The sequence below is a fragment of the Crinia signifera genome, chromosome 4, assembly GCF_055691185.1.
Source record: "Crinia signifera chromosome 4, ASM5569118v1, whole genome shotgun sequence".
In the NCBI taxonomy this organism is placed as follows: Eukaryota; Metazoa; Chordata; class Amphibia; order Anura; family Myobatrachidae; genus Crinia; species Crinia signifera.
In genome coordinates, this window is record NC_139220.1 from 295,665,888 (window position 1) to 295,737,976 (window position 72,089).

General features: G+C 46.7%; 1 protein-coding gene across 5 annotated transcripts; it reads right to left on the reverse strand.

The window, feature by feature from the left end:
* Nucleotides 1-8,870: 8,870 nt before the first annotated feature.
* Nucleotides 8,871-54,515, reverse strand: S1PR2 (sphingosine-1-phosphate receptor 2). Of its 5 annotated transcripts, none has more exons than XM_083185075.1 (5): nt 54,366-54,485; nt 44,530-44,619; nt 41,094-41,494; nt 13,571-13,678; nt 8,871-10,456 (listed from the first exon to the last, which is right to left on the reverse strand). In XM_083185075.1, exon 5 carries the CDS (start codon nt 10,333-10,335, stop codon nt 9,292-9,294), a length of 1,044 nt encoding a protein of 347 aa, XP_083041201.1. In that variant the 5' UTR covers nt 10,336-10,456; nt 13,571-13,678; nt 41,094-41,494; nt 44,530-44,619; nt 54,366-54,485; the 3' UTR covers nt 8,871-9,291. The 5 variants fall into 5 exon arrangements, with proteins under 5 accessions (XP_083041201.1, XP_083041200.1, XP_083041202.1 ...); XM_083185074.1 differs by having other exon boundaries at nt 41,094-41,520; XM_083185076.1 differs by lacking the exon at nt 44,530-44,619 and having other exon boundaries at nt 54,366-54,515.
* Nucleotides 54,516-72,089: the final 17,574 nt, after the last annotated feature.

The following is a 72,089-nucleotide window of genomic DNA, read 5'->3' on the forward strand; positions in this document are numbered from 1 at the left end:
AGCACACAATGATTTATTTATTAATTCACAGTTTCTTACATAGTGCAACAAATTCCGTTGCACATAATGGGGCTGAATCAGTTGTGGATAATGCCCACATACACAACGCTCACGCCAGCTCAGAGATGTACCATGTGCATGCCTCCAAACTGTTGTTGGTTTGAAATCGGGACCTGCCGCGCTAAAGGTGCAGCCGGTCCAAAAAAGGTGAGGAGCTACCGGGCAGAGGGGCATGGTTTTGGATGGAGGTGACCTAGTGTGCTGCGGTCACCCGTTTTCATCACTTTGGGGGCGTGCCCAGCGCTCCCCTAGCAGTTGGGCAGCCACCGGCTCCCTCCCTGCACTCCCTCTGCCCCTCTCTGCACTGAAGAACATGCACATTGGGGATCTCCGACTCCTCCCAACTGCCCCACCCCCACCCATGGGGCGCTGCCACCCGCGGAAGGAAAGCGGAACAGTCTGAAGCAACACCAATGTTTTAGAATTGTTTCAATGAAGTCATCTTTTGGCCGCATGTGTTCCGACCCTGCGTCCTATCTCTGCCTTCCCGTCTATGACGTCAGTTATTTACAAATCGGTTTATCTAAGGCAAACAGCCTTATTATTATGGTGACATTAGCCACGTTTGCAGTCATAACCCAGGGAGCTTTGACCATTAATGGAATGAATCATTGCCACATTATTCCCAGCAGTCTAAAAACCAGAGCCGTCAATGTTCAGCCCAGTGACAGGGGGCAAAAGGACATTGCAACATCCCCCTCTTCTAAAATAATTAACTTAAATTTCGCCATGCTGCCAGTGTGATGTCATGGAACACAAGGTCTGCCACTCGAAAGCATAGAAAGACTGAACAACCGCTTATACAGTGATGGAACTTCACAGTGCATCACACTGTGATAATTGGGGAACATGACGCAGAGATCTGGGTGAAATGTTTCCCTACTCCTCCGTTACATCAATGGTTACCGGGGCTGAGTGTTTTAAACTCGTTAAGAGTCCATTCCAGCGCTCTAATTATACAAATACATGAGAAAATATGTACACAGCATGGGCTCTAGATGCCAGGAGGACAGAACATTCCGGGGAATACCGGTTAACAAGTCTATACAATGAAAATCATTAGCTGTGCTTTTACTGTTTGCAGCAGCCGTTCCTCTGTACACACAATAGAGACGCCTTTACCTCAAGATATAAACACTTTAGGAACCAATTCAAATGCATGCAAAGCACACACAATGGTGGTTACAATAAGGAGTTGTAGGCCTACACCCATTTCTACTCACATCCTTATGGGCTGAGTGCAAAAATGGGTAAGACGCATGTGACAAAGCCACTCTGGACGCACCTCCCCCTATCCGCAAAGCCACAACCCTAAATTAATTTGTGAGGTAAAGAAGTAATGCGGGATGCTAAAGGGGTGTACACACGGAGAGATTTTGGCAGGAGATTTTGACTAGATATTCAAAATACAATGAATACATTCTGAATACAATCCATCTGAACTCATTTGGAATCATCTGGACAGGTGTGTTCAAGGTGTGAAAGCAATGTGCCAAAATTATTTTTGGAAGTTGCTAGAAGACACATGGGCTGTCATGTTTTATGGTGTCTGTGTTGACATAGGTCGGTATGGACACCGTTTAAGTGTACCGTGTCCGCCACACTATTATATTATCCCTCCATGCTGTACTGTATGGCAGGGCATCAAATACCGCCTGTCGGCTCAATTTTTTTTAAAACTCATGTGGACATTTCCCATGTCGACATTTTGACCATGTCGATCTTTTGACCCTGTCGAGCAATAGTGGTCGTCCTTATGACTGTCGAAGTATCATGAGTCCGGATACCGATCGCCGCTATCTCCTTCCTAAATGGACAGAACCATGCTGAACTGCAGGTGGGGCAAATGTAACATGTGCAGAGAGAGTTAGATTTGTGTGAGTTATTTTGTTTCTGTGCAAGGTAAATACTGGCTGCTTTATTTTTACACTGCAATTTCAATTTGAACACACCCCACCCAAATAGAATTCTCTCTGCACATGTTACATCTGCCCCACCTGCAGTGCACATGGTTTTGTCCATTAAAGAAGGAGTTTGCAATCTGAATCACCCTCTTAATCTATTTGTAAATTATAGGCATGAGTGCAAACATAACAATTTGCCAAAATAAAATCATTCATCTTCAAAACGAGCTTCTTTCTGAAAAAAATCAACCATTTGTTGGGTGTATTGAAAAAGTAATGAGCCGTAGCGTACATAGCGTACATTACAACAATGTATTGGGGTAGCACTTGACACAGCCAAGGCCAAGCATGTGTGGGAGACATTCTGTCATGTGATCTCCATATCAGTGCCTATAATTATACACACATTCCATCATGTACAGATTCCACTCCTATATTACAGTAATGCAGCTCATTCTCCTCATACATGTATGATTCCTTCCTCTGGACAGTGCCGTTTATACAAGAGAATGTACTGGCCCACATAACCGCCTATACATGCTAAGGAATTCAACCCATTAACTCAGCTGTGAGCGGATGACATCACACGCTGACATCACTTGTCCAAACCTCATGACTCCGTTTCACAGTGCATTAATAACCGGCTTTCTCGTGGTTCTGTGGTGTTATAGGAAATGGGCGCTTTGTAAATTGTAGTAAAGTGTCCTGGAAAACACAGACATTCCCCGGGCACTGGGAGGGAAGGCCACTGTCGTCAGAAGGACATGCTTCTCCCCACAGCCTTCACAGCGCAGAGTAACTCTATACTTACACAGTGCGGCTAGCATGGGAAAGGAGGTAGGTGTGGATCAAAGACATTATGGACACCTAGAATCAATGATGATGCCAGGGACCTATTCCAGATTGTCCACCCATTATTTATTGCCAAGAGATCCCGTCTGCTCCTTTTAAAATCTCCAGTTAGCTACCATAATAGAGATGGAGACAGTAGATAAATAATAGACCAAGGCAAGCTGGGGTGGCATAAGAGTGGGGACTAGAGGGTGTTTTCCTCTCTCTTGGCACAGTCGCGAGCAGACTCTGGCACTATGCATGTGCATGTCCCCAGGAAAATGGCTGCCAGGTCTCCAGAAGAATAACGTAATGTCTGCAATAGGCATGGAGTGGGTTAAACATCCAAGACTGTTGTGTGACCTAGGGAAGCATGTGACCCGGTGGTCCAATAAGGACTTAGGGAAGGGCAGTGTTAGCTGGGATATCAGGGCAGGAAAGGGAGGAGTATTTCTCTCTTTCCTGAAAGTTTTCCCGCCCTCCCTCCCTTGTGTTATTATGGTTGGGTGGGTGTTAATCGCGTTGGCTGATAGGCGGGAAAGAACGGCAGGTGAATAGAATTCGTTCTTATTCAAATGATGATGCTACGTATATGTTTGCTTTTCGGTGCGCTCGCCTCTCATTGGCTTAGGCCTTCGCTCGTTCTCCCGCTCGGGGGGCAGCGAACCCATCAGATGGGTGGGTAGTCAATGCAGCAGGTCGAGCGGATACCGCTTGTTAGGGTAGGATTGATTACGTATGCAGATTGTGTGGGTGGAGCTAGGTTAGTTAGCCGTTCTTTCTGGGCCACCATTAATTAATTAATTATTAATAAATTAATCTAGCTTAAAAGTGCTAAAATATATCAGCTAACAATTTCTGCCAAACCTAAGTCTCCGAGTCTTTATTTCAGGTTTAGTTTGTAAGTTTTGAAATGTGATGTATACACATGCTAGAGTTCACACACATCAGATGCTAGGATGTTTAAGGTAAGTATAAAATATGGGTTCAGATTATGTTTAGAGCAGATCAATGCCTGAGAGCTATATAGTGTAGAGCAGGCATGACTAAACGATGGCCCTCCAGCTGTTGTGAAACTACAAGTCCCATCATACTTTGCCACGGTTTTGCTATTAGGGAATGCTAAAACTATGGCAAGGCATGCTGGGATGTGTAGTTTCACAACAGCTGGACGGCCACAGTTTTTACATGCATGGTGTAGCGCATGCCATGACCCAATAGGGCTGAGTCTCCAAACAAACCAACCAAAAAATGAAATGCAACACAGACTTTTTTTAAAAAAGCACAATGTTTTTAATATACATTTTCCAATCTTTTAATATACATTTGAAATGCTGTAACAAACATATCTCAGCGAAATTGCACCATAAAAAAGGTATTACATTTATACAACATACATTTGTAGTGTACTTAAAAAAGAAGAACTTTTGAAAAACACATTTTTGTTTAAAGAAGATGCAAACAGTTCTGGAACACTTTGCGAGAGCGTGTAACACAATCCCCCCAGACGTCGCACTGGTGAACAACGCTGTCCGGAAGGGATTAATGTGTTTCAACACGCTGCAGTCGTTTTGTTACCTGTAACATTATGATATCAGAGAATAAGAGGAACATGCTGTCAGCAGTAAATGTACCTGAAGAATGGCTATACGTTTTAGTACCGTTAATGATAAAAGCTATGAAAAACTGGAAATGTCTGTACCGTAAACACACACGCACACACACACACACGCACATGCACTCACGCCCGCAAATGCGATAGGACATAGAATGACGCTGTTAAACTCATGGTATAAGCAGCATAAAACTAATTGTCAGGTAGCTTTTGGCATTGTCGGTTCCATATATAAAGCTATATATTGAATCCCAATTTCTCACTGTAGAACCTCAAAAGCCCACAATATAGAGCCAGAATAACCATGGGGACAAATGGGGTTACACATATAAGCAGGCCCATCATCATAATAGTATAATGATGAACAGCCAATCGTCCATAACAATTGTGTTTCTATTTTTCACATGACATGAGGCATTTTTTTATATTTGCATGCCCACATGGTGCTGGCCACACCCACACAGTGCTAGCCACACCTCCTCTGCATCTTACTACATGCCCCTGATCATTTTGAACCTCAGGCCTATACGGCCATGAGGGGGAGATTTATCAAAACTTCTAGAGAGATAAACAGCACCTATTCTTTATAGAAGCTTGTCTCTGTTGTTATTTATCACTTTTTAGATTTATGCCACTTGGTAAAATGTTATATACATAGTATATAATTAGCTAATTAGCTTGTATTGCACAAATATTATATCCTAAATCTGGTCATGATATTATTTTTTATGCAATGAAATATAGAAAGTTTTATAACCTGTCAATTGTAGTCCTGGACGCACAAACACCCAACGCTTCCCGTCCAATTAGATGCTTTCTGTAGTCAGGTGAGATCTCATTGTGGAACAGCAAACCTACTGGAATCACAGCAATAATACAAGCTCATCTCCCTGCAAATGCGATACAAGCAGGGCTGCCATTAGAAATTGTGGGGCCCGGATTTGACAATAGTCGGGGCCCCCCTTCCCTTTCTCAAACAGTGGGCGTGCCTGGTGAGACCCGTTTCTGCAGCACTGACCGCACTACCCAACCTCTGCATCGCTTTAAGGGAACTTTGTGAACTTTGCTTATGACAAATATATACTTAATAGACTCCAATCATGGGCCCCCTTTCTGTCTGGGCCCAGTACTGGAGTCCCCACAGTCCCTCCCTGATGGCTGCCCTGGGTGCAAGACATGCTTCAAAGCAGCCCAAACAATATTGCTGTTGGCCTAGTTGTAGGTCATACAGTATAAATAAAATAAATAATTGGGATAGCGGGCTCTTATGGGCATCCTGTGGATTGGCAGATTGAATTCACGTCTCAGGGGTTGCTGTATGAACCAGTGAAAAGAGTGGAGAAGTTTCTCATACCAACCAATCAGCTTCTACCTATTGTCTTATAGAATGTACTTGATAAATACTACCTCAAAGCTTATTGGTTACTCCTGGCAACTTATCAACTGGTCCACTTCTCTACCCTTTTCTTTGCATAAGGCATCAACCCCTTGAACTTGACTGTCAAAGCATTTATCGCAATAGCATCCTATATACTGACCAGAAGTATAACTAAGAGCACCAGCCAGTCCCGTTACAGTAAACTCTTTTATTGTTTGGTATCAATGTAGGGGATGAATCATTCTGCCGAATTATTTGGTATAGTTAGAGAAGTTCATTAACTCCATAAGGGTCAAAGGTGTCTACCCCTTCTGAAATGAGGCATGGTATTCACAGATGTGTAAGAATGATCTGTGATCATTCCTGTTGTTGCTGTTACTTTACGCTTCCATATCCACGTCCTGTTGTGCTGAGAAAGTTCCCACAGGAAGTCAGAGTGAGCGGAGCAGCTCTGTTCTATGTCTCTGCATAACCGCCAGGCCACTATTTGTTACTCTACAGAACTAACTAAATATTTCCTGTCGTTAAATCCTTGTGATGGGGCTTCTACATTTCGGGGGTGGGGTGTCTAAATATGCAACTCTATGGTAGGAGGTACTCGATATATTCATTAATTGGGCCACCAAGGTAGGACTGTCGGAGCAGGTGGACACTTCCGGCCAGCTCGATTTGGATTAGGTACATCGGTTTGGTGTCCAGGCAAAGCCAGCCAACATCTTCAAGCATCACATTCTATTGTGACCAGAAAGCTTACAGTACGTCCCACACTAACAATCACACGTGCCCAAAATACAATTGAGGGATTTTAATAGGACTACTATAATACATGGGGTCACATGGTAACCATCACATGGGGTCACATGGTAACCATCACATGATCAGTAATTAGCTCAATTGTCCAATATCATCGCCACTATTTCTCTGTCTGTGGCCAGAGTTAAGGTTCTCAAGGTGAACTGGAGCTGGCTAAGCATCATGGGTACTAGATTTTGAAGTCATGTCATGGTAGCATCTCTTTCCCATCTTGGAAGCACCATCTGTCCCATATGTATGTATATATGAATGACAACTTGTAAATATGATTTGCCAATCTTTAATTAAATTAACTTCTATGGAGCCAATACATTAAGGGGTCAATTTACCCAAGCTTCTAAAAATAAAAAGAGGCGATGTTGCCCATAGCAACCGATCAGGTTCTGTCTGATTTTCTAGGCTGCAGTAGAGAAATAATAAAGACATAATCTGATTGGTTGCCAAGTTTAACATCCCCTAATTTTTAGAAGCTTTAACCCTTTGCAGTCCAATTTTTTTGCAATCCAAACAGTCCGGTTTAATGTTTAAATGAATTCTATTTTTTTTTATTATTAAAAATGGCCTATATTGAATTTTGAGTGATGTTAAAGTGGCTCACCATTGGATCTGCTACTAGTGCTAGGGCTGTTGAGCCTGACTGAAGGTGGCCATACACATGCAGATTTATCTTCAGATCTGGCTGGTTGGAACAAAAACATGGTTATGGATGAGAGCAAATGACAGCTGGCCATTTGCTTGAAAATGCTGGAAAACTGACACTCATCCATAACCATGTTTTTGTTCCAACCAGCCAGATCTGAAGATAAATCCTACTAGAGTATGGGCACCTTAAAAGTTGGACCTGAAAGGGTTAATAAATTTACCCCTAAGAGTGCAGTTCAGTCAATGGCAATATGATCTCTGATGGAAAATATGGGGGGTTATTAATTTTTATTTAATCTTTGAGACCACAATCATCTTATGCAGCTCAATAATGATATACATAGTTGGTCCCCTTTAAAACATCTCCAGTTTCAAGAACAACCTGGTCCTTTTACCTGGCCCTAATTCACCTTTGTGCGCAAGGCCGATGTTCGCACAACTGATCGTCGGACTGCGCTTGCACCGGGAACGCACTGTGCTTGCGCCAAGTTACCTCACGGGGGAATTTTTTTATTGCAGAATGATTTTTAGGAAGTGAATGTTCGGGGGAGGCAATGGTGAGAGGCGGAAACAAGGCATGAAAGTCATACTTGTATCTGCGATCAAGCACGCAGAGAAACATGGCACCAGTGCCACTACTGCCGTGGCCAGCCTCCATAGCCATAGGCCACCCCAACAGTCAATGGTCCCCTTTATTGCGTATAGGCTGCGTATGTGTACCCAATTGCAAACGAGTTTGCAACGTGTCCGGTTGGTGCGAATTTTATTTCACCTCAGTTATTCCGTAGCCTAAATATTTGCAGCTTCGTACAAACATGAATTATACCATGTGCTATTGCATATTGCATTTAGCGAATTGCCTTGTAAGTGCCATCGGGATTATCACTAAGGGAATGATGTATCAGATAAGATGGAGAGTGATAAACAGCCAGCCAATCAGCTCCTACCTAGGTAGGAGCTGATTGGCTGGTTGTTTATCATTACTTTTTGAAGCTTGATACTGTACATCTGGCCCTATGAAATAAATTTTGGTGTAAATGATAAAATAATGCATTTCCCCCCTGCACAAATAGTTTATGGTGGGTCGGTATTTCTCGCTCTAATAACAACAGGGAGTACATGGTTACTTACGTTCTAGATAAACTTTCTTAGTTTTCTATAAAGAAATGCTCATTCAGGTGCGGTTACAAAGAGACTATTGCACCCACATCGCCAACTGCCTTTTCTGGGCATCATAAATTACCAGTTGCGTTCTTCCGTGCCACTGAGCTTGCGCATCCACAGCGACTCATAGACTCTCCAACATGACCTGATTTGCAACGATGGTACCGATGAATCAGCCATTATACGCTGTTGGACGGGAATGATGCAATAGCAGTGGGTGTCCCTATATTCAGGTTAGCTTCTGCCCATATTAGCATAGAATCACATTTGCCGATGGCCAAAGATAGCAACGGCAGCAGCAAAAACAACCGCACCTGAATTAGGCCCAGAGATTAAATGGGAAATAAAACATTGCTTCTCAATATTCATAATAACTCAAGAGCTTTCTAGCTTCAGAACTTTTCTGACAGCATTGCATATTTATATGGCACTTTGGAACTGCAAAAACGCATCATGATCTAAGTCCTGTGTTATATAGGCGCGTTTATTTTTCAGAGTATAAAAAATAATCACTTCCTTTCCGCACATAAACCACCCTCCCTTCCTGTGGGAAAGGCCGATGGCAATGTCATAATATATTCCAAATTTTCACATTAGACATTTATGGCACATTATTGCTTCACTGTAGAAGCAAACCAGAATACTAAATTCCATAGAGAGTTTTTCTTGTAAAGCTCCCAAATAGGAGAGAAAAAATATATCTGCAGGCCACAATATAAGGAAGTGTCATCATCATTAACAGACATTTCCAACCAAGTGCTTTGTGATGGGTACCTGGACCCAGATGTTGCACTTACTGAGATTATCTCAATACCACCAACTTTCCTTCAAAGTACTGAGCCTTGTTAATCCATAAACCGCTGGGATCTATAGAACGTCTTAACTCACACAAACGTGTTGCAGTTCTTCATGATAGGGGATGTGGGAAAATAGTGTTTTTGTGTGCAACGCTCGAGGGAGCTTGAGCTACGTAAATTGAGCATAAAGCGGTCAGGAGTCCTACTCTTCCTCAAGAAGCTCCAGCAACAGAGAACCCTCAGGAACTCTTTTCTCATGTCTTTGCTCCTCAGAGTGTAAATGATGGGGTTCAATGCCGAATTCAAGGTGGCCATCCCAAAAAAGTAGTCCGCTTTGTAGAGAATGGAGCAGGATTTCACTCTGCAGGATACATCCATGAGGAGGATAGTGAAAGCCGGCAGCCAGCAGATGATAAAGACTCCAAGGACTATCGTGACTGTTTTTAGAAGGGCAAGGGTCTGGGGGGCAGCAATCTCGGCATGGCTGGACTTTACAATAAAATAAATCCGGACATAACAGATGACGATGGAGAAAAGTATGAAAGTGAAGATGGTGACTATAAACAGAATGTATTTTTTGGCATAGAGTGGAAATACGGTGGAACACTCGTCCAAGTTTCCGATGCAGTTCCAACCGATGATCGGTAGGCCTCCGATCACCATTGAAATAACCCAACAAGCTCCGATGAGTATGATCATCCTACAGTTCCTGTCACTGCTGTAGACTTTGACTTTGGTGATGGCCACATATCTTTCGAGAGCTATGGCCAGTAGGCTGAAGACTGAAGCAGCAAGCGTTGTGAAAGCAGTGCCCTCACGTATAAACCATGCCACGGGAGTCAATGTGAAGGTAGTTCTGCCAGACAATACGATGTTGGCAATGTAGGCACATCCGGTCAGCAGGTCCGAAAACGCCAAATTTCCAATAAAGAAGAACATGGCAGAGTGGAACTTCTTGTTGCGCCAGACGGAAATAAGGACAAGTATGTTCTCCAGTATAATAATACAGCAGATGATGATGAAGATCACAGAGATAACATCACGGGAAGAGCTCTCCTTCTTAATCCCTTTCGTATAATTATAGTGTTCAGAAATCTTGGACACATTCAGGTAATGCTTGTAGATGCTCATCCTGGCTGTTTTGGCAATGTGGAGGTGCAGGTCTGCTTCGCAAGGGTCCACCACCACTGCAACAGCAAAGTGATGTCTGTTAGTCCATTCTCTGCTTCTTCCTAGATATATTTATTAGGACCTGAAATTAAAATAAAACATTCAGTATATGTGTGCATTCAAGCAGCAATTCAGAAATGAGGTACAAACATTGAGGTACAAACTGTAGAAACTTATACCCCTTGCACATTTCAAAAATTAACCGGGTAACTGCTGGGCTGCTGACATGTTGACCCAGGTCGAACAATCAAGCAATTCAACCTGGGTTATATAAAGGGTTAAATCAGAGTTGCCGTCTGTATAATGGGCGACCCGGGTTTAATGCGAAAGTGCCGGACTTGGGATACAGATCCCTGATCTGACCTGGCATAGCCATGTGAAATGGGTATAAGGGAAGTGTAAATTTGGGCAATTTATTACATGAAGTATTATGAAAAGTCATAGGGCGGGATGTACTAAAGGGAAAATGCGGTAAAACGGGGGTTTTACTGCATTTTCCTATGTACCATTACCCGTCCGCCCCGTCTCCGCCGGGCAGGGTATCGCCACCTCCCACCCATAGAGACTATAGTACAGCAAGAATATGGAAAAGCAAAACATTTTAGGCTGACAGTAATTGGGACGACCACGATTGGTCGAAAGGTAGTAGGTCGACACATGAAAAAGGTCAATATGCATTAGGTTGACAGGGTCAAAAGGTATAAGGAGAGGGTATGTGGGGTAATAGGAGGAGATATAGGGAGAGGGTATATGGGGTAATAGGAGGAGATATAGGGAGAGGGTGTACGGGGTAATAGGAGGAGATATAGGGAGAGGGTATATGGGGTAATAGGAGGAGATATAGGGAGAGGGTATATGGGGTAATAGGATGAGATATAGGGAGAGGGTATATGGGGTAATAGGAGGAGATATAGGGAGAGGGTATATGCGGTAATAGGAGGAGATATAGGGAGAGGGTATATGGGGTAATAGAAGGAGATATAGGGAGAGGGTATACGGGGTAATAGGAGGAGATATAGGGAGAGGGTATATGGGGTAATAGGAGGAGATATAGGGTGAGGTTATATGGGGTAATAGGAGGAGATATAGGGAGAGGGTATATGCGGTAATAGGAAGAGATATAGGGAGAGGGTATACGGGGTAATAGGAGGATATAGGGAGAGGGTATACGGGGTTATAGGAGGAGATATAGGGAGAGGGTATATGGGGTAATAGGAGGAGATATAGGGAGAGGGTATACGGGGTAATAGGAGGAGCTATAGGGAGAGGGTGTACGGGGTAATAGGAGGAGATATAGGGAGAGGGTATATGGGGTAATAGGAGGAGATATAGGGAGAGGGTATATGGGGTAAAGGAGATATAGGGGCAGGGTATATGGGGTAATAGGATAGGAGATAGGAGGAGATATAGGGACAGGGTATATGGAGTAATAGGAGGAGATATAGGGACAGGGTACATGGGGTAAAAGGAGGAGATATAGGGAGAGGGTATATGGGGTAATAGGAGGAGATATAGGGAGAGGGTATATGGGGTAATAGGAGGAGATATAGGGAGAGGGTATATGGGGTAATAGGAGGAGATATAGGGAGAGGGTATATGGGGTAATAGGAGGAGATATAGGGAGAGGGTATATGGGGTAATAGGAGGAGATATAGGGAGAGGGTATATGGGTTAATAGGGGGAGATATAGGGAGAGGGTATATGGGGTAATAGGAGGAGATATAGGAAAAGATAAATATACATTATATCGTGAAGATCTATGGAAAGAAGAGGTACTGTAGGTGTAAGGTGATCTTTATGGAAGAGTTTTAAAGAGATGTTATACAGGCCCTTATTCTGGTCGGTGCGGTTATATCCGCGTGCGTTCGGCCCGTGGATGTTTTGTGTCTGCGCATGTGCAGAGGCGTCTCTGCGCATGTGCGAGCGGGGCGTACCGGCCAAATCCCGCATGATATGTGAACACTCCGAACAGGGGGTGGAGAGGGGCTATTTGGGCTCATTACCATATGCATACGCCCCGCGTTTCATGGGCGTTCCCATGCTGGGCGTACGTATGGTAATGCGGCCGTGACGCACGTGTAGGGGGCGGACATATGACATCGCCGGATGTCAGCTGCCCGCCCTGATCCCTGCTTTTGCACGGAAAAATGTCCGTGTGGTCTGAGGTTGTGGGAGCTGGTGGAGCACTCGGTCCTGCATTCGATGGTCTGCGACCATCGAATGATGGGGGAGGTTCCCTGAGATGGAGGAGGCGTATTCCGTGAAAAATACACGTGCGGTCCGTTCGGCCAGCTTCTTACCGCGTACGGATGGAGTTGGCGATCCGTATGGAAGGCGGGGTTTCGCACGCACGGTCCTGGCCGCATATTCGGATCCGGCCGCACCGATCAGAATAAGGGCCACAGAGAGATGTTATAGACTTAGAATTGTATTCAGGAATAGAAAAATAATAAAGACGGTTCTATATAGTAATAGGTGTAATACAGAGCGGTTATATGGAATAATAATAATAATAATGAGGGTAATGGTAATAGGCAGGGCTATTTTTTAGCAGGCTCCAGCAGGAACTGAGGCCCTTATTCTAGTTCACTCTGACAAAATATTTCTTAGATGGACAAAACCATGTGCACTGCAGGTGAGGCAGGTGTTAAGGTGCGTACACACGGGGCAATATGATCGCTGGCAATATATTGCTCAGCAATCATATTGCCCCGTGTCCCGTTTTCATCTGCGACCAGAGATGGTCGCAGATGAAAATTTAAACACTGCTGGGTGAAGAGGCAGGGGATGTCGCTGGTCGGAGGAGCATGTTCCTCCGACCAGTGACCATTCAGGGGCTGAAAACGGGAGCGCGCACCCGGCGATTTATCGCTGGTGCACACTCCAATCACTGGCAATATGGTCGCTCAGCGACCATATTCCCAGCGATTTCAGCCCCTATCGCCCCCGTGTGTACACAGCATTACTTGTGCAGAGATAATTAGATTTGGGTGGGGCTTTACACCTGCCTCACCTGCAGTGCACATGGTTTTGTCCATCGAAGAAATATTTTGTCAGAAAGAGTGAACTAGAATAAGGGCCTCAGTTCCTGCTGGAGCCTGCTGAAAAATAGCCCTGGTAATAGGTGTAATAGAGAGAGAGAGTTGTTACATGGTGTTAGTATCATTCACCAGTGTGCGGTAATAGTGTCACTCACCCATCAGCTGTCTGCCTCGGAGATCTGTGTGATGTACTGTACAACAGTGCGGTGTGGGCTGCCTCCTATATTACACCAGTGGGTGTAGGAGATGACAGGATCCGCCACCTGCAATAATGGAAAGAGTCAGCGCATCACCCAGATAAAGACATTTGGGGATTTCCTACCTTTACAGTTAAAATAAGCAGAATTCTTACACAGCTTCCCCTCTGTTCTGCAGAATGATCTGCGCGTAGATACATTGTAGCTGTCACAGATTAGTATGTAGACAATTCTCTATAGAACACTCCACATGAAATCATTTTACTCTGTGTATTAGAAATGTGTATACTGTAAACTGGATAGATATATATATATATATATATATATATATATATATATATATATATATATATATATATATAGTAATGAAGATTCTGAACACATATATATATATATATATATACACATACATACACACACACACACACACACACACACACACACACACATATATATATACATACATACACATATATATATATATATATATATATATATATATGTATGTATGTGTGTGTATGATGCAAGCTTAAGGGGGGGGGTTGTGGTTTTGAAAGTGTCCTGTGTTTAACCTACAATTCAGTGTGACTCAGAACTATGCATCTCATACAATAAACCCACATCGAGAGGCTCAGATATAAACAAGGCAGGTAACAGATGCTGTTCAGTGTTACCCTGACATTCCACTGCAGTTGTGTAATGCTGGGTGCACACAGGGCCGGTGCCGTAGGTGGGGAGGGAAGCTCACACCCGCTCAGCAGGGGGGTGATGCGCGGACGTGGCCGCAAAGTTCGGACTGTGTGATGCTGCCGCTGGGGGACATCAGACCGGCTCATCTGGCTCCACAAAGGGAAGGGGGGGGGGGGGAACCTGCTCCAGAGTCCCGCCCTCCAGTGGCCCTGGGTACACACCAGAACGATGTGGCCTCAATTTCCCCAATTTCGATATAATCTCAACCAATTGTATGTAAATGGGGCATGTTTTAGATCCGATTCTGATCCTACGCGGGTCCCCTCTGGTTGTTTGGTCGTTTTGGAGATCCTACCTGCTGCAGTCAGGGTTTGTAAAAAGATTCCTTCTGCAGGGTGATTGGATCGTATACAGATCGTGTGCTCCAACAGATCGTACGACCATCGTCTCATGATCTGCTCACAATCATGATCGTTCTGGTGTTACACTCCCTTGTCTGATATAGACAGCTGAGGCTCCTCCTTAATATTTATACGCTGTATCAATTTATTTTTTTATTTTCCCAATTTTTAATTTTTTTTTAACATATACATTTTTTCACCTATATTTCTCCCAATCATATTGCAGAGGCAGCTGGAGATTACTCAGGTGAGTTTATTTACTAAGTTGAGAGCTATATTGAAGATGGGATGTTGCTATAGGTAACCAATCAGATTCTATATATAATATCTTCTAGAAAGTGCTAAATAAATAGAAGTAGAATCTGATTGGTTGCTATGCGTAACAACCCATCGAACTCCCATCTTAGTAAATAAACCCCACTGTGTCTAGGTAATAGGTAGTCCACTATTGGTCGACAGTCAAAAGATTGACACATGAAAGCGGTCAACATGCAGTAGGTCGAGGTGGTCAAAAAGGTGGACACAAGCAAAAAGGCTACATGAAAAGGTCATCCTGCCTGCTTCACTAGGATGTGGGTGAGATGAAGGAGATCCACCCACTCTTCCAGGGATGCAGGGGACGACCCAAAGAATCGGAAGTCTCCCACACCTTCCGGGAGTAGGTCAAAATGCCTTTAGTCTCCTGGATATCTTGATTAATTGAACACATTAATGAAACGGAACTAGCACAATTTATGTAAGACATAAAAAACGAAACCACCACAACAACAATGAAAGAGGCAGCGCCTAAGAATAGAAACTTTAAAGTTGTATTTTTACAGTCTCCATGATGCAGATTTACAGCTGGATTTGCCCGGCCACAGAAGACATATCCCTATTTTGCAGGGACAGATCTGAGGTACACTAAGTGGTAACGCTCCTTCAAATGTGTTTGAAGGTCGAAAGTTCTCATTTATGCAATAAAACAAAGTGCGGGTTACTTGTAAATAACCCACATCGTCTCTTTCGTATATCCTGACAGACATATTTCTGTTCTCACGCCACCTCTTACTTCACGAGAGAGAGAGAGAGAGAGAGAGAGAGAGAGAGAGAGAGAGAGAGAGAGAGAGAGAGAGAGAGAGAGAGAGAGAGAGAGAGAGAGAGAGAGAGAGAGAGAGAGAGAGAGAGAGAGAGAGAGAAAGGTGCTGAGAGTCTGGATTATAGCAGGTTACAGTATGGAGTCAGACGTGAGGAAACATGGTCGTTCTGAGGCAGTGTTTTCTGATATGCCCCTGCTAAGTAGGGTGGCCAATCGGCCCCAAAACTGCCGGATTTGAATCACGGGAATGGAGTTTCCAATCCCGGGAATTTCAGGATTAGACTGCTCATGCACATTATAATGCCGGGCAGCGTCTGAGCACCCGCTTAGGTGCTGCTCCTGTCCCCGACTGTGCGGTCAGTGGTCACGCTGTCCAGCCCACAGAATCCTGGGATTTTAAAAAATTCCCTGGGATTGGTATCCCTACTGCTAAACTGTGAGGGGTGGTTTGAAATTACTATGACCCAGTGGCATATCTATAATGAGTGCAGTGTGTGCCCCTCAGTCTACAGGGCCTCACACTGCACACAATGTTTAATCACTTATCGTACTGGGCTGTTGTGCAGGTGACATGTAGGGCTGATCCCCAGGGCTGTATGGGACACACGGGAGACGAGCTTCAGAGAGAAACCCTGCCCGGTCCATGACCTTCAGTTCCCCCAGCTTCTTCAGTTGCCCCAGCGGCGGGAGGGGGGGAGGAGCACCTGGCATTTCCATCCCCAGCAGTAACCTCACCCGGCTTCCCACCTGGCCAGCGACATTCAAGCCCAGAAGCCGGGTGAGTAGCTTTCACACCAGCCAGTAGTCCAGGAAGGGCCCGGGAGAAACCCTGCTAGCTAGCAGGATTGAAATCCCGGCAAATTGTTCCCAGGAACCATTCACACCAGCGCTAGTCACGAGTTGTTCCTGGGCCCAACCCGGGAATTTAGGCTGGTGTGAAAGGGGTATTAGAGCACCAATGCCACCCTTACAGAGATGAATCATAGTGCAGCACCTACCGGCGTACACACACTGAGAGCAGCACATTACACGACCACATAGGACTCTTCCTGTGCGGCGTTACACTCTTTGGTTGTCGCTGTGATTAAAGTACAATAAAACAATTCAGTGCGGATATAGAGGGCGCAGAGGGACATTTCCGTCAACGTAATACACTGGGCAGATCCCTAGCTTGTGTCTGTGAATTGTCCGGATGAAGGAAGGGGGTGAAAGAGCAGACAAGTCCCCAGTAGGAAGGGACCCTACGAGAGAGACAGAGGCGTTAGGTCACATCTGCTTTTCTCTTCCGATCTTCCGCTTAGGGGAGAAGAATCTATTTCTGTCTCACTCCCATATCCTCTGTTTCCTTGCACTGTGGCTTCCCAAGCTGCTTTCCTCCCAGAGAAACAACTGCATTACCTGCCTTTCCTCTACCTGGTGTAGTATCTGACAATTACTTAGATAACGGGAAAAGCTACTTATTACGGGAAAGTAATGCGTCATATTGTCAATGCCACAAAGTGGCTGAAATGTTGACATGTTCACAATGGCCGTGTCTGAAATGCCGACATTCTCAGATGCCAACAGATCGGGTTAGACTGCAGTGGTGGGGAATAAGGCAGTGGGACAGGGGGTTAGGGTTAGGCACTAGGGTCAAAGGTTAGTCCTCAGGACAGCCGGTAGTCACAGTAAGCAGACAGCCTGGAAGACACCACTGGAGCTGTCGACCCAGATAAGTCCCCACTAGGCCACCAGAAATGTTTGGTCAACATTCTAATCATGTTGGCATTTCATCAGTGTGACATGCTGAATGTCAATATGGTCAAAAATGACATGCCAAGCATGTCAATATACTCATGTTGACAGGATGTACGTCGACACAATAAACTGAATCCATTGGAAAAGTAAAGGTGTCCAAACACTAGAAAGATGTCTAAAAGATTAAATTTATCTTAACATTTCCCTTGAACTCCCCGTCAGTCCTGGACAAAGTTTTTGAGTACATTTTGACTCCCAACAAAATTTGAATGCCTTTGGTGGTACGCCTGGAGGGGTCTTATTTTCTGATCTGAGCTGCGCTGCCAGCATGGGCTCCCTCAGAATATTTCCTTGCATGCCACTGACATTCCGACATGTAGGAGTCAGCCCACTGCCAGCCCCCCCCAACACACACACTTCGTTCCCCTTCCCATCGCTCACCCCGTTGACCAAATGCCCTCCCTCCGATTGCCTGGGAGATGAAATAGTAGAGCACCCAAACGCCCCAATATCCAAGCACTTGAGCACTTCCCAACATGCACCAGAGCGCCCGAATACCCAATGGACCCAATAACCCGACCTTTTGAATGTACTTGAACTCCCAAACACCTGAGCACCCAAGTGCACCCTGATTTCCAAATACCCAACCACCCAAATACCAGAGTGCATGTGCGCCCAAATGCACCCGAGTACCCAAATACCAAGATAAGTCCTTGGGCAGAGCTGTACGTATATGTAACCACCTCTGTAGCAAAGTGAGTACTTGCACCAGGGGTATATTTGCTTATGTCCAAGTCTTCATAGCCCACATTGGCATGACACACCCTCACAGAGTACGCCCTTCTTTGGTCACATGTGTAAATGAGTCTCCCAGAGAGTTACCTACCCCCATTATTCTTATTCCTATAACTACTGTATCTCATCATGACTTTTATTTTGCAATTTGTTTGCTATTATTTTCTTTTCTTCAAACCCCCCCAGTGACTGAAAAAAAAACAAAAAAAAAACCTCCACCGATCTCCATGAGGGCATTGCATTTGTAGGATGCTTGCGTGCTGTTGCTAGGCACACTGTCATGGCTGGCCGACACACACGCTCACCCGCAGCTTTCATCAATCACATCCTCCCCTTGGTTACTCTCTACCCCTGGCTGTTGCATCGCAGTCGGCTCTCTGTTCAGTGATGGGAATGCAGTATAAAGATTGACAGTCAGTAGGTTGACAGGTCCAAGGTCGACACATGAAAAGGGTCAACATGCATGTAGGTCGACATGGAAAAAGGTTGACATGCATTTTTCATGATTTCTTTATTTTTTATTCGACTAGTTCATAAGTTACCATCCCAGTGGGCATAGAGGGAGGATATAATAGTGAGAACATGATAGTGGGCCCGAAGCATGGCGAGGGCAGTGTGCCGTGCGAGGGCACGCAGCACACTACTACAGTGTCCATGCCGACCTCTGTCAACATAGATTGTAAGCTTGCGAGCAGGGCCCTCCTACATTTTGACTGTCTGTAAATACCCTGTTTGCTGTATCACTGTCTGCTATTGTAAAGTGCAACGGAATATGCTGCGCTATATAAGAAACTGTTAATAAATAATAAATAAACATAGACACCAAATTGTTTCTCAAAAACTCTGTTGATCTTTGCCATGCCTTTGCTTAGGTTGTCCTTTTGACCATGTCGGCCTTTTTCGTGTGTCGACCAATAGTGGTCGACCTAATTACTGTTGACAAAACGATCCACACCCAACAATGAGACACGCACAAGATATAACAAAGAACTCTAGCTAGCCGGTTTTATATTGTCTTATGCCACAACACATCTTCTAGCCCCGCAGCCTGGTAGTGACTACAAGAACAAGTCAGCCTTTTGGTACCTGGCAAAGGTAACTGGTATCTTCACCTGGTAATACACTGGCCAAATAAGGCCATACCATAGAGTTTTTATGTGGCCCAAACCAGTGGACATGAATGAGTATTTATGTCCATTTGGCAGAAGCACCACCAATGGTTTCACGGGGTGGTCAGTGGTGGCCTCTCCAAGTTACTTCTATTGTGTGGAGGACTTTCCACTCAGCTGAGAGGAGCTCCTGTATAGGCTCCTGTTTGTGAAGGAGAAGCCTAGGCCAGTGTGATATTGTCCTCTGAATTGGTGATCTCCATTAGAGCTACATGTGACTCCCACCTGGACCTCTGAGTGGAGTTCTTGAAAATCCAGCAGACACTTGGCTTAGGAACTAAGCTGAATCGTCTACTTTGCTTCATAACGAGTGTCCGTTCCTAACTCTGTCCTAGTGACTGAGACATGTCATATATACAGTATAGTGATTTACACTAGAACATGTCAAACCTGTCAAGCCGCAACGCAGGTGTCCTAAGGCGAGCTCAGGGAGGACAGACACCTCCCGTAGAGCATTTCTCCCTGCACCAGGTACATTCCTATGTGGCATTCACCCTCTCACAGTGGCACACTACCAACAGTACCATCTATAATGCCCTTGAAGAGATTAAGCTCTGGTGGGTAACAGTGGCGGCTCAACCTTTTAGCATGAGGGGGACTGCCACTGGCCGCAATGCAGGCACTCCCCCTGCCGCAGCCACCACCGCTCCTCCCGGTGTCCACCACGCTCTGGCACCTGTACTATGATGACAGTCCACTGGGACTGACGCATGTGCAGTATATATGTATTATACAGGCTCCGGGACCGCTGTACTGCGCATGCGGCCAGCTTCTATGGGCTGATTCGGCAACAGCCCATAGAAGGGGAATCACGGTCCCAGAGCCTGTATTATACAGGTGACAGGCACCGGGACTGGTGCGTACGCAGTACCGACGTAGGTACTGCACATGCACATTCCCCAGGTTTTAGGGGATTACGCTCGGCAGCCCGTAGAGAGGCATCCCAGAGGGAGAGAACATCTCCCAATGGGACTTCCTTGGTGACTGGCAGGTCGGGCTTCCAATAGGAAGTCACTGCCAATCACTGTGAAGCCAGCCAGTGCAGTCTTACTGACTGCATCTGGCTTCACTACAGTGGCGGATTTTACCTGGGGGGGGGGGGCTGCAGCCCATAGGTAAAATCCGCCACTGGTGGTTACTGGGAGCGCCATATCATAATACGGTGCATTGGAGGCTGTTGATGAGCGTTGGTGTTAATGTTGGATTCACACCAACGCTTTTGGGAACCTTCAAGGAAGGCTATAGTATCCATACAGTTATACACATCAGACGGTACTTGTGTAATATCTGGGCGCCCGATTTTTTCATTGTATTGCATCGCATCGTACTACTTAAGGCATGCAATGCAATGGAATGTGATTTTTCATTGTAAAGACCAGATTTTTTATTGTATAGTCACCCATGGGTGATTTCATACCCCCACTATCCAACTACGCATGGAGTTGATTTTATATAGTGTGGCGAGCGCAGCAAACCACCGAGCCCGAAGCATGGCGAGCGCAGCGAGCCCTGCTAGGGGACGCAGAATACATGTAAAGTAATCCGCGTGCGCTCGCCACGCTTCGGGCTCGGTGGCTCGCTGCGCTCACCACACTATATCAAATCAACTCCATGCGTAGCTGGATAGTGGGGGTATGAAATCACCCATGGGTGACTATACAATTAAAAATCGGGTCTTTACAATGAAAAATCACATTGCATTGCATCGCATTGCATGCCTTAAGTAGTGGCATGAAATGAAAAAATTGGGCGCCCAGATAATACACAAGTACCCATCAGACCAATAAAAACAATACGCCGATAAAAAGACAACAGTTGCTCGGTGTAATGTTTTGTAGAGGGATTCTTGGGGATATGTGGAGTTGGTAATTTCGTGGAGTTGGTAATTTCATGCAGTTAGTAATTTATCAAGCTCAGCCTATAAAATGACAGGTGACACCAATTGGTTGGTATATGAAACGTCTCCATTTAATATCTCTCCAAGACCTGATAAATATCCACCTCGAAAAGAGATTAAGTGAAGTCGGTGCCCAAAACAACCATAGGTGCCCATATATCAACTATATTTCATACCAGAGGTATATTGCATTTAGTATAATTCACTAACAAAAGTGCAGCTGGTAATGGGGTTATATAGGGACATGGTCTAGATCGACATTGACAAAATGTCGACCGACGGAAATTGTCGACACAGGACAAATGACGACACAAGGTTTCACGCTTTGGTGAAATGGGCACCGTATTAGTTTACTGCGCCCCCTTGCATCGCTCGCTGCACTTGGCACATAATTATATCCCACTTGGGTCGCGAAGTAAGAAAAAGGCAGTTAAAAAAAAAATTATCATGGAAAATGTGTCGACCTTTCCATGTGTTGACAATTGACATGTCAAACTTTTTGTGTGTGTCGACCCTTTGTCAATGTCGACCCAAACACTATCCACTGCAGTATCTTTAATGACAGCAATGGAGGCTATTGCTCCTTTATGACGTCGGTTCTGGGGAGCGCCGACGTAAGCTGCTTATTATCATTGGACATATAATAGATTAGTTAATATGGGACAAATATTTGCCATAACCGTTTGGTATAAAATGTACAGAAACCTCTTTGTTACCTTGTTTACTTAGTTTCCTAATAGATGTTATGCAGGATTATGTGTCTGGCACACGCATTGGTAAACACACCGTATGATACTGTATATAGGCAGTGTCTAAGCAGGAGGGTGTGCATGTGACAAGAGACCATAATGCATTGCAAGCAACATAAATTGTACAGCACAGGGAACAGCCATAAAGTATGTCAGAGTAACCAAACACTATAACAAATCTAGTCATTTGTATGAGGTGATAGTAAAGATCATTCGCTGTATCTAATATGACAGCTCTCCCATCCCTGACAGCCAGCGGAGCAGGTGACCCCCCCCCCCTTTACCCCCAGATATTTCTATGATATTATCAGAGCCACCAACTGCCCACTCAGCCAACCGCGTAACACTATAACACCCCGAATGGTCCACGATCCTCACAGATGTAGCCAATACCCAACATGACTGTCTCCTAGATCAGTGTTTTTCAACCACAGTGCTGTGGTACACTAGTTGCCTTGAGCTGTTCTCAAGTGTGCCCCCAGATCTAGCGATGTCCACACCAGTTTACAGTCACCACCGGTTCAACTGTTATTTACTGGTCTCTTATTTTCATGTAAAGGGCCAATGTATTTTATTTGTATTACCTGTGGGGACCAGTGTGATTGTTTTTTATATGGGGGCCAATAAAAAATTTTTTTTTTTCAGAAGGCCAATGTGTTTTGCCCTGTGGGGGGTCTCATGGTGTGCCTTGGCAATTTTAAGATCTTATTTATACCCCTTTCACACCAGCCTAAATTCCCGGGTTGGGTCTGGGAACAACCCGGGACTAGCTCTGGTGTGAAAGGTTTCAGGGACAAATTCCTGGGTTAATTTGCCGGCAATTCAACCCTGCTAGGTAGCAGGGTTGCTCCCGGGTCCTTCCAGGGTTACTGGCTGGTGTGAAAGGTGCAGGGACATGTCCCTGCTTCCCGTGTTGCCTCTGCTAGTGCTGATTTGCTAGCAAGGCAACTTCCTGTCGTGGTTACGCTCACATACATGCCCAGAGGCAGCATACAGCGTGCAGGGAGACACTGTGCATGTTCTGTGGCACCACAGACCCCAGAAGTTCATTTTAACCCCTGAAAGCCTGCAATGTGTGCCATGTCTTGGACAAATGAGGTGAGATAGCTATTAATCATTAGCGGGGGAAGATGCTTTCATAAGCCTTTTAATTTGTTTTACGCAAGTAAACAGAGGCTGAAACACTACAAATGTTTTGTGTCTTAATTATTAATAATCAATAATCTAATGTGAGCCTAAAAAAGGCCATTTTCAATGCTATTCTCATAGAAATGCAGGGTCATCCCGGGTTCAGTGTGAAAGGTGCCGACCCGGGTTGTCCATGCTTCAAAAGCATGTGTGAATGGATCCCAACCCGGGAATGTCCCTGCTTGTCCCTGGAATTTAATTCCCGGGTTTGTCTCTGCATTTCTGGTGTGAAAGGGGTATTAGTGTGCCGCAAGGTAAAAAGGTTGAAAATCACTGCCCTAGATGCTTCAGTTCTTACCCATTGAGCAGAGGTTTTTGTAACGAAACCCAGCTTTCTCTAATGCCAACACACATGCTTAGTGTACTCTCTGGGGGTGTACGCACCTTTACCCATGCCTGGAAACTGCTATGAGAAATACTGTATGTTTCCGTGTTGTGGCCTCTATGGGACATTTTTCAACACGCTGTGTGACATTTCCATATTGTCATGATATTTATAGACACAGAGCCCTGACTCCGTGCGTTCCTCTCTGTGATGTGGCTGGCACTGCACTTCCTACTTTTGGTGCTTTGCAGAGTTGAGGTTAGCAGCAATGTTACAGCAGGAGGAAGGATATGCCTACGCTGTCTCGTGCTTAACCAGCGGCGGTTTTTACCTATCGGCTGTAGTCCCCCAGGTAAAATCCGCCACTGTCTCTGCCTAAAGTGAAGCCAGATGCAGTCTGTGATTCTGCTCTGGCTTCACTGTGACTGGCAGTGACTTCCTATTGGCAGTCCCATTGGGAAGTATTCCCTCCCTCTGGGATGCCTCTCTATGTGCAGCTGCAGGGCAGCCCTAAAAACGGGTTCTGTGCATGCGCAGTACCGTGGACAATACTGCACATGTGCCGGACCCAGGACCCTGAATATGCCACCGGGGGCTGCTGCAAAAGAGAGGCTGGGGCCAGCGCATGCACAGTATGAAAGAAGCTTCTGTGCATGCACTGGCCCCGTGCAGGGGAACGGCAACTGGGATTAGGATTAATTTGGGGCAGCGGCGACAGCAGCGGGGAGTACAGCAGTGGTGGCAGAGGAGGGGGGCCTGCATAGTGACAGCCCCCCTCCTCCACTGTGCTTAACCCTCCTGTCTTCCTATGTGCTGTGCTAAGCTTTAACATGTGTCATAGGGCGGGATGAACTAAAGGGAAAATGCGGTAAACCGGGGGTTTTACCGCATTTTCCTGTTTACCATTAGCCATCCGCCACGTCCCCGCTGGGCAGGGTATCACCACCCTCTGGTTGGCAATACCCTATAGAAGCCTATGGGCTTCTATCGCCGCCCGCCGTCCGCGCGCGCCCCTCTCCCGTCCTCCTTTGATCTCCTCCTCCCCCAGCAGGTGTCACAGCCGGGAGGACATCTGGCTGCACGGGGGAGGAGGAGACGCAGGGGGACACTGGCAGCCGCCGGGATGTGACGGAGACCCCCGCAGACCACATCACAGGGGGGGTCTCCATCACCGCAACTGGATGCTAGCCGCATATGTTAGTACATATGCGGCAGCATCACGGCGGCTGTCAGGCGAAGGGCGGCGATGTATATTAATACATCCCGCCCATAGTGTAATATCTCACAAAGTGTATGCCCCTAAGTCTACCCTAGCCTAGTATTCACCAGCCCTCATCACAGACTATCGCAGACAATAGAGCAGTGAGTGTGGCTCGCTCATTAAAGAACAGAAAATAAAATGATAAAGGCAACAAGCAGATGATGGGTCAGATGTAATGCAGTGCGAGTCCTGGGGCTGGACAGGGTGTTGGACGAGCTCAGAGGATTTTAAATCGACGTACAAGGCAAAACCATGCTGCGCTGCAGGTGGGGCAGATGTTACATGGACAAAGAGTTAGATTCGGGTGGGTTATATAGTTTCTGTGCAGGGCAAATAATGGCAGCTTTATTTTTACATTGCAATTTAGATTTTAGTTTGAACACACCCCACCCAAATCTAATTTATTTAATAAGATGTGAGTTTTACTGAAGATGGGGTGTTGCTATGGGCAACCAATCAGATTCTATTATCTTCTAGAATGTGCTAAATAAATAAGAAGTAGGTCCTGATTGGTTGCTATGGGCAACATCCCATCTTCAACAGAATTCCCATTTAGTGATTAAGGGGCCCATTTATCATGTATCGCATTTACAATGTGATCTGGGCTGGGCGGAATGTTACCGCCGATGATCGCATTGTAAAATGCGATACTAGCGCTGGGATGTATCTTCCCACAAGGGCAGGGACAGGGCTCCGAAAGGAACCCGTCCCTATGATGTGCTCAGCCGGAAGCCTGTGCTGACACCCCCCCCCCCGCCGACCACACTGCCCCAGCAGAAGTGCGGTGTGTACCCCATAGCCTATCGCCATCTCAGAATGCCCAGGGTAGCCCAGGGATGCAAACCACTGCTGTCTGATGTTGATACATCAGGCAGCTTCGCATCCCTCATAGATGGCCGGCGGCTATGTAGGGGGGATCGCAGCAGAGATCGGTAATTCCTGCTACCGTCCCTCTTTGGTACATTTGGGTGATACTGAATATTTGCGACTAACCCGCTTTCGGGGATTTAACCACAAATATTGTTTGATAATGTGGCCCTAAACCCCTAGTTTCCTCCATATCCACGTAGTTTCCTTACACTCCTAATAGGAAACCTGAGACAGTGGTCTTACAACACCGTGGGTGGTCCTAACTAACCCTTTAGATTGTCCTTTCAGGATGTTAAAAGTAAACCACTTGACTGTCATTCCTTCTGCGTGAGGGTGACAGGGGTTAGGAAGTCTTAAAAGATCTGCTTCAAGTAAAAAAAAAAAAAACTTGGGGGAGGAAGAGGCGGACAGGAGGTTTAAAGCAAAAAACAAAGGCTGACATTGTCCCAAATCCCCTACTACAGCAACACCGTATCTGCTCTCTCAGCCCTTGTCTCTAATATGGGAAAACCATGTGTAGCCGCCGTTTCCTGAAGACACAGAACTCTGCCATATACGACACGAGAAAGCTTGTGCTTGGCGTATCGTGGGTGTGCTCGGCAGAAGTGAGGGGTGGCCGGGGGAATTGGCCCAAAGCAACACAATCCGAACACTAATCCCTATCCTGTCCGCCTTTGAATCATTGTTCCACCAAAGTACTAGTTCAAAGTTATTTGTCGCAGCTAAACAAAGTCATTCCGGAAAATAGTTTAGCCTTTACATATGGAACAGTCATGATTTTATATTATTATATTATCATTAGGCATTTCTCTGGTTCCTACACTGGATTTATATGCTGGTAAAACTAGTGCTAACACAATGGCCCGCATGTCAGCGTCTGTTTCTCATCAACTTCCATAGAGGAGAATGTGTGTTATGGAAAGCCTGGTGCCCTGCAGGCCTACTTCTGACCCACAAAGTATTTTATTAGGGGGGGCCTCATTTTTTTTTTTAAACTGGGAACCTTTATTAGACTTTGTTATGGTGAACCTGAGTTGAAGTCATGTATACACTATGGTCATTGTTGTGCACTATCGGAGAGCAATACATTATACAGCAGGAAACCAGGCCTCAGTGGCGGAACTTCACTGTAAACCAGGCCCGCGAGTTGATTCAGGGGACAGGGATAGGGTGTGAATAGTCAATAGGTCTGCATTATTGGTCGAAGGCAATATATAGCGACACATGAAAAAGGTGGTCTTGGTCTAGGTCGGCTTTGACAAAAGGTTGACCAATCAAATGTTACAAAGGGAAAAGTCAACACAAATTTGTAATGGTTTTTGTTGTCTATGTCGACATCTGCCGACATGAACACTGTATTGGTGTACTGCGTCCCCTCTTATAGCTTGCCATGCTTTGGGCGCGGTGCCTCGCTGCGCTGGGAACACTATTATATTCTCCCTCTATGCCCAATTGTATCATAAAGTAGGTTAAAAGTCGGTTAAAAAATGAAAATCATAAAAAACTTTTGGCAAACTGTTTTCTGACACGTCGAACTTTTGCTTGTGTTGACGTTTTTTACAACACTGACCTAGACTATATCAACCTTTTTCAAGGGAAGATCTATTGCCTGTCGAGCAATAGTGGTAAACCTACAGTATTGACTGTTGCCCTATGTACTGGAACCAACAGGGATGCACAGTGTAACTGTCTACATGCTGCTTTAAGCGCGCAGCCCAGGCCAAGGGTGGAACCCCGAAAGACAATGGAGTCAGTTGCCACCGGGCTCCAGTCCTGAAGGAGGCACCTTCAGCATTGCCCCTCATCCATGCCTGACCTGCTGAGAGCCACCAAGCAGAGAACCCTTCAGCATCAGCAGCGCTCCTCTTCTAGCACCATAGTGCTCTGCTGTGCAATTGTGGTTGTCAGACATCTGACCGTGACCCTGTACTTGACTGAAGAGCAGATTGGGCTTGAAGTGAAGAGGGTGAACAGGGCTGTTACTCCTAGTGGAGAGCAGCAGGCGCAGACAGCAGACAGAACTGTTGTATGACACAAATAGTAGGGGGGACATGGCTTACACAGGTGAAAGATGATATCAGTCACACAGATGAGGGGGAGCTCACACAAGGAAAGGGGGGGGGGGGGTCATGACTCCTGGGTGTGGCGCATTAGGTTGACAGTGTCTAGGTCGATATTATCGAAAGATCAACACAAGCAAAAGGTCTACATGTCAATGGTCGACACATAAAAAGGTTTTTCAGTTATAATGTGTCTACAGTAAGTCGGCATCTGTCGACATGAGCACCGTATTAGTGTCCCGTGTCCCCTCGCATGGCTCAGTGTGCCTGGCACACTATTATAATCTAACTCTATGCCCAAGTAAAAACAATCTGTTTAAGAACAAAAAGTAGTGAAAAACTTGTGTCAACCATTTCCTGTGCTGAAAATTAACATGTCAACCTTTTCCTGTGCTGATCATTAACATGTCAACCTTTTCCTGTGCTGAGCTTTTGTAACTGCCAGCCTAGATAATGCCGACCTTTTTCACGTGTCAAACTACTGCCTGCTGACCAATGTGGCAGAGACAGCATACTTCCACATGAGTAGAATGGCGGAAGATCCAGTCCAGGATTTAGAACAGCAGCAGGGCTAGGGAGATCCATCCCGGGTTTTCCTAGGATGTATTAAAAACCACTGGCTGATTAGCAGCACCTGGTGCTTCCTGTTATATGTATGTTCAAGACAGAAGGTTGGTGATCCCAATGGCAGTTAGTTCCTGGGCAATAGGCTTGTGTGGGGTCCGGGGATTACATTAGGGATTCTCTGGAAGTACCCTTATTGTGAGAACTGACATTGCTGTAACTTGGTAACTGCCATGCTGTTATCCTGGAATTCTGTCTACCTGCTGAGAATATAGGACCAGACTTCATATTTAACGGGTGGATGTGATTCCTTGTCACACCAAGCAGTAATGTTATCTAAAGCATTACTCTGAAGTGTGGTGAGGGTACACGTTTACACTGATTGTGGTCACAGATAATGAAAACCTTTACAGATAATGAAAAACACGTTGACCTTTTTTTTGTGTCTAACATTTCCAAATAGAACTTTTGTACCTTTGAACTTTTTCTACCATCTACCTTTCAGGGTTGCCTACCCTCCCGGAATAGAGGTCCCCCTTTCTGGCCCCCCCGGAAAGGGAGTCAGGGGGGTCAAGTCTCCCGGAATGCTGACAGTCTCTTGCCACCCCCCACGGCAGGGGGTCCGTGTGATCACATGACACAAATCTTGTCATTGCAGCCCCACCCACCACAGTGCAATGCCTGAAATACCAGTCATGCTCCTTAATCCATATTCAGCACTTGCAATGTATAGTCTATGGGTCCGATTCAGACCTGATCACAATGCTGCAACTTTTTGCTGCCCTGCGATCAGTTAGCCCTTTCCCCACCAGAGTAAACTCCTTCCCCTGTGCACGGCTGTGATTGGCTCACAATGCAAAGAGGGAGAAATCCATTCAAATTCACTCACCATTGAATAGGTCATTGGCAGGGCTGTGAATCTGCAGCCCTGAGTACAAAGCAGAATCGGCCCCCGTCACTGACTGTCTCTCTCTTTCTCTATGCGGTCTCACCACATCATCAGTCTCTTTTTTGTCCTCCCCTCCCTTTCTCGGCTTATTACAGCATTTATACACAAGCCGGCCTAATGCTGTGATATAAAACAGCAAACCTGGGACAGTGAGAGTAAAGGAGGAAGAGTGGGTGATGAAAGGAGGAAGCCTGAAACAAGTGACAGTTATTTCCAACAGTTCAGGATGAATTGGGCAACTCTGCCATTGCAAGTGATGCCCACAGAGAGCACTGGCAGCACCATCCGATAGGGCAATGTGCCCTTTATCATAGATGGTATGAGAGATGTCCCTTATCAGGCTGCAGGAGTGTGTGTGAGGCGCCAGCGGAGCCTGCAAGTTCCTGAGCTCTGTATGGCTCTGCATTGTTCTGCACTGCAATAACAAACACTGCTGTGGTGGATGAGAAGGGGTTGGTCGCCTGTAGAGAGCTGACCCTAATAGCTATTGTTGTCTGCACCACAGAGAGCTGTCCGTACATGGCGTATTACTAATGCACGCTGCAGGGATGGACAAAACAACTCGGAATTCAGGAGCCAGTCAGAGAAATCCAGGAGCCAACAGGAATTGTGTAAGAAGCAGCAGCCTGGGAAGATCAGAGCAGGCAGCAATAGTTATGTATTCCAGCCAGACGGCACCAGCAATGCCTCAGCCGCACACAGAACAGATGTATACTGTCCACTATACAATAGAATCCGAAATATAATCAGTAACGTGACAATAGTACATAGGATACTGCAATCCACTGCATTGGCCTGGAAATATCTGGATGCTGAGTTTAGTCTGAACTAACTAATAGGTATTCATGCTAAGGAGCCATAGATCCACATTACAATGACTGAGCCTCCAGCACCTGTAACTGTATTTGCATGATGGAATACTGTTGTTCTTAGCCCAAAGAACTTGGCATGCATGGGAGGAAATTCCTTTTGATCGAAATATAAGAAACAGGGGTCTGGGGCGGCTGAAAATGATCGTAGGCCTATGGAGGAGTTGTGACCAGTGCTGTCTGAGTGTGGAACTCCTATTAATGATGGCCGACCCATATTTGCCACCACAGTGGCCTGTTGTGATTGGCTGGCAGTGAAGAGGAGTCTCTGGGACTAAGCCTTTGAACCATTTCATCGCAGGCAGTTTTTTTCTTCCCACATAACAGAAACCAGTAATAAAAGACCTCCAGCTCTCTAGACGCCAACTGTAACTGCTGGGAGAAAAATCATTAGATGGTCACTGACTATCGAATGATTTCTGCAGCTTACGGTCTCAAAAGTCAGTCAATACTTACCTTCCAGATGCAGTAGGAATTCGGGGCAGGTGCTGACGTCATCGGCAGGCCTGCCTTCCCCTGCTACCATCTCCTCCCGGCCCCCAACCCTCCCCTTACTGTGCGAATGCCATTGGTGAGTGTGATACCCGCCGAAGTAATTCGTGCAGGGGGTTTGCACATGCCCTTATTCGTGTATGTGCAGACCCCCTACCATCGAAATGGGGGCCAAATTTGGATCCAGGTCCGAATCGGCCCTTATAGTTCCTTAGCCAACCTCAGCAAAGCATTTAAGAAAAAAAAAGCTATAGTCTGGCACCCGGTTACTTTCAGCGCCACCACCCGCTGCCAGCCAAACGTCTGAAGCCTGAGAACATTTGATGTAATAACTGAATAAGTAATAAGCAGATCAAGGTGGGTACTGCAGCCCCTGAGGCGCCCACTGTGCCAATGACTTTACCTAAAGCAGAGCCTTTATTTATGACACCATTATTATCTTTTATACTTCAAAAAAGACAGTGAGCCATTGTTCTCCCTGTCATGCATTTCTCCCCGACAAAGCACAAAAGGCTGGAGAGGTGCGACGGTGAGATGTGTGATGCACCTGCTCTATGGCGCACAGACTGGCATTGTTCTGAGGGGCCAGAGGCAGATGTTCTGCTGTAGCCTATATTATATTTTGAGGGCGTTGGGGTGCTTGTTGGTACACGCGACAGTGTTTGACATGTAAGTGCGCAGGCAGTCGTTGGTGTAGGATGGCATTGCTCCATGGGAGCCCAGGATGGCATTGCTCCATGGGAGCCCAGGATGGCATTGCTCCATGGGAGCCTAGGATGGCATTGCTCCATGGGAGCCTAGGATGGCATTGCTCCATGGGAGCCCAGGATGGCATTGCTCCATGGGAGCCCAGGATGGCATTGCTCCATGGGAGCCCAGGATGGCATTGCTCCATGGGAGCCTAGGATGGCATTGCTCCATGGGAGCCTAGGCTGGCATTGCTCTGTGGGAGCCCAGTCAGGTAAGCTGTAATCTCTATGATCTGCTGATGGCGACACCCCACAATGAGCATCTCCCAAATTCACACAATTGGTGGCTCCAAGCTTTTGGTCCTGGCTTCTCATTCCAAGTCTACAGTAAGAAAACCATGGTTTGGCTAGACCAGCGGTTCTCAAACTGTGGGTCCTGACCCCCAAGTGGGTCCCGACCTTCTCAGTATGGGGTTGCAACTATTCAAAAATCTGTTGAATTGTTTAGTTTAGACCCTTCCCATCATGTTAGGCCTCCACAATGCTGCCATGCAGATGCTCGCTGATGACTACACGTGTTATGTGACCTTCTGCAGTAACTTTCTGGGGTCCCGTAATTATTTTTATTGTCTGATGGGGTCCCAGAGCTAAATAGTTTGAGGACCCCTGGGCTAGACTGTCCTCACACTACACAGACCTATATACCCCGACGGCCATATTATTGTAAAGGAACAGCCTAGATGTGCCAAGTGGATCTGATCTACTGTCAAATTCTAGGTTTCTATGTAATGAATGTCAGAAATGGAGGCGGCCACAGAGCTGAGTATATACCCTGTATCTTGTTACCCCTCTCTCCCCTGTTAGCACTACGATATGCATCAGTGCTTCTGCTGAGGAAACTCCTCTCTCTTCCCGGTATAGTCTGCAGCTTCGCTGGAAGTGATATTTAGGTTTCCTTAATGCATCATCTGGAAACTGAGAAACCACAACAATGTGCTTCACACTGCTTGGAAGTAGGTACGCAGCCGATGTGAGTCTGCCTCAGACACTATAGGGGATTCCCGGCATGATGATTATTTTTATACTTTATCTACTTCACTTTCCACATACACAACGCAGGCTCCATTCCACCTCATAACTCCTAGCATCGCAGTCACTCAGTGCAAATACACAGACTTCACAGTCACGCACACAGGGACCTACAGTACACAGGACACATGGTTGCACAGTTCCGAAACCTACATTCTGCCAGCACAAATAACACAGGCTGAATGTTCCAGTCAGTCACACGGGGCTCTGTGATTCGCTACAGGAGGTACAATGCAGGAGGATAATTACAGGCCAGAAATCCCTGCTAGTTAGATTGCTAGCATGCACTGGGTTCGCTTGAGGCACCCTGACCTGATATGACAGCAGCGTGGTCATCGTAGCAGTGACTGTAAGGGGTTTATTTACTAAAACCAGAGTTCCATTGAAGACGTGATGTTGGCCAGAGCAACCAATCAGAATCTACTTTTATTTATTTAGCAACTGACCTTCTAGAAGATCATACATATAATCTGAGTGGTTGTCCATTGCAACATCCTACCTTCAATAGAACTTCCATCTTAGTAAATAAACCCCTAAATGTCCTGCCATACAAACAACCCGTACCCATCCCAAACACTTGCAGCCTTCCCACATATGCACCCTCCCTGTTATACAATACAGACAGTCACAATGTCCAGGCTATATCCCTACCACGCTCACCGGAATGGCATGAGGTACTTACGCCGGCCCTTGGTCTGGCATGTCCCCTCAGTGACGGCTTAATGCCTATGTTAGACACGTCCCCTTATATATCTATCTATAAGCCCACATCACATGGCAGAAACTCTTCTTTGTCAGTTCCCTAATGCTCACACGTCTTATAGTAGTACAGCGTGTTCATGTTTACAGTCCTGCTACACGATACGTGATTAGATGCAGGCCAGTCTGCGCACACACATAACACGTATGTATGGTGTTTCCCCTCATCTCTCAGTGCTCTATTACTTCCTGTCATGCAGCTGTCTTATCTGCACAGGGCTGTCTACCCTCATGTTACCCTTCCACTGCCGGGAAAGGAACACAATACAAGCAGAACAGCACAGGGACTGGCGTACAACATTACATAACACCCTCCATGACACTGCACGGCCAGGCAGTATAGTTACGTGCTGTATAACGCAAGGGCCAACATGTAAACATGTTTAGAGCAACGGTAGCATATAATGAGGGGAGTTTTGCACAAAGACAGCATCACTTTTATTAAAACCGGAACTGGACAAGACCGCAGGGGGTGTCCCATCCAGGGGGGTGCCTTGTCCGGGGGGTGTCCTGTCCGGGGCGGGTGTCTTGTCTGGGGGGGATGCCTGTGATAGCTTTCACCAGGGAAGGGGAGATTACAGCCTCTGTCTTCATTTGGATGGCTCGCGGAAGCGCACTGTGTACCGTGAGCATGCACGGTCACGCTCTATATAAGGGGGAAATGTAATATGATGAGAGAATCAGAAAGTGAGAGATTTGCTAAGAAATCTCCATTATTTTTTTTAAAGCGGCAATCATGTACACTGCAAAACCAGTTTGATTTTGCAGTGTAAATGGTTGCCGCTTTAAAAAACCTGGAGATTTCTTACCAAATCTCTCACCCTATAACATTTCCCCCATGGTGTTTAGTGATATTTATTTTATTTTTTTTGCTTTATTTTTAGATGATACTTTTCTTTGTTAGCAATAATAATGCAGTGGTGAGTGTTATGTAGAGATGAAAAAAAAAAAAAAAGTGTTGGTGGCCTATTAATTATTTACATGGTACATAGAAGCAGATGTTCTAAACCTTGAGAAGTGAGAAACTGGGAGAGTGAAAAAGTACCAGCCAATGTTATAGGCTAGGTTTGAAAAAAAAAATGACAGTTATGGGCTAGTTGTCTGCACTTTATTATCTCTCGCCACTTAAACACTTTTCAAGGTTGGTGGGCGTATGTGCAGGGTAATTTCTGCGCACGTGCATAGGCTGGGTGCGTGCGTTCACGGCGAACAGGGTGTTCCCCTGGCTCACGCCCTTAAGTGTGTGGGCGGAGGCCAGCCGGCCCCCGCCCACACACTTAAGGCCAATCTTAGATGTGCATGTGCCTTCCATATCATTAGATGATCAGCGGCCATCGGGTGATGTGGGCGTTCTCCCGCAGGCTGCAAATGGATGTTTATGCAAAACACGCTGTGAATGGGTGGCGACGAGGCCACCATTCGCAAGTTGGGGTTTGGTGGACTCGCGAATTAACCAGAATAACCCCCTTAGTGGGGGGACACTTGTACTTTACCGGGACAATCGTGTGATATTGCAGCTATTGCTGTGTCTTCCGGAGCAGAACAAGTGCCGCCAGACCAGAATGCATTGGTGACATCTGTCAACTTTCTGACCGCAACAATTTCAAGATGACATATTGTGAGCCATTGACAAATAGGTTCCTCTTTTTTTAAGAGCCATAAAAAAAACTCTCTGTAGCCCGGCACGTGTACCGTATCTCTGGTCAGGTCTGTCACAGCATTTGTCGTCAGCTAGTTCAAAAGTCAGAACAATCTGCCGCAATAATGGCAGAAGCGAGGGGCGTTAACCGCGCCTAAACTTGTTCCTATGAGTGTAGCGTATGGCTTAGAGATACAGCCATTGCCAGTCATGTTTGTGCTGTAAACATAGAGCTGATGCAGACTGATTACAGTGTTATGGTAAGTTACTAAGGCTTAGTACATGGACCACTTAAACAGTGCAGGGGAAAAAAAAAAAAAAAAAAATCACTGTTCTGTGTTCTATTGAAGACGGGATGTTATCTATTATCTTCTAGAAGGTGCAAAATAAGTAGAATCTGGTCGCTATGGGTAACATCCCATCTTCAATAGAGCTCCCATCTTAGTAAATTTACCCCATTTACTCTTCTCTGGGGCAATAGAAAAAATAGTTTTCACAATATTACATCAGGGATAAGTGTAATGTATAGGGGAGTGGTTCCCGACCTGTGACCCTCGGGATGTTTGCAAGGGTGCCTCGGTTAGGGGGACCACAGCCAAAACAAATTATTTATGCTCAAAGTGATAGGCAAAACCAGTGCTGGTGGCTGTCAATCATAAAACGTATGGACAATTAGAACCACAGCGATGTTCCCCACCACATAACTGAACCTGAGGGTGACAGTCAGGCAAAATTGATTTTTGTTTTTTTATCCATAAGAAACTTTTTGACTAGAGGTGCCCTAGAGGTGAACAAATGATGATATTTAGGGCGCCCTGGTCAAGAAAGTTGGGGAACCACTGGTATAGTAGGAGATAGAGTGCAGACGTTTTCCATAGCAACCAACTAGCTTGTTCTAGCACACATAAGAACCGGACTGGTTGATACTTTATCTCTCTACACTTTAGATCTCTCCAAAATTTGATAAATCTCCCCCATAGTTCTCTAGAGTCGATACCACTAGTTATGTCACATATTACGTGACTATAGCTATATGTATCTGTAGATCTATGTAGGACACACACAAAGCACAGTATATAGCTTAAGGCCCATACACACTGGGCGACTTTGAGCTGAAAGTTGCTCAAAACAGCAGGTTTGAGCGGCTTTCAGCTCAAAGCTGCCCAGTGTGTTCGGCCCGGCGGTGAACGCTGCTGCTCGGTCCGGGAAAGCTGCTCATCTGCTGGTAATACCAGCAGATGAGCAGCTTTGAGGACGGCTTTGCATAACTCAATGCAAAGCCGTCCTCACCCCGCTGTAGGCGCCGGGCAGGGGGAAAGCCGCTCAGTGTGTATGCACTGAGCGGCTTTCCCCCCCAGCGATGACAGCGATCATCGCTGTCCATACACACTAGGCATAGTTGTCCAGTGTGTATGGACCTTTACAGAGAGACGTAGACATCATGGCTATCTAATGCATAATCTCAGTGTCAGACACAATGGCGCAATATTTGCTTTATTTCCCCTTAATAATATCTCTAATACGTCAGAATGGAAGTCCTGATAATGATCTCCTGGAACAATATATTACCCTGGTTGTAGGATTGAATCTCCATAATTATTAGAGTGGTTTTAGCAAAACCCCTTTCAGACCGAAAAAGAAATTACCGGGTGAAGCAGTTGTAACTGGTAATTTCATGAATAACACCGGTCCTATTTTGGTGTGAAAGGGCACACCCGTGTCGTAAATCCCATGTATCCAACCCTGGAATTGACCAGGGTTGAGGACACGGAATTTACGACCCGGGTTGGGTCATAAACCTGGTAATTTGTTCTTCTGTGTGAAGGGGGGGGGGGGGGGGGGGGGGTCAGGCTGCTCCCGGCAAAATGACACAGCATTTGAAATGCCGTGTATTTGCCGGGATTTTCAGACTTTCTGTAAGACTGTCTGTAAGGGATATAACTCACTACCAGAGCCTGGACTAGCACCGAGCTGTCCTCCTGGACTTAGTGTCCTGTCCAAAAGCCACTGTTGGCTCTATTACTCCAAGAAGCCTGGAGAGGGTTAAGTCTGTAGTAGCTGGTGTGTGAGAAACGGCCCCAGAACCTTTGTGCATCTCCTCTGATGGAGAACATCTGTCCTGTAATGTTATGCAGGCGCTGGAGATGAGGCATGGGGGCTGCGAGGTCACCTCCTGGTTTAACCCTTGTGTTATCTATTAGGGCTAAGAGAGTGAGGACCACAGGCTGGAAAGGTAAGAAGCCAGGGGATGGGTAGGGAAGAAGCCACAGGGTTGTAGGATAGGAAGCCAGGGGGGTAATGGTAACTAGCCAGGGGTGCAAGTTTAAGAAGTCAATGGGAAAGGCTGAAAAGGAAGGAGAAGAAGGCAGTGGAGTATGAAGCCAATGGTGGTAAGAAGCATGGCGAGCACAGGTATCCATGCGAGGGGACGCGGTGCTACGTTTCAGTGTCCATGTCCACTGTGTCGACATTTAGGACAAAAAAATGACCATGTCGACATTCAGTCACGTCGAGCTAGTGGTGTCGACCTAATGCTTGTTGACCTAGTTTACGTCTATCCAATAATCCATACCCAAAGGTGGGCAGATACCAGGCAGCACTGAGGCAGAATGGGCAGGACAGTAGTTAGTGTAGAACGGGCAGCTGTCTGTGCCCAGACGAAATTGGCAATTTGGAGGGGTCTGTGCTGGATTCAGTCTGGCAGCAAAGTGTTTGCATAGAACGAGAAGCAGACTGGATAGAGCAGGCGACAAGTGTCTGGATAAAGCTGCAGCTTGGACAGACAGGGCAGCAGACGTCAGATGTTCTAGGCAATAGATTAAATAAAGTAGCAGACTACATGAAATAGGCAGCAAACTATTCCTATAAAACAGGCAGCGGCACAGAGTGTCTGCGGGGAATGAGCTGTTAATTGTCATGATGGAACAAGTTACAGTCTGTGCCTGACGGGAATTGGCAGAAGGCTGCAGAGAGCGAGTGGCAACGATGTCTGGCTAAAATGGAACTTGTGACGAAAATAACAAGATGAAAAATATGAACTTGAAATAATAAGAAACACAATAGTATGTGACCATGATTAGTTTTATTGCAAGTGTTTATTTTGCATTCCTTATTGTATTACTTTGTATGATGGGTGCAACGGAATAGTCCCTGCACAGGACTTCATATTATGGTTACTAAAAGATTCCCACCCCCTCCCCCAAGCAGCAGCACACTGTCAGTCACCTGACGTCTGCAGCCTTATGGTGCCCACACATGCACAGATCCCGGCGGTGCGATGCTATGCGATGGGGTGCGCGCTCCCGCGGCACCTCATCGTACAGTACAAAAAGTATGTGCTGCACATACTTTTTGTACTAGCTTTTTATCGCATCGCATCGTATGACCATCACATGCACAAGGCATACGATACGATGCTATGTGTGCTAGTTAAGCACAGAACGCACGCCGGGATCGATGCATCTGTGGGCACCTTTACTGCTTTTGTTGTGACATACACACTGAGCGATGTAGGCGATATGTCGGTATGACCGAGGGGCTTGACCAAAGTCAAATCTATATTCCAGTGATACATGCAAAAGCAGCCAGTATTTACCATGTATGCAAATAAATAAATAAATGGGGTATGGGTATAAACCGGACAGGACCCCCGACGTCAGACCGGACAGGCTCCATTCATCAATATATAACATTTTGGAGCTTGTGGTGTCCAGTCCAGGGGGTGCATTGCCAGGGGTGTCCAGTTCGGGGGGGCTGCTCTGACACCTGTCACTGGGGAGAGGAGAAGGGAGAGAATACAACCTTCCTGCGTGGTCCGGGGGTGTAATAAAAACCAGAACGGTCCGGACCACACGGGGAAGCTGTAATCTCTCCTTCCCCATGTCCCTGGTGACAGCTATCACAGGGACCCCCTCAGGGTCCGGTTTGTACTTAGTCCCAAATAAATGCAATTGCATCCCCTGCACTGCAGCAACAGCATCTCAATCATAAGTATGCCTTAGTTTCTTAACGGTATGGGGGTAGTTTTAGGCACGGGGAGGGGGGGGTGGTTATGGGTGAAGGCTAGGGTTGGGCAGCAGAGTGGCAGGGCTAAGCACTGAGAAGGGGGGGGGGTAGGATTAGGCTGGGTGTGTTATGATTATGGTTTGTGCTCTGTACTCCTTCCTACGAGTCCCTTTAGTCAAATTAGAGTTAAACTGCAATCTGCAGACCCCAAGTGCTTCTTACACGTTGATACATGTTGAGCTAAAATACCCCTCTATTTAGCATATTTAATTAGTGCGGGGACATCATGTTTGAATATGTGGTTGGAATTTGTTATGACATTGTTCGATAGTGGCCAGGCTAGAGACGACGCATTTCGCAAAGGCTTAAATAACAGCCCTGAGCAACCAGGACTGTGCTGCCCCTATGAGTGGACAGCCTGTCCGGGGCCTCCTGCAGTGAAGGATGGAGTATATGAGTACATGAACCAGGTCCAATCTCTGGGAGCCTAGGAGGTGGCAAAAACATCAACTGCTATTGCAGGATGGAAATGGCCATGCACCTGGGCCAACCCTTATTTTACTAATAATCTTTATTATAATTCCAAGGAAGACTACCAAACCTATGCATTACATAGAGCAAACCTTTACACAGCCACCAATGCAGCTCATCAGGTATGGTATAACTTACCGATTGTTGGGATTCCGATGGTCTTTTCTCCAACATCGGAATCCCGACTATCAGGAGGGTGAGCGCATTGAAGCCTCTTGCTGGCTCGCAGCGCTCACCACTTCTATTCTCCCTCTATAGGGGTCGCGGACCCCCACAAGTGAAAATAGCCAGTGCAAGCTGGGATTCCGATGTTGGAGAAACGTCCATCGGAATCCCAACTGTGTCACTCATCCAGCTCCCGGCTCATCTTGACCAGCAAACCCAAGTGCCTCTTGGTAAAGCGCAGGGAAACAGCACAAAAGTGGGCGCCTGACATCACAAAGGAGGATTTGTGGTATGGTTCTACACTCCTGTGGTTAGGAAATGAGCCTGCAGATTCCATTAGCATTGTGCACCGTATGATCAGAAGTTACAGACAAGTAAGCACCTTGGCTGAGAGGTGACGCTCCCCTGGAATTAGGTGTTTGTCTTAGTTCCCATTACATAAGATTGATAACATGTTTGTCTCTTTCGTGGTAAAATGAAGTTCATGCGTTTACTCAATCTTTTCACTCATTTCAGCCTAGCTTTTACCGGATTGTAATCCAATCTCAGTTGTTGTTTTATATATCCCAGGACCTTCTGAAAATCCTGGATGCAGTCCACCTCTATAGCTGGGTTGCAGGTCACAGCACAAGAGCCCGCAGACCCCCATACACCTCTATCTGGGGTGCAGGTCCCAGCACATGAGCCCGCAGACACCCATACACCTCTATAGCTGGGATGCAGGCCACAGCACATGAGCCCGCAGACCCCCATACACCTCTATAGCTGGGGTGTAGGTCACAGCACATGAGCCCACAGACACCCATACACCTCAATAGCTGAGATCCAGGTCACAGCACAAGAGCCCGCAGACCCCCATACACCTCTGTAGCTGGGGTGCAGGTCACAGCACATGAGCCCGCAGACCCCCACACACCTCTATAGCTGGGGTGCAGGTCACAGCACATGAGCCCACAGACACCCATACACCTCTATAGCTGGGATGCAGGTCACAGCACAAGAGCCCGCAGACCCCCACACACCTCTATAGCTGGGGTGCAGGTCACAGCACATGAGCCCTCGGACCCCCATACACCTCTATGCCACTATGAGCTGTGCTGCACACCATCCCCACCGCCCTCACCTGTTGTGTACACACCATCATTCCTGCTGTCTGCCTGCCCTCCTCCGTCTGCACAACAGAGCCGGGGAATCCCAGGTGCAGCAGACCATGTGGGCACACGCCTCCTGGCTTACTACTACTATCCACCTTTGCCTAGCCCTCTAACTGTTGCTCTGCAGCTGCTGATGCACTACAAGTTCCAGCATGGCAGGCAGAGCATTCTGGATCTTGCGGTCCCAATACAGTTGGAGTTGCAACAGCGCTAGTCACTGGGAGCAGTAACGGAGACAATGGGGCAGACATGCTCCTTCCTTCTAGCCTAACTATAGATGCGCCTTGAATGTATCATTCACAATGGAAACATTAAGGTACACAACAGATTTACAGCTGCTGCCATCCTCTCCTTACCTTGGTCACTTAGTGCCTACATCCAGCAGCTGATGGAGATGGATTAGGGGGGTTGTCTTCCTGTGCGCACCCCAAAAAGTCAGCATTAGCAAATCCCACAGCAGAGTCTCCTCCAAAGAGTTATTTCACCCTGAGCACATGATCCTGGGAAGAGACCTGTATCCACAGGGGGTCCAGACAGGACTTCTCCTCTCCTGAGCTGTACTCTGTCCTCTGCTCCCAGCCAGCATCTTAGAGACTTGTCAGCCTTTCCTCTCCCACTGCCACCCTGCCAGAGTGGGGGGTTTTTGGGGTGTGCTCACTACACCCATAGTTCTCTCTCTCTTGCTGTCTCACTCCTTCCCCCTCTTCTTGGAAAACAAAATCCAGATGTTCTCCTCTGCCTTTGGCTCTGGGACCTTCTGTGGGAGACCAAGGAGGGGCAGAGCTTAGAGAGAGACAAAAAGGGGGGATAGTGGGAAAAAAGTGAAATAAACCAACAACAGATATGACAAAAGTGTCTTTTTTGGTGCTCAGCATTGGACACAGAGTGGAGGAGGACAGAGAGAACTCAGCCCTGGCTCGGCTCCCCCTCTCTGTCTCCACCTCCTTCTCCCAGTGCAGACTCTGCTGCCTCCCCCTTTGTAGACACACTCACTATTCTTTGCTATCTAACTAATTATGGAAACTGCAATTTCAGCGCAGCTGCTATGATGGGGGGGAGGGGGAGGCCGTTTCTTTTTGGGATCTGTTGTAAGCAAGTTTCCCTGAGCTGGGGGTAAAGTTTGGGGAAGGAGAACTTGCAGTGCGCCCAGATGTGGTCAGTGTCAGGTGTAGCTCAGCCACAAGGGGGGGCGTGTATATTAGGTAAGGGGTCAGGGACATGTCCCGGCAATAGCATGACCAAAGGTGATGTCTCCTTTGCATTATAAAAAACAGGTACGGTTCATCAGCTGTAGCGGCACTACAAGTCCGTACATGCCTTAGCAGCATGGTGCTTGGTAAGATCTGCTGGAATATCTACTTACTCTATAGGTGCGTACACATGTACAGATTTTCTGTCTGATCTATCTGGTGGGAACAAAAACCTGGAAATGTATGGGAGCAACTGACAATCAAAAAATTGATCCCAAACACTTGAAAGCAGACAGTGATCAGTCAGACAAATTGTTTAATCTTTCTGATATAACAAATTTATCAAAACATATTTTTTTTTCTGTTTTCCTGCATTTGGGTGGAAATTTTTGATTGTCATATGCTCCCATACATTTTCAGGTTTTTGTTCCCACCAGATAGATCAGACAGAAAATCTGTACATGTGTACGCACCTTATAACTGACAGGTCACCGGATATCTGAGCCTCCTGGAAGGTCACCAGCAACTTCTCATGGTAAAATAATAGTGTTATATATATATATATATATATCAGTGGTAGCCAACCCTAGCCCTCGAGAGCTAACAGTGCACATTTTCCAGACAACCTAGCTGCTGCACAGCTGCAATCATTAATCACTGACACATTTTAAAAGATCCACAGATGGAGCTAATTAGCTCACTTGTGATTCTGGCCCTTATTCTGGTTGGTGCGGTAATATCCGCGTGCGTTCGTGCCGCCGATGTTTTGTGTCTGCGCATGTGCAGAGGCGTCTCTGCGCATGTGCGAGCGGGGCGTACGGGAAAATCCCGCATGAAATGTGAACACTCCGAACAGTGGGGTGTGAAGGGCTATTTGGGCTCATTACCATTTGCATACGCCCCGCGTTTCATGGGTGTTCCCATGCAAACGCTGGGCGTACGTATGGTAATGCGGCCGTGACGCACGTGTAGGGGGCGGACATATGACATCACCGGATGTCAGCTGCCCGCCCAGATCCCTGCTTTTGCACAGAAAAATGTCCATGTGGTCTGAGGTTGCGGGAGCTGGTGGACCACTCTGTCCTGCATTCGATGGTCTGCGACCATCGAATGATGGGGGAGGTTCCCTGAGATGGAGGAGGCGTATTCCATGAAAAATACATGTGCGGTCCGTTCGGACAGCTTCTTACCGCGTACGGACGGAGTTGGCGATCCGTATGGAAGGCGGGGTTTCGCACGCACGGTCCTGGCTGCATATTCGGATCCGGCCGCACCGATCAGAATAAGGCCCTCTGTGAGGAGACCTGCAAAACATGCACTGTTGGTAGCTCTCGAGGACTAGGGTTGGCCACCCCAGGTATATATATAAATCAATCTTAATGCCTGGTTGTGGTTAATAGCTTTACAGAGCCACTTTAGATAGAGTCCAAACTATGACCCTCCAGCTGTTGTGAAATTACACATCCCAGCATGCCTTGCCATAGTTTTACCATTCCCTTATAGCAAATATGTGGCAAGGCATGATGGGACTTGTAGTTTGACAACAGCTGAAGGGCCATAGTTTGAACATGCCTGATGTAGACAGTCATTAGGTCAAGGCCAAAAGGTCATCATGCATGTGTCGACTTTGACAAAATGCCAACACAACCAGAAGGTCGACACATGAAAAAGCCAACATGAGTTTTTCACTTTTTTTTTTCTTAAATTTTTTGGACTTTTTCATAATTTGATATCCATGTGGCAATGGTAACAGTTTGCCATGCAAGGGTACGAGCTGCACTAATTGGGGGTCATTTGTCGACATTGACACCAAAATATCTGGAAAACTCATGTCGACCATTTACCTGTGTTGACCTTTTGCCAATGTTGACTTTATGAACGTTGACCTTTTGGCATTGACGACCTTTTGGTGTTGACATAGACACTGTAAAGCTTTCCATCCACACCCGTAATGCCTGGGGCGGACCATTATACATTCATGTTTATGTAGATTGTTAGCTCTTGTGTTTAGTTGCTTTTTCTGTTGGTATAAGTTTATTGTTCACAGGTAAGTTTATGTACAGCTTTCATACTTGCGGAGAGCAGTGGCAGAGAGTGACACGGTATTAATTATTAATTATTAGTAATAATAATAACAAAGATATAGGGCCAAATGCACTAAGCTTCAAAAGTGATAACGTGGAGAGTGATAAACCACCAGCCAATCCGCTCCGATTGTAACATGACAGGTAGAAGCTGATTGGCTGGCTGTTTATCACTCCCCATTTTCGCACTTTTGAAGCTTGATACATCTGACCAGGGCAGGTGCAAGGCCCCGGAGCGCCCCAGGTGGGGGCAAGGGGATACTGGGGCGCCCTGGCGCTCACGCGCTTTACGGTGGGGGGGGGTTGTGATGCGGCCGCCACTGCGCTCCACGGGGGGGGGGGGTGTGGGGGAGTTGGTGGCGGGAGTTGCGGTGGGGGGGGGGGGAGATGGTGTGTGTGTGGGGGGGAGATGGTGTTAGATATGCGCCTCTGGGTGGGCTCCAGGAGGGTTGGTGCGGGTGCTACCCCCGCCGCAGATTGACGGTGACTATGACCAGCACGGGGGGGGTTTGTCTCACCTGCTCCCAGCTCCTTTCTTCCTGCTCTCCTCGGTGCGAGCTTTGCCGCTGCTGCTGTGTCGCCTTCTGCTGCTCATTACCGCCCTGCAGCTGACCCAGAGTAAGTATAGGATATGAGACATTGGGTCGACACTATGAAGGTCGACATAGTGCTTAGGGTGACATGTGAAATAGGTCAACATTTCTAAGGTCGACAGGGTCAGAAGGTCGACACAAGCGTTATGTCAACAATGGGAAGGCTGAAAGTCAAAAGATCGATGTGTGTTTTTCACGTTTTGGTTTTGTCCAGAATTTCAACGAAAGTCGACATGAACACTGTATCAGCGCACTCACCACTCACGGCACACTAGTATATTCTCCCTCCATGCCCTAGTGCAGGCCTGGCCAACCTGTGGCTCTCCAGATGTTGTCAAACTACAAATCCCATCATGCCTTGCCACAGTTTTCTAATAAGGGAGTGTTAAAACTGTGGCAAGGCATGCTGGGATTTGTAGTTTCACAACATCTGGAGAGCCACAGGTTGCCCTGCCCTGACCCTTGTCAATTCACAGGCTTCCACATGGCGGGATGTTACTCTGGGTGGGGTGGTGTATACCTGATCGCTGCTCTCCAGAAATGAGCAGCTGTGCGATCAGCAATGAACCAGGCCCTAAATCCAGGGTCCATGACATTGCTCCCAACCAGATCTGGGAATGTTCCTGCTGGCTAGACTGACAAATTCCCAGGTCACATGTCTGAAGGTTACATGAGAGGCTGCTGTGGAGCCTGGACATCCTATAATAACACAATGTAGTCCTGTAGTGGTTACAGTATAACGAATCCTTTCATCTTTCTGTCTGACACCTCTGTTTTCACCAAAGTTTGAAAATCATTTACATTTGGCCCTTGGATATGACATTGTTCTGCTCTATGCACAAAGCCGGTTTTTGCTGTATCCAAGGGCAAGAATTAAACAGCTGCCAAAATGATTACATATCAGACTACAAAATAATATACAGGATTCCTCGCAAAAAAACAAAATAGTTCATCCTTAAAGTTTTAACCCTTTGTGTGCCAACGTTGCTGTTTCTTAAAAACGCCACAGCGACTGTTTTATTTGGGGGGGGGGGGGGGGGGCGGGGGTGCAATGTTTTACTAAACTTTAATTAATCGATTGCAGATCATTTGCCGCCAATAACTAAAGCGATTCATATTCCTCAACTACGGCCCTGGCATATTTAGCGGATATTTTGCACATCTCCTACAGCAACGTTGGCACTCAAAGAGTTAAAAAAAAAACAAAGTGGGACACAGGATGCAGGAACAGGCCGCGTGACAGTCGTTTGTAGGGTATCATTTCTAGCAGTGATCTAGGGTGTCCGTAAACATGGTCTGATCCCCATCTGAGGGAGCAGCGGAACTGCGATCATTCATAGAAGCATTACAACCATCACACAAAGGAAGTCTATTGTCATGGCTGCCAGCAATGGAGTAATGTGGGTGCAAGCAGTCCTGAACCAAGCCCCTCCAGAGACAGACATACAGTATTACCAAGTCACAAACAGTTCAACTGTTCCACAGTATAAACTCCAGGCTTTAGGCTTACCACATAATGGCCTAATATAAGTAAAGAATTAAATGGTACCATATGTTCCGAGTTAGCGTGTCCGTTGGAAACCAGCTGATTTGATACAGTTCAGGATGATTTTACTTAGTGTGACAGAGTAGGAAATCTGGGGAATTTTTTCTGTTGCGTAAAAGAACAAAATTGTAAATAAAGTTTGATCATCTCGGAATAAACAAGAGAGTCAGTGTTTCCAGTGCACCCTTTTTTCATATTTGTATTTATTTTGGGTACTTCCTCATCTTTGCTGCCACCGCTTACGCTATGGCACTTACGTTGGAATCTTCGTGTACACGCCACCCTTCTGTGTCCATGCCACCATCTATTACCCCGAAGCGTGGTGAGAAATGCGAGCCTGCGAGGGGACGATGGCGGTATTCTTAAAGCAGCTAACGTAACTGGCGTAAGCGTTGGCCGCAAAGATGAGTACCTTATTTTGTGTGTGCAGCGCTGTGCGCCATTTATATAGCTGCTACGTGGGCTCTGTCCATGCTGTGCAGCACTGTGGTACCCTTTATTTACTTTTACATGTGGTTTCTATCACATGAGAGGAGGAGGCTGGTGTGCAGCCTTCTCTGGCCAAGCCCCCTCATCACTGCCGGGATCTAGTGCTGTGCAGTAGGGCAGTAGGGCGTCTCCATGAAAACACTGGGCATTCCCATGGGTACTTGGGGGTGGGCCGATGACTGCCGGGGGTGGGCGGCTGATGTCTCATGATGTCAGCTGCTCGCCCTGTCTTCATCCCGGCAGCCGCACATACAGTATAAGTCAATCTCAACTGACTTACATTTGCAACGGCTCGGGAAATCATTTCTCCTGCTGTGGGCATATGCAAGGGGATGTGTCTTCCTAACACATGTTGTCAGCTGACACCGCCCCCCGCACCTGCGTCACTGGGCGATTTGCATGGGAAGGGGTGATTGCCTGAAACGCCGCCGCACCCCCCCCCCCCTCCGCCCGCAATTGTGGGTGCGTGCACCGTTCACCATGACCGCACAAACCCTGCGTCTGCACATGTGTACACCATCGGTCACGGGGGATCCGAACAGACCTGAATAACGTCCTAACTGCGGGACGCTGCGGTTGGGAGGAATGGGCTCTCCCATTGCTGTAAACGGGTCACGGATTGGATGACCCAGGTTACCCATTTACACTGCCTCTGCATTCTAAGCATTTCTGTGCTGGATTCTGGCATCTCTGGAATAGGGATATATTTATATTTACCTCTCTTCAGCGTTCGCTCTGTAAGACGATATTTGGCTCTTCTGCGATGTGTGTAATTACCGCACTTTCCTTTTCAGATTGTCGTGTGACATATGGTTAATGCTGCATTTAAGAGATTAACAGGAATCGGCCTCGTCTTCTACCTCCATCCTGTTTGATACACCCCCCCCTCCTCCTAGTTGAGTCTCATCATGTGGAAGTAACGTGTCCTGACAATGCCCCAGTTCCCATAATGGCTCCTACTACTGGATTTATATAGCACAGGGAAGCGCACTATTAACTTTATGCAAAATATCCTTTTATCCTTATAAAACGTTTCATGTTCACACTACGTCATTCTGTCAGCAGCCTTGTTGCCGTTGCTTGTTTTGGCACCTGAGATTTCTTGTGTTTCACCAGCAATGTTGCTCATGTTGATTGTTATGTATTCTGTACGGCTGTTGTTTAAGTATTGCTGCTATCGGCTGGGGAGGGGGAAGAAGCTGAACCGGTATTGAGCCCAGAGCCACTTAGACACCTGGCAGAGGCGGAGCAAGGTACTGGGGGCGTGGCCAAGCCACATTGCAAATAACAAGGCTCTTCATATGTTGCAGGGGGACATCATATTGGGGGAGTGGCTGCTCCCACCAGTGCTGTTTCAGAGAGATCCAGGGCCTGAGGGGATCCAATTGATGTGTCAACAGTGTTTATGTAGGCAGTCAATAAGTCGACACATGAAAAATATCAACATGGTCTAGGTAGGGATGGCCATCATCATAGATGGTTGCCATCAATGGCAATTCTGCAACTGGCCATCGATAGTGCTTAACTTTGCAATGGATGACCATCGATATTTTTACATATCGATGGTCATCCATTGTGTTTGATTGATTGACCTTTGGGCCGATCAAACACGGGGGGGCGGGGCTTTGCGGGTGTCGGGGGCAGAGCTATGCTCCATGTCCCGGCACTTTGGGAAAAAAGCAAAATATTGTTTTGCTGTTCCATCGATGGAGGGAAACCATCTGGTTCTCCCCCATCGATGGCAAAAATATTCAACATCGGCTATGAACCATCGATGATTTTGAATAATCGATGGACAATGGCCATCCCTAGGTCTAGGTCAACACTGACAAAAGGTCGACACAAGCAAAATGTTGAAATGCCAATGGTTGACAGAAGTTTTTCGTGATTTTCTAATCAATATGGTGTCCATATCAACAGATGACGACATAGACAACAAAAACTGCGAAAAACCTGTGGCAACATTTTATTGTGTCGACATACACATGTTGACCTTTTGCTTGTGTCAAACATTTGTCAGTGTCAACCTAGACCAGCGGCCAGCGGTTCTGAAACTGTGGGTCCCAGCATGTTGCTGACCATCAGGCTGATGACTTTTCTAATCTCAGTCAGTAATTCAAGGAGTCTGAATCATTTGAGTTGTCTGTTACTTTAGACTCCTCCCATTATTGTCTGCCTCCACAATGCTGCCATGTATGTGCTGTCTGCTGACTACACATGTGATGTGATGACCTTCTGCAGTAACTTGCTCGGGAATCGGTACATCTGTCAGAATGAACTTAGGTCTACAGTCATTAGGTAGACCCCATTAGGTCGACTGGCAGGAAGGTCGACCTGAGTTAAGGTCAACATGGGCCAAGGTCGACATGACTTAAGGTCGAATTTGCATAAAGGTCGACATGAGGAAGGTCGACTGGTCATAAGGTCGACATGGGTTTTTCACTGTTTTTTTATCCGAATGTCGACACAGTTGGCAATGAGAATCGGACCCTAGCGATGCATCGGGCACGGTGGCTCGCTTCGCTCGCCACAGCTTTAATAACCTCCACCACGCCCTAGTGGATGGTAGGGCATGAAATACCGCCTGTCGGCACATGTCGGCTCAAAAAACAGTGAAAAACCCCATGTCGACCTTCCTCATGTCAACCTTTATGCAAATTCGACCTTAAGTCATGTCGACCTTGGCCCATGTCGACCTTAAGTCAGGTCGACCTTCCTGCCAGTCGACCTAATGGGGTCGACCTAATGACTGTAGACCTAAGTTCATTCTAATAGATGACAGCTTCCCCTTGCTCGGGTCCTGTAATTATTTTAATTGTCAGATGGGGTCCCGGAGCAAAATAGTTTGAGGACCCCTAACCTAGACTATACTGACCTTTTTCAAATGGCATATACAAACAGTGTATAAACCAATAAATCCTGCGCTTCGAAAGCAGCCTAAAGTACTGCTACCAAAATTGAAGAACCACTTCAAAGGAGAACATACAATACCAACACAGATATTGGAGCGTTACTTGGGCACTAGATGTTAAGGTTTTTTTTGCAGAATGATAGTACCCAAAAAGGAAGAGAAAAAAATAGTGTAACACTGGAGGTGTGTGTGTGTTGGGGGATGGCAGGGGGCTGGTAGTGCCACCCAATTTTCAGAAGATCCCCAGCAGTTCTGGGAAGGTAGGCGATTATGGTATATTTACCAGATTCATGGGTCTACAAGGAGGGTGTGGGACTAAGATGACACAAAATTATGTGATTAATATAATTTAGCCCCTTACCCCTCTCTGAAGAATCATGATTGCTGGTATACCAGTTATTGCCAGTGGAGGAGGATGATGCAGGAAGTCCAGTAGCGTACAGGAGACTTGTCCACATTTACGTGAGGCCGGGAGGCTAACCCAAATTTTGGGAACCTCCCTTCTGTTCCAGGAGGTAGGCCAGTATGCCCTAGGGCACATGGGGCCTTATTCTTGTTCACTCTTTGAGGCAAATTCCTTCTTAGCTAGAGAAAACCATGTGCACTGCAGGTGGGGCAGATGTAACATGTGCAGAGAGAATTAGATTTGGGTGGGGTTTTAGTTCAAAGTGAGATCTATATTGCAGTGTAAAAATAAAGCAGTCAGTATTGTCCCTGAACATAAACAAAATAACTCACCCAAATCTAAATCTCTCTGCACATGTTACATCTGCCCCACCTGCAGTGCACATGGTTTTGTCCAAGCTAAGAAGGAATTTGCCTCTAAGAGTGAACTAGAATAAGGCCCATAGAAACATAGAATTTGACGGCAGATAAGAACCACTTGGCCCATCTAGTCTGCCTCTTTTAACAGTACAACAGTAATGGGGCACAACAGTAACGGCCGCCCCACCCTGTCTAATTTTATTAACTGATTGAATGAGTCCCCAAAGATATATTCTGAATGTCCACACAAGATGGGAATGTCCACTTATTTTTCACTGACTCCAATCTCCGTGCCAATGTATATATGCAAAAAAAAAACATACAAGAAGAGGGGTCAGAGATCAGTCTCAAATATCCTACAAAATATAGTGGGGCCACCAAAAAAACCCATGAATAGATAAGGTGCTTACACATGCTTACATAAGCAATTGTGGGTGAACTCCTGTAAAGGTATCTTTAGGTTGGACATGCAATAAATGGCTTACATGCAAACACTTGTGATAACTCCTGTAAAGGTATCTTTGTGGAAGTTATTAATGCTTACACAAGCTTACTTGAGCGAGTGCAGAGATATACTGTACATATAGCCGTTTCTTTTCTGTTCCTCACAACCACAGGTGGAAGCCATGTGAAAAAACAAAACAGAAAACCTCTCATGGCGCAGATAAAAACAGACATGTGGCTTTATTAAAACAACTAAAATATACAAGACAGCCTCGTACCGTAGATGGGGGTGTACAAAATGGTTAACAGCAGGATGATGAAACCCGGGTGTTCCTACTGCATCTCCACAAACATGTTATCCTTGACTCAGAACTTTCCTTTGTACCCCACATTCAATCTGTCTCAAAATCATGCCACATGCACCTAAAAAACATATTTAAAATTCGCCCTTACCTTACACAAGACACTGCAAAAACTCTAATCCATGCTCTCATCATCTCACGCATTGATTATTGCAATAGTCTCCTTATTGGCCTTCCCCAATACAGACTCTCACCACTACAGTCCATTATGAATGCAGCTGCAAGGCTGATCTTCCTAGCCAGACGTTCATCGTCTGCAAAGCTACTCTGTCAGTCACTTCATTGGTTACCTGTATTCTACCGTATTCAATACAAAATTCTTTTACTTACACACAAAGCCATAAACCAAACTACACCAACATACATATCTTCTCTTATCTCAAAATATCATCCAACCCGACCTCTATGCTCCTCACAAGATCTGCGGCTCTCATCCACACCCATTACTCGCTCCCATTCCCGACTGCAGGACTTTCTTCGGGCTGCACCCACTCTGTGGAATGCCCTCCCAAGCACAATAAGACTCTCCTCCAGTCTCCAAACCTATAAGCGTTCCCTTAAAACTCATCTCTTCAGGCAAGCTTATCAAATTCCAGAACCAGTCATGGACCTATAGTTAACACCTCCAAGTCTGTCTATCACAAGATGAGGGATGTGTATGAGGAAGACATCCATGTTGTACGTAATGCAGGTGGTTGCTGTGGACCCTCTAAGATGCCACCACCACACTTTAACTTGGTGGGCTAGAAAGTGGGTATTGGTGGCAGTGTGAGGGTGGGGGAGGGAGGGTGGGAAGCAGTAGATGGAGGTTTTGCCTACGGTGCCTTATTCTTACACCGGTTCTGAATCGATGTGAGAATGAGGCCAATCCCACAGCAGTGCAGACAGAACTAATCCTCTGTATAGCTGTTATTGATTGCAATCCTCCATTTCAGGTCACTTCTCCATTAATGATTTACAAACTAATTAAAAATCATCAGAGTAGAATGTCTGCTGACAGCAAATTATACTCATCGATGACGAGGCCAGGAGTCAAAACTGAGAAGTCCCAATTCCTTACATACCCTGACATAACCATATGTGTGCACTGGAAGCCTGGCCTGTCTGCCCCAGGGATCGTGAGAGATGCTATGATTCTGTGGCCCTGGTGGACTTCAGAGGATGGGGCATCCCCCAAACACATTGAGCCTGATTCAGAGGTGGGCGCAGATGTGTCAGTGGCTGTGTCATTTGGCGGTCACCAGTCTTTGTATTAAATTTACTAAGATTTGAGTTCTATACTTGGGCATTGTGGGTGGAACCCTGAATAAATACGAGAAACAATACATAATAAATCTTATATCAATAGCAAAGGTTATCCTGAGCAGATATTGGATGGCTAACACTGCACCTGAATTTATTGAATGGAGAGCACGAGTTAATTTTATTGTGAAACAAGAAATGAAAATTGCCCAAATACGGCACACTGAGGATAAGGTTGGGTTAATGTGGAATTGTTGGATACAGTCACAATTTTATGATAATAATAATTAAGATAAAGATCGGGAAACACAAAGTATATATAAGACTTATTTGATTATTACTTTATGGCAATAGCGCACCAGGTGTAGGTATATACTATGTATAGAATGTGGGATAGGTGGATAAGTACACTAGTTGGAAGTACTAGGCACTCCCATGGTTTAATGTATCTTGGTGCTTGAATAACTTGTATTATGGCCTATGATACACTGTTAAAATTGTTGAAACAGGACGGCTAACCGGGTTTTACTAATCCTCTTTCCTAATCTTCTTTGGGTCTTTCCTTTTCTGCTAAACTTTGTATCCCTATTTTTTGATATTTTTGAGAAGTAATGGTAAATAGACTCATCCTTATATAGAGGGCGTTGCTCTATAATATGACACTTATTTAATTGTTGAAGACTAGAAGGGATATTGAGAAAAGGGGTCAAGGAGAAAGGTACTCCTCTCAATGTCAGTCGCTTTTTTCACTCTGTATTTTTCCCTTATCTGCTAAACTTTGTATCCCTATATTTTTCTCTTTCTTGGTAGATCCTAGCCTTGTTATTAATGACGTACAGTAGCACGTTCCACATAGATAATGTAATGTAATAAGGTGTACCTCTTATATAAGATCTGGTATGATCTGAGAATGTGAGACCTTTATTAAAGGGAGACGCTGAGTGGGCACTGCCTGCATTGAGTAGATGATGAGCGGTACCCAGAGGTGTAACTGCAGGCGGTGGACTACCTGCAACTCTAACTATCCTGTTTCCTATGTTTCCCTTCTCTGCTAAACTTTGTATTCCTATCTTTTTCACCTTTTTCTCATTGAGGTAGCAGTAAGGAGCAATAATATAATAGGAGTGATGGAGATACTAGACTGAGTCTGACTCCATGATGGTAATAGGAAAATGTTGAGTCTAGCTCCTGGGATGGTTGATTGGTTTGCCCCCGCATAGCGAATAGCACTACGTTGTGAGATTATATGAATAATAGATGTAACAGACCACACCTTGGATATGTGATGTATGTGAGATTTTTTTTTTTTTTTTTTTTTGTTGTTCTTGTCTTTTGTCATGTATGTTAAATTGAATAAAGAGTTAAAGTTAAAAAAAGATTTGAGTTCTATTGAAGATGGGATGGTAACCCATAGCAACCAATCAGATTCTGTCTATTATGTTCTAGAAGGTGCAAAATAAATAAGACGTAGATTATGATTGGTTGCTATGTGCAACATCCCATCTTCAATAGTGCTCCCATGTTACAAAATTTACCCCTATAGCTTTATGCAGTTAATATATAGCCAGAATATTCCGTTGTGCTGTACAATTGGATGGTCCTGAAAGTTCTTCCACTCACTCACTCGCGCACTCACTCGCTCACACACAAAGGGGGATTTATGTCCCAACTTTATTCATGCTGAGGGGGTTGTGCCCACAATAAATAATGTGCCTGATTCAGCAGAGCTCACTAAGCAGCAGTTGTTGGCTGCTTAGCAAGCCCTAAAGCCAGGGCTGCCATCAGAAGGTAGGGCCCCCCTGTGTGTGTTAGATAGATAGATAGATAGATAGATAGATAGATAGAAATAGGTGGAAATGAAAGAGGGAGGGTGAGAGAATGAATAGGGGAAATTGGAGAGTGTGTGAGAGAGTGAGAAACAGAAGAGAGAAAGGAGGGAGAGAGAGAGAGGGGAGCAACAAAGAGGTCAGTCTGAACAGTAATATAGAATACCAGTACTCACTGTGGTGGGGGCTGACAGGGAGATCCTTGCTGCAGTGTTTTCTTTGGATTCATGTGACTTGCTGGGTCCTTCTCCTCCCCTCATCCGCACAGGCAGTGCACTCTCCAGGCACCACAGTGACGCCTCCAGTCCTGACCTGAATCCTGGGCAGCAGCTCTCACTAGTGAGAAGTTGGAACTGCTACAGGCATCCATTAGTCTGGTCTGCTCTGTCCCCGGACAGCAGGGGCTGCTGGGACATGTAGATTTTGTTAAGTGTCTGGCTGCCAGGTACTTATAAAAAAAACTACATGTCCCAGCAGCCCCTGCTGTCTGGGACCAGAGCAGAGTCTGCCTGCAGCTGAGCCGATACATACGAAAGCAGGGGCAGAGATGGATACCTGGTAAGGAGCTATTCAATGTTAATCGTTGTAGGACCAGGTCAGGGCCCCCTTCTCTCTCAGGGCCCAGGACTCCAGACCCCCCTGTTGGCGGGCCTGCCTGAAGCACCGCCTGCTTCACGGCCGAATGCCCCCGCCACCACCACCGCCGCCGAATCCCCTCAGGAACATGCAAGGGGATGTATGTGACCAAAGCACTATTAGCAGCAGATTAAGGGAAGGGGGGGGAGGGGGGGGGGGGAACCTCAGGGGGCCCCTCAGGGGGCCAGTACCCCATGCCCCCCCTCAAGGGGCCCCCTGTGGTTGGCATGTATTTAGGAAAAAAAAAATATATATATATATATATATATATAATTTTTTTTTTTTTTTTTTGCTAAAGGTATTGTGCATGGAAGTAGGGCATACCTCCCAACATGACCCATGCCAGGAGGGACAAAATGCTCTGCTTCTGGACGATTGCCATCACCTGTTTTTGAACAGGTTAACTAATAAGAAAGGTGTTTCAGCACAGGTGATGGCAATCCTAAATTAAGAGGAAAGTCCAGAAACAGAGCAATGTGTCCCTCCTGGAGAGGGTCATGTTGGGTAGGGTAGGGTAGTGCTGCAACTTCATCTGTCTGCCAATGTGACAATGATTAATGGTGCTGAGCATCGGGAGCCAATGCACACTGACTGCACAGCAGTGCATTACTGGGAGTTGACAAAGTCCCATGAGACTGCACAAGAGGTCAGAGGCTGAGAGGCTTGTGCTGAGCTCTGCTTGGTGCAGCTCATCACATGCTTCTCAGGTCAATGGAGGACAGCAGCGGCAGCGGCCTTGTCATGGGAGGGTTTTCAGAGGCAGTGCTGAGCCTGTCAGGGCTCCTACAGACTAATATACAGAGGGACAAAACAGGCTTTTCATGTGGTATTTTATATATATATCTACTGTATGTAATATATATATATATATATATATATATATATATTACACACACACACACACACACACACACACACACACACACACACACACACACACACACACACACACTACACATCCTAGATCTGAATTAATGAAATATTCTTATTAAATACTTTGTTCTTTACATAGTTGAATGTGCTGACAACAAAATCACTCAAAAATTATCAATGTAAATCAGATTTATTAACCCATGGAGGTCTGGATTTGGAGTCCCACTCACAATTAAAGTGGAAAAATACACTACAGGCTGATCCAACTTTGATGTAATGTCCTTAAAACAAGCCAAAATGAGGCTCAGTAGTGTGTGTGGCCTCCATGTGCCTGTATGACCTCGCTACAATGCCTGGGCATGCTCCTGATGAGGTGGCACATGGTCTCCTGAGGGATCTCCTCCCAGACCTGGACTAAAGCATCTGCCAACTCCTGAACAGTCTGTGGTGCAAAGTGGCATTGGTGCATGGAGCAGGACATGATGCCCCAGATGTGCTCAATTGGATTCAGGGCTGGGAAACGGGCGGGCCAGTCCAGAGCATCAATGCCTTCATCTTGCAGGAACTGCTGACACACTCCAGCCACATGAGGTCTAGCATTGTTTTGCATTAGGAGGATCCCAGGGCCAACCGCACCAGCATATGGTCTCACAAGGGATTTGAGGATCTCATCTCGGTATCTAATGGCAGTCAGGCTACTTCTGGCGAGCACAGGGAGGGCTGTGTGGCCCCCCAAACAAATGCTACCCCCCACCATTTCTGACACTGCCAAACCGGTCATGCTGGAGGATGTTGAAGGCAGCAGAACGTTTTCCTTGGCATCACCAGACTCTGTCACGTCTGTCATGTGCTCAGTGTGAACCTGCTTTCATCTGTGAAGAGCACAGGGCACCAGTGGTGAATTTGCCAATCTTAGTGTTCTCTGGCAAATGTCAAATGTCCTGCACGGTGTTGGGCTGTAAGCACAACTCCCACCTGTGGACGTCGGGCCCTCATACTACCCTCATGGAGTCTGTTTCTGACCATTTGAGTAGACATATTCACATTTGTGGCCTGCTGGAGGTCATTTTGCAGGGCTCTGGCAGTGCTCCTCCTGTTCCTCCAAGGCGGAGGTAGCGGTCCTGCTGCTGGGTTGTTGCCCTCCTACGGCCTCCTCCACATCTCCTGATGTACTGGCCTGTCTCCTGGTAGCGCCTCCATGCTCTGGACACTATGCTGACAGACACAGCAAACCTTCTTGCCACAGCTCACATTGATGTGCCATCCTGGATGAGCTGCACTACCTGAGCCACTTGTGTGGGTTGTAGACTCTGTCTCATGCTACCACTAGAGTGAAAGCACCGCCAGCTTTCAGGTGACCAAAACGTCAGCCAGAAAGCATCGGAGAAGTGAGAAGTGGTCTGTGGTCACCACCCGCAGAACAACTCCTTTATTAGGGGTGTCTTGCTAATTGCCTATAATGTCCACCTGTTGTCTATTCCATCTGCACAACAGCATGCAAAACTGATTGGCAGTCAGTGTTGCTTCCCTGGACAGTTTGATTTCACAGAAGTGTGATTGACTTGCAGTTGTTTAAGTGTTCCCTTTATTTTTTGAGCAGTGAATATTTATATTAATCCCCCCTGCAGTTACCCAATGACCGAGTTTATACTGCCTTTACTCTGTGTTTTGACAGTGTAATATTCTCCAGTGCAGTTTGCGGCCAGTAATGACAAGTGGGAGGGGCCCCCTTGTCTAAAGTGACTCGGGCCCCCTGAAGGCGTGATCTAGCCCTGACTATGAGTGATTCCGAATCCGCCCCAATATACGCACATAAAGCACTTTCCGGACAGTTTATATCTTCATGTCCATCGTAAGAATAATAAGTGCAGCTCTGGGTAATAAACACATATATATATCGTCATGGGTAAATATTTACAGTGTTGCTTGCTCATTATTGTTAGGCAGTTCCATGAAAGGGAACATTAATACAAATGATGTAAGTGCCCGGATCCCTGTCTCCAGAGTCTTCTACACACATAATCCAGTTAATAATGAACTGGAACGATTTCAACTGAAACATATGACCCTGCCCAAACTAGCCGGTGTCCTCCGTTCTCCTGGGACTGAAGAGACTGCTAGTTATTAAGGTGCCCCCTTACAGCACACATTCCTAGTAACAAAGGGTATGCGGTTGATAGGTCAAGTGTAAAGGTCGAAAGCCAATAGGTTGACCAATATTGGTCAACAGGCCAAAGGTCGACACACGAAAAAGGTTGACATGCATTATGTCGACATGGTCGAGTGTCGACATGGGGAATGGCCGACCTGCATTTTTTTTCATGATTTCATTTCAAAAATTGTCTTCCCATTGAGTCAAGTGAGGGCACACGGTACACTAATACGGTGTTCATGATGACATTTTTCAACAGACACCCAAAAAATTAAAAAAAATATCACGTCAACCTTTTTGCTTGTGTCGACATTTTGAACATGTCGACCTTTTTCATGTGTTGACATTTTGGCATGTCGACCAATCCTGGCTGACCTATTGACCGAGACACTCTCATCCAAATGATCCACACCCCAGCAAAGTGCAGCACCCGGTCATGGCCGTCAGCCAGTTCGGTCCAATGACCGTTCTGGCTCCCACACAATCCCAATGTAGTCAACTATATCAGTACAAGATCTATGAGCAGAGATGAAATAAATGGTTTCTTGCTCGCATTTGACGGGCTGCCGCAGAGCAAACGGGTGCACATTAATCTAGAATAAAAGTGCTTCAATGCAGTGCAGGGTGAGTGCCACAGAGCATTGATAGTGCCACGTGCCGCATATGTGCCCCACCCATGCCCAGTAGTCAGGCCGCGCACCAGCATGCATTTCCATGAACAGCATTTGTGTTCTCCTTACACCTTTTACCTACACTTTTGTTAGTGGCTGTCTAATGCTCCCTGCTCAGTGGCAGCTGTGTGTGCCTCTCGGCAGTCAGCGGTCAGAGGGGGCAATAAGAAGCTGGAATAGTGGCGGTTACTGCATATGGGCGTGTTCTAGTGCAAACACATTCACTGCTCCCCAGCTAATCAACTGCTTTAATGGCAAATTAAAGAGTTGGCTTGGTGAGGAACTTTAGGAAACTCCCTGACAACATTATAATGACATCAAAGCTATGGATTACAGAGGGCTGCTACCGCTATGTGGTGTATGAGCGACATTACCCTCTAGCCTGTCACTTAGACTTGTTCTACTTCTATATACATACAATTGCTGGTTGTGCACAATCCGGACCCTCTGCTGTGCGGTTCTGCCATATGGAATATGATAGGGGTAGGACAATGATGACAGTATTTCCGGCGAAACGCGTCAGAAATGTGGGAGGGCAGACTGCTATACCGGGTGCCCGGAGAACTCCAAGAGTAGATAACATTTATTGATCCAGTGTATTTCATTTTTAAGCCCAGGGCTGTTTACATTGCTTTGTCCCCTGAAACATAAATACAGGTTGAGTATCCCGTATCCGAGTATCCGTTATCCGAATTATTCCGAAAACCATACATTCCAGAAAGTGAAAAAAAAAATATTTTTTTTGCTAAAAACTCACTGGGGACATTTGTAACAGCATCACTGGGGACATGATATGTAACTGGCACTATATATGTGCAAGAAAATGATTGCTTGGCATTCAAATTAAATTTCTGAGGTAGTACACAAATTTTGTTTCATGTTTTGAAACCTTGTTTTTTGAACAAATAAAATATATTTGTGTGTATTTTATGTGGTAATAAAATATATTAGTGTGTATTTTATGTGTTTATACAGCATACATGCAAGATACTTCAAAATACATAATTGAAAGGTACTTGTTTCCTAGCACGGCCACACCGATTAAGATCGGGGTGGTCGTGCTGAAAAAAATCGGTCGATCGCATCGCATGCGATTTGGTCGCATGCGATGCGATCGACCGATCCGACCGATTTTTGACCCGATTTTTTCATTAAATCCAATGTAAATTGGGTCCCTGGGACCCAATTTTACATTGGATTGAATGAAAAAAATTCCAAACCCCCCCAAATTGAAGCGTGTACACAGCGCCCCACGATAGACGGCAACCCGAAGCGTGGCGAGCGCAGCGAGCCCGCGAGGGGCGGCGGTACGCGTCCTCCGACCTTTTCATGCCCTACTATCCACTAGGGCGTGGAGTGAGAATAGAATAGTGTGGCGAGCGCAGCGAGCCACCGAGCCCGAAGCGTGGCGAGCGCAGCGAGCCCCGCGAGGGGACGCGGATACCTTCACAGGTAATCGCGTCCCTTCGCGGGCTTCACAGTTGTCGGCGTCGCCACGGACACCTGTGAAGCCCGCGAAGGGACGCGTTTACCTGTGAAGGTATCCGCGTCCCCTCGCGGGGCTCGCTGCGCTCGCCACGCTTCGGGCTCGGTGGCTCGCTGCGCTCGCCACACTATTCTATTCTCACTCCACGCCCTAGTGGATAGTAGGGCATGAAAAGGTCGGAGGACGCGTACCGCCGCCCCTCGCGGGCTCGCTGCGCTCGCCACGCTTCGGGTTGCCGTCTATCGTGGGGCGACGACGGGGACATTTTTAATGTGAAATGGGTCATATTGACCCATTTCACATTTTTTAACATTTTTACACCATTTCAATGTTAAAATTTTTTTTAACATTGAATCCTATGTAAAAATCGGGTGCATCGCGTCGCATCGCGTCGGGACCAATGTTAATGGTCCCGACCGACGCGATGCCCCCGATATTTTACAGTTCCCGACAAGATTTCAATGTTAAAATTTTTTTTAACATTGAAGTCAATGCAAATATCGGGGGCATCGCGTCGGTCGCGTCGGGACCAATGTTAATGGTCCCGACCGACGCGATGCCCCCGATTTTTGTTTCCTAGCCGGCAAAATGGACCTGATTTCAAAGGAAATCGGGTCCATCGGGCTAATCGTGTCCCTTAATTAAGGGACACGATTAGTTACGATTGTGGCCGTGCTAGGAAACAAGTACCAATTGAAATATTAAAATATTCCAAAATACGGAATAATCCCTTATCCAAAATTCTTTTGGTCCCGAGCATTTTGGATACGGGATACTCAACCTGTATTATAATATGATATATGTAGCACCTCATATATATATATATATATATATATATGTCTAAATGAGTGGTCAGGGAACTCGGTCCTCATATCCCCACACAGTGCATGTTTTGCTGGTAACCCAGCAGCTGCACAGGTGTACTAATTACTCACAGACACATTTTATAAGGTCCGCAGGTGGAGTTAATTATTTCACTTGTGATTCTGCAAAACATGCACTGCGTGGGGTAATGAGGACCGAGTTCCCTGACCACTGGTCTAAATGTATGATTTAAATTATTTATCCAGGCCCACGTGTCTGTAGGCCCCTGTTCTTGGTCAGTAAGGCAGAACCGAGGGCACCATGGAGATAAGTATAATGCTGCTTTGCCACTGCCAAGCCGTTTAAAAAAACTGTATTTTTAAACGGTATTTAAAACGGTATTAGCTTTCACATTCTAGTAGATTACCGTTTTAAATACCGTTTAAGTACCATTCACATTGCAGTAATACCATTTACCATGTCCCCTGGTACCTGTCCTGCCCCCCCCCCTCCTTCCTTCATCACCTGCATGGCCCACGGTGCATACTGGCCTACCCTCCTGGAATGGCTGGGAGGCTCCAAAAATCAGGTCCCCCTCCCGGATCTCGGAAAGGTGGGCAAGCCACCCGCATCCCCCCTCCCCCCACATATCCTTTACTTTGCCGTTCATTTCCTGGGATTTGTGGTTGAAATCGTGTCATTTTAGCCCCACCACGTCCTCATACACCTGCAAATTGAGACGGCTGTCCTTCTCTTAGCTCACGGAGACCACGACAGACTCTTTACCGCTCTTCCACAAACCAAACCGAGGTAGGCCCAGATAAAAATGAACATGTACTGCCTATGTTTCCAGCAAAGTTTGAGTCTCAACTAGGAGCCGTGACTATCTCCCTATGGAATATTTGTCACCACCTATGGGAGGTGAAATAGCTGTCTACAAAGTCTGGATGCTCTAGAACGGGTGATCTGATGTGCGTCATCCCAGCCCACCCAACACTGCATTACATTTCCTCAACTAATGTATGATGTCCTGGGCCGGGTGTCATAACAGGAATTGTGCCATTGTCCCTGCCCACTCCCCCTCCCACTCAGGAGATTTACAGACTGTCTCAGGAGGACGGGAGAACTTCCCCAAGTCCGGGAGCCTCCCTGATATTCCATGAGCCCAATGGTGCTAGATGGGAAATGGTGGGAAGAGTGTAGTACTACGTACCACGTTACACAATGCTAATATCTCTCTGAAAATGAGCAGAGACTGAGAATAATCCCATTCTACATCTGGAAAACATACACGTCAGCTCCCAGCAATCTGGAGTCTCAGTATCGTGTAAACTTGGCCTGTTCTCTAGAAATTATAGCAGCTTTCATTCTTGCGAGTAAATCCAGCCTTGGAATATGTGCCATGAATGCGTCTTTTCATTTCGAATTTCTTGCCAGACTCCAAATCTACTGCCAAAGTATGAATATATGCAAGGGCTTGTATGTAGGTGGTAGATGGAAAATAAAGGCAGGATGAGTAAGCGGCTAGTTCCTGAGTAAAGGAGAACTCCCTTTTATTACGGAGAACACTTAAACTCTTATAAGAGTTATAAACTGAATCCACCAGGTTGCCCTAGGGTAGCTGAGTGCCCCCGCACGGGCTGCCTGTATTTAACCCTGTGCTAATCTCTGGTAGGGGCTTTGGTCTACCAGGTGGAAAGGACAATGATCTGCTCACTAAAGAAATAACACCTGTTCTTATGGCTTGCAAATATTTATAAATTAGTCCTGATCATTATAATTTGTTATTGCTGCGATCTGTGGCGGAAGTAGCGTGTGATAGGCCAAGGTGCAACAATATGTGCAGGGATCGATGCCACCAACACACATAAGGGGATATTTTTTGAATTGTGAAATGCAAAATTTGGACCAGTGGTTGAAACTCAGTAATTATCAATGTTACATTAAATGTACTGTGATGTAATGCCCCAAATTCATATTATGCCATGCATAGGCCCTTATTCAGGGTGCGTTTGCATGGGGACCGATGTTTTTTTTACTGCGCATGTGCATACTCAGGGTGCGTGCACCCACGGTGGACAGACTGTTTGCCGGGTGCACGCACCCATGACAGCGGCGGGGGGCAGAAAGGGGCGTAGGGCAGTGTGTGGCCCCATTAGCATATGGGAACACCCATGGGCATTCTCATGCTAATGAGGCCATGATGCGGGTCCGGGGGGCGGGTATCACCGGATGTCAGCTGCCCGCCAATTTCCTTCCCAGCGTTCACGCATATGTAAGTGAATTTAAAGTCACTTTTATATGCGTGCATCTTCCACATCTTTCGATGGTCAGCGACCATTGACAGATGTGGGAGGTTCCCCTGCCTTGCGAATGGATGTCAGGCTCCGCCCCCGCAGTTCTGCTGACAGTCTCCTCTATGGGCTTCTCCCGGAGAGGAGACTGTAACAGTAGGCTACCCTGAGATAATCTCAGGCCTACAAAATCTTTGCAAGCTTATCCCAGCCATGGACAGGGCGGGATTTCACTCTGAAAAGGGCGGGGCTTACCTGACTGCAGGGTTCTGCAAGGTAGCAGAAAACCAATCAGGTCTAAAGTGCTGAAAAGTTTATTGCTCCTTCTCCAAAACTCAATCAGAAAGGCTGGGTCTCATATACCAGCACCAGCAGTGAAGGGTTAATGGTATTGCTTTATCTTAGTATAGAGAATTAGGGTAATGTGTGGCCCCTTTTAAAGATTTAAGAACCAACTAATGAAGAATATCAAGTTGCCTATATCTGTACTATGGTATGTCACAAATGTATCTGTTCCTTACAGGTTTTGTCTGAAACACATATATTGCATACAGGGTTATTTGACGCACAATTACAGGAGGCTGGCGTATTCCCTTAAATATACACTTACCTACTCTGCACTCCCAGTACAGCGGGACATGCTACCACATCACGCCCTCTCCCTTCTGACATAGAAAGAGTGTGATTAGGGTGGCTAATGCCAGGATCGGCGGGATCCTGGCATTTGGTCCCAAAATGTCCGGGATTTTCAATTTCGGGACTAGACTGAGCATCAGCAGTCTAATGCCGGGCAGCGTCTGAGCACCCACTGTTGCCCGGCTGTCCCCGACTGCCTGCGCAGTGTGATTCGGTCATAGGTCATGCTTCACACCACCAGCATTAGAACCTGCTCGCCGCCAATCCCAGGAATCCTGGGATTGAGCATTTTTCAATCCCGATTCACAAGATTTAAAAAATGCCCAGGGATTGGCATCCCTAGGTGTGATGATGCCTTTTTGCGATGAGTCAGACATTGGGAGGGAATTTAATAGGAGGCAAGTGTGCAGTCTTCTTCCTAGTGGGAGGCGCAGGTGAGTGACTCTGGTACAGGCGCTGGCCACGCCATGTTTCTGATAAAATATACTGTACATTTGCAAATCATCAGGAAAAGGGCAATTTTCCTAATGATTTGTGCAGCACAAATTCTGAGGATGCGGACACCGGAGAGGTGAGTATAGAATGTGGGTGCAGGGTATCTGTGCACTCATGGGACTCATTCGCACTTCACCCACTGTAGATACACCAGTGGAGTGACATTATCTCCTCATACCCACAGCATGATTCTGCGACTGGCAATACTGAGCCTGGGGCAGGGCAATGGTGCCGCAAGTCATTTTTTCGTGCCCCCTCTGGTTTTAAAATTAGGCAGTGAACACTGGGGATAAATATGCTGTTAAAAATGTCAATAATATTGGTGATTATACACACAGTAGGTGGCATGTTTCTTCATCTGTGGAACAAGTCTCCTCATTAATGGGCCTGCTTGCAATGTGTCTGTTCCAATTTGTTCCATTCATTCATGCATCCATGGTCATAACTACCATAAAATCAGCAATGTTTCATCGATACGATTCCTCAGGGGCAGGTCTACAGCTGGGGGCGGGGCTAGCTTCCTACTACTAGTCAGAGGATCCTCTATGGCTATGCTGATTGAAGGGGGTTCTGTAAAACCACACCCCTGGCTTTCCAGTGCTGTATACAGCTAATCTGCATCTAAGTGCACTTTTGTTGTCTTATTATTGATGTTGTCTTATCATTTCAATAGATGTCAGATGTGACAACAGGGGCAGGAAGACTGGGCTACGGGCAGGAAGACTAGGCCACATGACAAGGTCGTGTGTGTCCAGGCTGTGATGAAATGTAGTTTTAGCTGTGTAAATATTTCCTGATGATATGCTCCTATGTACAGCCATGTTTACATTATGATCCTCCCATCTATTCACACCTAATGTGGTTAAATGACAATTATCCTGATGACTAGAACATCAAAGTAAGATGCAAAGTTTCTTTTTTTGCAGAAACACAGCAGAACATAAAATGCTGACACAATGACAGATTCTGGTAAGATTACAGATTCAGTTTCATAATTAGTCATAGTCGTTCTTATCTGGTGCACAGTGACATGTCCCATAGAGAGAAGCGGCAGCACAGTGTTCCGGTAGTGCATCAGTTGTACATGGCAACACTCTGGGTTCATCTAATCAGCTGATCCTCATCTCGCAGGGCACACTTATCGCCGCCCCCCCAAACACTCAGCAAGCAGGGCGCACTTACTGCCCCCACCCACGCACAAGTCAGTGTCTGTATCCCAGGGAACAATGCAGGACACTGCTGGGTCTTAATGCAGGTGTCTTACCCCACCTGTACACCTGCCATTATTGTATATCTCCCCAGCACCATTGGTGAGCCCTGACACCCTCTAAATATCTGGTCTACTCTCTCTCTCTCTCTGGGGGGATGCACTAACATCTGCTGCCCCACTTCGCCGGACTCCACCGGTTCCTCCTCCCTGCACCCGGAAGGGGAAGTACAGTGCTAGAGAGGAGGAGGTCACTGGTTCGGGCAGCACATCAGGAGGCTGCCGGACATCAGGTGAGGTGGGGCAGCAGGGGTTGGGAAAAGAAGTCCTTAGGATTCTATGGGGTATTTTGCCTGGTACTCTTTACCTAGAACGGCGCCCACGATGTCCATCGCGGTCATCGGGGGGTAAAAAATCGCGGCCATCGCATGCACTAAAAAAACGGGTGCGACGCGATGCCCGCGATTTCCCATAGGGATCAATGTTAAAAGTGTGATTGGACGCGATTTTAGTGTTCAATGCCTCAATGCCCGCGATTTTTCCATAGGAAACAATGTTAAATGGGCCACAGAGCCCTAATAGTCTGAAATGGCCCCCACAATTGTTAACGCCACCCCACGATCAACGTGAACCCGAAGCGTGGCGAGCCCGCGAGGGGCGGCGGTACGCGTCCTCCGACCTTTTCATACCCCCACTATCCACGTCGGCGTGGAGTTGAGAATAGAATAGTGTGGCGAGCGCAGCGAGCCACCGAGCCCGAAGCGTGGCGAGCGCAGGGAGCCCCGCGAGGGGACGCGGATACCTGTGAAGCCCGCGAAGGGACGCGTTTACCTGTGAAGGTATCCGCGTCCCCTCGCGGGGCTCGCCACGCTTCGGGCTCGGTGGCTCGCTGCGCTCGCCACACTATTCTATTCTCAACTCCACGCCGACGTGGATAGTGGGGGTATGAAAAGTTCGGAGGAAGCGTACCACCGCCCCTCGCAGGCTCGCTGCGCTCGCCACGCTTCGGGTTCACGTTGATCGTGGGGTGGCGTTAACAATTGTGGGGGCCATTTCAGACTTCAGGGGGACTATTTGGGCTCTGTGGCCCATTTAACATTGTTTCCTATGGAAAAATCGCGGGCATTGAGGCATTGAACACTCAAATCGCGTCCAATCACACTTTTAACATTGTTCCCTATGGGAAATCGCGGGCATCGCGTCGCACCCGTTTTTTAGTGCATGCGATGCCCGCGATGGGCGCCGTGCTAGGTAAAGAGTACCTTTTGCCTTTTGCTGGCGATGCCCCCTGCAGCGTTAACCCGGCATGCGGGTCTTCGTGCATCTGATAATGCATTAAAAAACCCTGATTTTACCGCATTTTCGTGTTAGAACATCCCACCCATTTTCTCGTCTTCATCTCCCTCTCTCACTCTCTCACCCTCAATACCAGCAGGTGAGCGTCCGGGCCAGCGATGATGTGGGAGCGCACATCAGTTTACTCATTTGAGCGCGGCAGCTCAAATGAGTAAACTGAGCGGCTTTCAGCTCCAAGTCGCCCAGTGTGTATGGGCCTTAAGCTAAGATGTGTAATGAGTACTGTAGGTTGTGTTGCGGGCAATATTTACATAGAGTGTAAATATGAAAGGTCAGAAAGAGAATAAGAAAGTGTATCTGTAGGTGCAGACGGGTGTGGGCTTGGGATCACTATGGGGGCGTGATAACCTTTCTAGTTGAAAGAAATGAGAAATTGCAGAGGCAGCCAGACTTCCCTATAACCCTGCCGAGAGTGCGACACACGACGTGGGGACAGGGCTGTAGGATCAGAGGGCACTGAGGCGGATTCTGCTGAGAACAGTATTGTCAATGTTTCCCTTCCTCATCTCACATACCTCACGTCACTTGTCCTGGCTGTGACAGCTCTCAAGTGACATTACTGGCATTCCTGTCATAGCTGAGAGAGGAGTCACAGGCACCACCACTTACCTGTCCTCACCGGGACAATGAGAGCTTCATTTAACCCAGAATTTCACAAACTTTCTTAAATCGTGGCATACTAGAATATGTTTTTTTTTCACGGCACCCCTAAGACGTACCGTTCTAAACCCCCACAGCACCCCTAGGACCATACCTCCCAACTCCCCACAGCATCTCTAGGACCATACCCCCCAACTCCCCACAGCACCTCTAGGACCATACCCCCCCAACTCCCCACAATCCCCTGGGACATACCCCTAACTCCCCATCAAACCCATGGGACATATCTGCCAACTCCCTACGGCACCCAGGGGACATACCTGCCAACTCCATACGCACCCTTGGGACATACCTGCCAACTCCCCATGCTACCTCTGGGACATACCTCCCAACTCCACACAGCACCCCTGGGACATACCCCCAACTCCCCACCGCGTAACATCACCGCATGGAGCCATGCTTTCTAACCTAGCAGGGGCATGGATCCAGGCCGCAGTCAAATCCCCATATGCTGCCGTTGATGACAGTGGGAGGAGCTGCTCCCTGTTGGCACATCACACTACAGCCACCGCTGGCGCTACAGAAGGGAAGGGACGAAACGCACGTCCCGGGAGTGCACCTATAAAAGCCGCAGGTAGGTAATAAACCGTGGACCCCATTGCTGCTCTGACCCTGGACCTGCTGCAGTTGAAAAACTACAGCAACCACGCACCCATCCTCCCCCACCCACACCACCAATGCACCCTCACTGCCCACTCCCACATCAGCACCACAACTGTCCGTCACTCACCCCATACACCCCCGCACCCAACCACCCCACAGCACCCACATGGGGCACCCCCACACGTGTAACTCCACACCCCCCCAGTATCCCTGCACCTGCCACTACCCCACACACCGCACCCCCAAGCACCCTCCCCCACCCTCGTACACCACCCCCACCACCCTCACACACACCCGCAGCACACCCACATGCACTTGTTGCTTAGATAAAGGGCCTTATTCAGATCGCTTCGCTCGGACACCATTTCTGCGCATGTCTGTATGCAGGGAGCGAGCAAACTCGTCGAGAAGTCTGGTCACCGAGTGCTTGCTCCTGGCCTTCCCAGCAGGGGGTGGAGAGGGGCGTTGCGGCCTGATCAGGGTCATTACTATATGCGCATGCCCTGCGTTTCATGGGTGTTCCCATGAAAACACAGGGCGTGCGTATGGAAATGCGGTCATGACGTAACCGAATGTCAGCTGCCCGCCCATATCCCTGCTTTTCTTCACTTATATGTATGAGTGAGGGAGCACTTCCCACATCATTCAATGGTCGTCGACCATCGAATGATGGGGGAGATTCCCACCGGCATGCAAATGGTCAAAAAACGCCCAAATCACAGCACAAATCCAAATTTAAAGCTTTTCACCGCCGCTTGACAAAGCCAAATCCAAATCCCGGCGACTAATCCAAATCTTCGGCCCCGGAGCTCATCTCTATATAATACTACTGACTACTATACTAAAATAATAATCATAAAATACAGTTGACAGGGGCAGAATGTTAGAAAAACTAAGGGTGTCATATAAAGGGGGTAATTCAGGCCTGATCACATGGCTGCAAATTCGCACGATGGTCGATGATCAATACACTGCTCATGCCTTCGGCCTGTAGTACGCATGCGCAAGGCCGAGTGGGAGAGCTAAGAAAAACGCAGGGGTGCCTGGGAAAACGCTGGGAGTGTCCTGGAATACGCTAGGCGTGCCTGAGCATTTTAGGGGAGGGTGTGTGCCGGCAGTTCCTGCCCGCAGATGCCTTTTTTCCATCACACCGCAGACTAAGCCTTCGGCTTCTCTGAGCCTGCGATGACTTGTGCCCAGTGTAACAATCATTAGACAGTGAACCTGTTACCATGGGTTTTGGATGTATTCCTTCAGCTGCGAATAGATTAGTAGCTGTGCACATCCATTTGCACAGTGATCACATTAAGACGCAATGCAGAATTTCACTGTAGAGGGGCGGCGGCTTAACTGAACGCTGTACGTGTGAATTCGTGGCCGTGCAATAAGGTCCCAAAATGTTGACGTACACAATGTATTTTTCCATTCAGTTGTAAAGGAACCCACCTGTGCTAAACCTAACCCTAATGCAGTCAAACTCTAACCCATTTTGAATGTTCACCAACAGCAGCTGAATGAACTTTCCATCAGTTATGACACAGAGCTCTGTCATAGGAACAGGGAAGTGCACTAAGCATAGAGGTAACATACAGTAAGTGCAGCAGCTTAGGACCATTCTGCTGCTAATTTATTATTTATTTATTATTAGTTTCTTATATAGCGCACACATATACCGCAGCGCTTTACAGAGAATATTTTAACATTCACATCAGTCCCTGCCCCATTGGAGCTTACAATCTATGTTCCCTACCACATGTACACGCGCACACAGACATTCTAGGGTGAATTTTGTTGGAAGCCAATTAACCTATCTGTATATTTTTGGATTGTGGGAGGAAACCGGAGTACCCGGAGTAAACCCACGCAAGCACGGGGAGAATATACAAACTCCGCACAGTTAGAGCCATGGTGAGGATCGAACCCATGACCTCAGTGCTGTGAGGCAGTAATGCTAACCATTACACCATCCGTGCTGCCCCCATCAACCTTCCCAAAGATAAGGCGTTATTCAGCACGGTTTGCAGATTTGCACATATCACTAAATTGTATGTGAATTTGTGCAAATGTGAACACCGGAGCACTCATGTGCGACCTTTTAACCCCTTCACGACATTTGACGTATATATACGTCATGGCCGGGAAGTACTTCCCGACCGTTGACGTATATATACGTCATGGCTTAAAACTGTCACTGCGTCTAGAGACGCAGTGACAGAGGGACGATGTCTGCTGTCCCTGACAGCAGACATGTCCGTGCATGCCCAGGGGGGGCTGCGATGCCGCCCCCCCCGTCGGCGATCGCTGTGATTGGCTGTTCAGTGTGAACAGCCATTCACAGCGTTTTCTGTGTCACCGGCGAATAACGTTCGCCGGTGACACGGGATCGGAGGGGATTGGTGCTGTAAAGTACAGCACCAATCACCGCGGGGTGTAAGGGTGACACTGGTGTCACCCCACCTCACCCCGCCCGCCCCCAAAGGCCGTGATTGGTTCGTCGGACCGACGGACCAATCACAGCCAAGGAGGGGGGTTTAAACTAACGGTGACTGCACTGCAGACGCCATTCCGGTCTGGAATAGCGTGCAGTGCGGTCACCGTGCCCAGCTGCCGCCAATACTGACCAGAACCCATCCAAATACTTACCTGATCACTGCCTAGATATTGCTTATTCTTGTGACATCTTGTGACATCCTGTGACATCTTGTGCTGCTGCGAGTTATTAGATAGAGAGAGAGATAGAGAGAGATAGAGAGGCCTAGTGCTATATTTTGTGCTGCTGCAGTGTGATAGAGCTATAGATAGAGAGATAGAGAGAGAGATAGAGAGAGATAGATAGAGAGAGAGATAGTGACAGATAGTGACAGATTGTGCTATATATTTTTTATATAACTGAAAGAGATAGAGAGATAGAGAGAGATAGAGAGGCCTAGTGCTATATTTTGTGCTGCTGCAGTGTGATAGAGCTATAGATAGAGAGATAGAGAGAGAGAGATAGTGACAGATTGTGCTATATATTTTTTATATAACTGAAAGAGATAGAGAGAGATAGAGAGAGATAGAGAGGCCTAGTGCTATATTTTGTGCTGCTGCAGTGTGATAGAGCTATAGATAGATAGAGAGAGATAGAGAGAGAGAGAGAGATAGAGAGAGATAGAGAGATAGTGACAGATTGTGCTATATATTTTTTATATAACTGACTGCTGCCCCCCCTTTTGTGCTGATCAGTATAAATTAACTGATCAGCAACTTTTTGGGGGCGCAGGTTTTTTTTTATATATAGATATACCTGTCAGTGCTGCTGCTGCAGTGTCATAGAGTGATAGATAGTGAGAGATAGAGAGATAGAGAGAGATAGTGACAGAGAGTGATAGAGAGTGCTGAATTTTGTGTCTGCTGCCCCCGCCTTTTGTGCTGATCACTATATCTGAGGTGATCAGCAACTTTTTGGGGGTACAGAGGTTTTTTTTTTTATATATACCTGTCAGTTGCTGCCAGTTGCACTGTCAGTTGCACCAAAGGTTGTGCACCTGCTGCCCCTCACTGGTAATCAGTGTCGCATCACTGATCACCTTTTTTTATTTTTTGTGAGTGCTGTGGGGTCTTTTTTAAATTTTTTTTTTACACACACTGTGATTTTGTGTGTGTCCTGTGGCCACTGTGCGCTGATCAGTGACGTACATCACTGATCAGCTTTTTCGGCACAGGGTTGATCTATTTTTTTTTTTTTGATCAAATTCCTGTTGCCTTTGAGCGCTGTTCAGTGACGGACGTTACTGACCAACATCTGTGCTCAATTTTTGGCGCAGGACCTTTTTTTTTTTTTTAACCCCTTCCATTTTTTTTTTTTTTAACCCTTCAATTTTTTTTTTTTTGTATTTTTTTTTTCTGCACTACATACACACCACACACTACATACCCCCCGGGTTGAAATAAAGTTTGTACCCCCCCCTACACTATACACGTGTTGAAACATTTCACTACCAGTAACACAAAAATATAAATGGCATCCCAAATGTCATCCCAAATG

Bases quoted from the DNA above. Each gene is read 5' to 3' on its own strand.
- S1PR2 (XM_083185076.1), bottom strand. From the start codon at position 10,335: ATGAGCATCTACAAGCATTACCTGAATGTGTCCAAGATTTCTGAACAC.